Here is a 72,089-nt window from a genome sequence, read left to right on the forward strand (position 1 = left end):
CCACTTTTGGAGTATATGGTTTGTGTTGCCCCTATACCTATGTGCTCCTATTGCAATCTACTGTAACTTTACATTGCTTGCATTACTTCCTTTTGCTATTTCCTGCAGAATTTTGGTATGTGTACATATATCTTGTGTACATAACTTATCCTCATACTGAGGGTACTCACTGAGATACTTTTGGCATATTGTCATAAAAATAAAGTACCTTTATTTTTAGTATATCTGTGTATTGTGTTTTCTTATGATATTGTGCATATGACACCAGTGGTATAGTAGGAGCTTTACATGTCTCCTAGTTCAACCTAAGCTGCTTTGCCATAGCCTTAGCTGCTAGAAACAGCTCTTCTACACTAATAAGGGATAACTGGACCTGGCACAAGGTGTAAGTACCTTTGGTACCCACTACAAGCCAGGCCAGCCTCCTACACACTGTCAATACCCTGACAGTACCGCCAGTGCGGTCCGACTGCTAAGGACGGGGTTGCCATCTCCAGCGCGGCAGCAACCATTGAACCGCCCACTCTATTACGAGTCAGCAGACAGCCACGATTTCCGGGGTGATCCGACCGCCACAAAAAGCTGGCGGAAACGATCAGTATAAAAGGAGACACTCACCTCCAGGGATACAGACAAGTCAGCGGACGCCATGAAATGTGTACTGGAAGTCCTCGTAGCGATCTTCATTGCCTTCCTCCTGCAGGACCAGCAACACCGACGAAGACGCCATCGTTAAGTACACAATGAAGGGAAGGGGAGAGTCACACATGTAAACGCAACACACACACCCGGCATGGACTGCAACGCTCACACACGCAATACCTGTACCTGTACCGATAAACACACACACAATAACAGACACACACACAGATCACACTCACACACAATCAAAACACACACACCACGCCAAACACACATGTCACACACACACACACCCAGGCGAAAACCCATCACAACGGAACCACACATACACCCACCCACAGCAATCCACACTCAATAGCCCACAAAGGTTTTGCTGGCGCCCTAATGCAGTATCAGACAGGGTCCGCAAGCATAACAAAATGTCAACACAACCTGTATGGAATAGGAAACATACTACACAACCAAATTGGAATAGTCAGACATCCATGCAAAGGGAACATACACACATCATGGACACACAACGCACTCACACCTCCACCCACACATCAAGATACACAACCACACAAATACCACAACCAAGCATACACAAACGTAGCAATCCATAATCATTACAATACTTACACTGCCCAAGTTATGGGTCCAGCCAATGCAGCCATACAGATGCAATGCATAGATATATAAAATAAACAGCATCCATAAAAATGTGTATATAAACCATGAACTGAGAAAGGCTCGACAAATGTTTGAAAGTGTCACCAAAGTGGCCTGTTGGGCAGTTGTATTTTATTTACGACACAAAAAACAGTTATATACAAAAATGAGCCATAGGCCAGTTCAAATGCAAATCACTGCTAAAGTACATAGGCCCAGGCAATTGGCCCAACTTGACTCCTGACAGCCTCTTGGCCTCCAAAGTCCAGGGACCTCAAGGAATTTGAATCCATCCAATGAGGTGTTGTGTATTACTGTGGTTACCGCTGCAGGTTGTGCCACCATTGGTAGACAACCATGGATGTAGCGCCATTGCGATTAGTGAGTCCTAATACTGTAGGTGGTTCATTGACGGGCTGTCAGAGCTGGTGGTTGGACCGCCTATTACCACCCTCCAGAGTTCTGGCAGTGTCGGTTTTGGCCTGTTTTTTGGTGGTCCTAGCTGTTCAACTTGTGATGAGGCCCTTAGTCACTGACTTGTACAGCCTCCTGCACCCGTCCCCACCACAGGATAAGTCGGTGGGTCGGAGGCATTGGGAGAAATAGCTTGGCCACCAGCTGACCCAGCAGGAGTGGAAGGATGTATACTACCACGCATGATATTCAACTCACAATACCGCTAGCATAGAAATGGGTACTAAAATCAAAACCTATTGGTACCTCACCCGGTGTGTTTACACAGAGAGAATCCTGCATGCAGCACTGATGGTGGCGTGGTTTTGGATCTCTCAGGACTCTACTGAACCTGTTATGGGATTGCGCGGAACTTACTTCTTATTGGGCAAGGATCCTGGATGACATTGATAACCACCTTCACACATAGCTTCCCCGCTTTCCTGCATTCATCATTCTGGGGCTACCAATGTGCTTACCTTCCCCCTCAACTCTCATTGGGGGCATCAGATTGGGTTGGCCTTGGGGGCAGCATTGCAGAATATTCTGTTGCATTGGGGCAAAGACACGGCTCCTACCTAGTTGGGATAGTTTCATTGACTGTAATATTCTGTGTATGGAGAAGCTGACTTTCTCCCTAACTCCACACATTGACTCATATGGGGAACTTTGGCACCCTTTTATTTCTCTCCTTTACACCACATTTCAGGAAGTTACATGCCCTAAGTACCTCCTCTTCTTCATCTAACTGACGTAGCCACTGATTCTCATCTGACAGACCCCAGTCAGGGTGGCAATGCTACCTAAAGGTCCATCACACTACATTTTCACTACTGTCTTGCGAATGTTGGGGGTGGGGGAGGGAGGTGGAAGTTCAGGAGTTATTCTGCGTTGTTATGCTTATTTATGCATGTCACACTGCTAATGAGCACTGGCTGCTTGTCACTCCTTTTTCATTTGAAATGCCAATAAAGGGAGTTGAAACATAAAGTTAATATGCTTCAGCACCATAGTCCTGTAGTCAGAGCAAGTTTTTCCAATGGCTTTGCAGCCCCAGGATCAGTCTTGCCCTTGTCACTGGTGTTGCAATATGGAATACCTGAAACATGTCAGCAGCGGCCTGGAGGCATCCGGCGATTCAGCTTTGTGGTCGACATGACCAGATGCCAGTCAATGAGTGGTAGTCTGGACACTCCAGCCAAGGCAGCTGGACATCCACGGCAATCCTCCGGTTGTATGGTAAGTCCTCCTGATCCTGGCTGCAATAGTCAGGCAGCTTCTTGTATCCAATAGCAAAGTAGATACTCTAGTTACAGTGGTCACAACACTTTTGCATGCTACACAACAGTGACTGCCTTCTTCTGTTATAGCAGTGCACTAGGGTGACACCAATTAATCTTCCCACAGCTCCACCTCGAATATGGGGTTGCCCATTTGAGCACCACACAGGAAAGAGGCCCGATTGGTTTGGTGGTCCAATCTGGACCTCGATTTTCACAGTTTGCCAAAGGAGTCCTTTCAACAGGATCCCTACTGGACCTCACTCCGTCCATGCACTCTCTTCCTCCTCCTCCTCCTCAAAGGGTTCTCTGGGAAGATAGGCAGACGCTGGTGCTTCTTGTCCAGGGCAAGTGACCTTGATTCTCCTGGCTGATGTCTCCTCACCCAGCAGGAAGACTAGCAGACCTTGGTCTCTAGTCCTGGTCACAACATGCAAATGCTGTGCTTAGCTTCTCCATGCTGACAATTTGAGAGTCTCAAGCTCCCATTTTTATAATCTGTTTCCATACACAGATGTGATTAAGTATCTCAGTCATTGAAATTTGTGATATGGGTGTTGTCTCCTTTGAAGTGCCCACTGCTCCTTCCTGCCCTTTGTCCTGGGAGCATTCTGTCTCAGCAGGAGTAACTCCAACCTTGATAGCCCCACAATATAAGTTGGAAGTTACTAGAAGATTACTTTAATGTCCGCCTCTTTGATAAGTGCATAAGAAAATGTTACAAATGACCCAGTCTGCTCTTTATGATTCCTTTCATCTGTAGTGTTTGCCTTACCAACACCATCATCTCTTTGACAATGTCCCCAAGCCCACTGGCCAATGATTTTTCCAGAGTTAAGGGGCCCTGTTGAATTGCACAGGAAAGCCTGGCTCCCTCTTTCTCTAATGTGTGCAGATCTCATCCAGCTCTTAGAAATGAGGACAATTCACAAACAACCCTCGCATGACTCCTCCTCCACACCCAAATGCCTTATTGAGGTTTTGGTTTCCAACACTGAACACACAGACCTCCATGCACTGTACCACATATAGCGACACAAATATTAGTGCAAGCACATGTAAACACATGTGCTACATACTAACAAGATGTATACTATGGGTGAGTTAAAACCACAGGAATTAAACTTTACATGAGCGGACCAGTAGGCTCCACTCCAGTGACACAGCTAAAAAGGCCTGTTCACTCTACTGATCATTGTTAGAAAAACTGTATGCTGCACCCACTGTGCCCATGCCACTTTACTCTTGGAGAGGGCAGTAACACTTTAACAGTATGAGGGCAGCGCTTTGTACACACCTCAGAGTCTAACAAGAACGCAATCCATGAGGCAAGCCTAGGTCATGCCTCACACACGAGGCATGTGTTTGCCCATCAGCACAAATCAGTACCAAGGATGCAGATATTACTGCATTTGGGGCTCTCAGGGCAGGGGTGCAGGTCTGTCACCATGCAGGTAACTTTTCCTTCCCAATAATAGACAGCTTCGGGTGTTTGAAAGTCCTCAGGTCACTACTACACACCCCACACAACATGCAACATACAGCATGCAGCACGCAAGATAGAACTAGGGGGTCTAGGTCATACCTCCTCAGCCATTGGCTTATTTCCCTCAGCTTCCTTCAGATAAGATTTGCAGTGATTCTGGTAAGGTGGGGCAAGATTCCACTACATTTCACAAACGTATACATGTTTTGCATTCCTTTTTTTCGTATTGATTTGTGTAGCTTGTTGTTAAATGTTATGTTAGTTCTCCAGCAATGGCTGCTCTACCAGGTGGAAGAGGTTGGTCCTATGGAAGTACGACATAAAGCCACATTTACTTCAGGTCCGTCTCCCGAACAGTGGGCGGTAGAAGAATTGGCCCCACAGAGGAAATGTGCAGAGCATGCAGCACAGACACTAATTTTATTCATTGAGCCACGGACGATGGAGCTGGTAGCTAGGAGCAGCAGCAAGGAGCCATTAATAAACCAACTGTGCTTGAAGCTAGTCACGAATTTGTAGCTAGCAAGTGATGTATCATAACAATATGAAGCCTGTTATCTGTCGCAGAAGATACTGCCTCCTGCACAGAAAGTCACAATCATGCAGCCGTCAGCATCGCCATGCTCTGGTATTGACAAGTGCCACCACAGAGTCCTTCCCCCAATAATCCCCTCTGCAGTACTTTGGTGCAGTATTACTATCCCAGTCCGCTTAACTGCCGCAGTGGGAACAGCACTTCTCAGCACTATCCTTATCTTCCCCGCTACCTCACAGCGCAACTTCTCTGATGCAGGAACATTTTCTGCCCCTCGTCTTCCTATGACTGGGCTCTTATTGCTGTGGCGATATCTACACTCTCTCTCTTTGCCTGATCTCCTTAATGGGATTTGGATTTTCTTCTTCAGGAAAGGACATCCGGATTTCATTCGGAAATGTACAGTGCCTAACTTCTTTTCAGCAGTGTCGTTCTGGAAGTCTATTTTTAGTTCCCACCTACAGGCAGCTTTTGCTGTCTTATGTTGAAAGACCTATGGCGCACAATGACAATATTTAGAATGGGCTTTAGAATGCGCTTTGGACCAGCCCTTTGATTATCAGTGGTTGGCTTTTGTCAAACACCTTTTCTTGTTCTTATCCATTGATTTTGCGTCTCTTTTTCTTCTTTGTTTCTCCCCCGGAGCATAGTTTCTTTGCCATCCTTTTGATAAATGACTTGTAACCTTTCAAACCTGACTTCAGGGAACCACTGGGAGCACATGTGGTTTCTGGCCCTCTCCCACCTGTGCTCCGTCCTCCTTCACATCCCTGCGCCCCCACTCACATGCTAGCTTGTCTGTGCCTTTCCCGCACATCCTCTTCCTGCTTGTCTTGTTTTTTTCTAACACCTCTGCCCCCCATTGCTCCCCAGCTCACCCTGCTCACCGCTCTTCGTCGTAGCTTCACAGTGTTAAGTTGCTTCTGTTATGGAGGGCCATGCTGCTGCAGTTTGATACCAATTCACTCTTCTGTCCACAATGTGCTTATGCACACTTGTTCTATTTTCTTAAAATTTACTGTTCTAAGATGGGTGTCCCCTATCATGGAATTGTAAATTGAAAGTGAATACAAAGATGCAGCTTCAGGATCATGAGGCACATGTGCGCAAGTGTATATGTATTGATATATGTGACACATAAACCAAGTTAAAAGCCTGTGGAGCACTGTGCAGGGTCAATGGCAAGCATATGGACAACAAGTGATACTAGAGGTAGCTGGCTTGTGGGCTGTTACTGCATTATGATGTAGTCTCCTTCAAAGACGTGGGTCGCCAACCCTTTTCTGAATTGGAGCAGCATTGAGGCTTTCCTGATGGACACAAGAATGTTATTCCAGATCCTGGGTGTATAGTAATTCATTGTTCTTTTCTGTTTTCTACACTTCTTAAGCACCTGTCTGCTTGCACCATGGCAGCAGGTGGGAAGGGAACCACCAGCAATGTTGATTTTGTCTGCAAGATAAACATGGGTGCTGGTCATAATGGCTTTGTAAAGAATGCAGCTGGTTATGAAAATGCTGTGAGCCAACAATTGGAGCCAATGGAGTTCGATCAGGGTAGAGGTGATGTAAACCTGTTTCTTTAGTCCCTGGAGGAGACCTGCTGAGGCATGTTTGGTCGTGGTGCATATGCTCCTATATGTTATCATGCTGGAACCAGTCATTTGGGTGTTTTATGCTGATTGTGTTCAGCAATGTTAACCTTTCACCTTTTTTCAGATGCCTTTCAGCATTGGCAACAAGCATTAGCAAAGGCCTCGCTAACGTATTTCACATCTTTTCGCTTTGCCAGCACTTGTTTCTGTAGGCAGAGACCTGTGTCCTGCCTTTAGCAGTTTTACTTTCCTTCATATGGCATGTTCATGTGGAGCAAGGATAGTGACTTGAGTGCTCTCTTTTGCAGTCTTGCTGTCCCTTTATATGGCACATCCATATGCAGTTGGGCTTTAGCTATCTTTAGTAGCCAAGCACATCTGAGTACTGTTATGCAACAAATATAGATTATGGTTGAAATTGCTGGGTACTGTAGTTGTGCGGTATATAAGGAAAAGGGAGCCAAGGGTACCTGAAAGAACAGAACACCAGAGGGGGTCAGTGTCTTGTGATAAAACTTTCTTGACACCTCACAAATGTCCTGGTTACTCATCACATTAGTTGCAGTGATGTAGTAAGCTAAAAAAACATTACAAATCTGTCACCCTGGAACTCATCAATATTAGGCTCTGTTCATTGGAATGTTCAATGGGATGTTTCATTGTTTGTAGCGATGCATTATCTTTGGTCAGGGAAGAAACAAGAATCTTTGAGGGGTAGATAAGAGACATCAGTAATCTCTATGGGGCAAACGAGATCATTCTGGGAGGTATTTAATTTAAGAAGAGAATTGGACTTCGACTTGGAAAATAAGTGATGCTGGCAGAAATATATTATACCCTTTACAATGCATTGATTCCCATGGCGTTTTTTGTGTTTAAGGCACAGGTATTCAGAAGTGTTTTCCACTAAAACATATTTTCCATTGCTGTACTCAACCTATGGCCTAAGCAAGAAGGTGGTGATCAGCCTAGAGAAGTATTATGGCTATATGTAAAATCGAATGTCACTATATAAATTTCATACCTGGAGCACATAGGTTGTGAGGACATCATGCTCTGGCACATTGGATGGAGGAGACCGGTCTCTGTATTAATGGCACTATTCATTGCACTGGGATGTTAATATTGATAGATTTTAATGAGATGGTGAGAGTAGGTGAATTTAATTAATTTGGAATCTGGTGGATGCAGTGCATGTTTTTGTAGCATCATATGTAAGGTGTCAGAATAAGTTTATAATTTGGAGTAACCTGGAATTGGTGTGCACTGAACCTTGTGTAAATAACTGTTATATTGTATTTAGAACAAACCCCACATCTTTGGTGTAACAAATATATGCTGGTTTAGGGCCTGAAGAAGTTGGTCAGAAACAAATGTCTCCATCGTAACACACTCGGGTTTCTCTTCAAAACGAAACATGGGTTGATCATCTACAAAGAGACGGAGCTCTGACACAATAATTGTGAAAGCAAAATAGTGATCTTCATGTTGGGTTTCTAAAGAACCTTTGGGTATGTACTGATTCCTGACACTTCCATCCTGGGATATCGCCTGTTATAACTCCTCAGTAGTGTCACTGATGCTCAGCAGGGACCCACCTCCAGGCAACACCATTTTTCCGATTTCGTACAAGAAGGACCATGGTGTTGGTGGGAACAGAGGAGGGTGGGGATTTTGGGATAGGGGTCAGCCGAGAGGGAGATCTGTGATGAGAAAATATAAGCTCCAATTGCTTGCATGGTCTATCTGATGAATGTGGGGGCATATTTTAGAAAAGTGGCGCTGCACTGTGATTTCCTTTATTTCTTATAACATTTGAGGACGACCTTTTACAGCAATATTGTTTCCATAAAATTAAAGATTTCCTTTTCCTTGCAGATTATTCCCTACACAAGTCGTAACAATTTAATATTGATAAAACTGTTATGTTGTCTTAAAGTAGGAAATAAGAGACGCTACTGCGCCTTTACCTGTTCTTTGATTTTGTCATTTAGTGTTTCTTTGGATCTTGCACCGCATTTTAGATTGAGAACCAAGAATAGAATCCAGAAGATTGTGCTTGTGCAGGATATCCCTCTCTATTCTAAGAACACATAATTCTAACAATTTGTTTCGCCCAGAACTCCTTTCCATCAAATCCTCATCATCGGTCGAAAGGCCTGGTATAGGAGGATCTTTCTCATCACCTTGCACAGTGTAAAATCACAACCGGCTCCTCTTTACAATCATCTATTCTTATACTTTAACACTTCTCCACTTCTACAATGAACAATGAACCACTCTTCTAACTAGCACATGCAGATGAAACGGGAAGGAAATCATGAAAACATTCTGCAAAAGATATTTTATTTAATAGTAAAAGACATTTGAGGTCAAGATAAGTTTAGGAAAATACATTTTATTAGATAAGAATACACTATAAAACTAATGTTTATGCTTTGGTTATTTGAAGTGCAGCTTCAGTATGCTATTTATAGGCACACGTTAACAAACAAATTAACATACAGCTGTCTAAATAAAAAATAATTAAAATTATCGCCTCATCACAGAGCTGTTTCCTGTGCCAACACTTTATTTTATTACTGTTTCCATACAAAGGAAATGCATCATCGTCTAATTTTTGAGCACCCAGCAAACACAGGGGATCAAACAAAAGAGAGTCTGTGCACTCCACCACCTCCAGGCATAAAAAACCTTTCTGGGCATATTTGAAATGTATAGACACTTCTCCCAGGGTGGACGCAGGGAGTCTTTGTCGCCCACAGCTTTTCCTTTGTTGCACCGGTGGGAGTTATCTTCTTTTTTTCTGTTTTTCTTTTTCACATAAATACTTAAACTGCCCCCACCCTGTGAGGGGCGCACCAGTGCACTGACAGCACCCGGCTATGCTGAACCGCAAAAGCGTGAGCATCAGGACAGCTCCCTTCTCACCTGACACAGTCTTCTCCAGGCCCAAGGGGAATCCAGCTTGCGGTGGGAACATTTAGCTCATGGTTATTCGGCTCCCACGCTCTCTTCACTTGGAGAGAGCTGGTGGAGCTTCACAGGCTTTGCAGATGTTTGTTCCACGATTCAGGGGCGAGAAGTTGGGGTCTGCATGAATAACACAATGACAAAGGCTCACCTGATTCGTGAATTCAGGGCATGTACCTTGAAACAGCTCGTTCACTAGATCCTATTATGAGCAGAGACTGTGGCCTTTTCCTTTACTGGGAAAAGCTCAAAAAGTATTGAGAGATCAGCTATTTTGTAGACATTTAAAGAATAATAATTCTGATCTGCCCTTCAAATCAATACATTGGTAATATATTGAAGAATTAATTATGAAGTGCAAAGCTATTCCACTTACACCGTTATTTTGTACTTGCGCTTTTTCAAGACAAAAAAATGCAGAGAACAAACAATGTCGTTTCATGGTTTAATAGTAATGGGAAATATTATACACTCTAAGCGTGTTGGTTTCTTGAAGATTTATAAGGTAATGTGACATATTCTATAAATATATATGTACAGTATATAGATGGTTATATGGTGCCTGAGTCCTACTCCAAAATAATATTTCAAAGAGTTAAAATAACACTTCATTCCCTATGTGGAAATTCAGAAGTGGCTGAATAGAGTCATAGAAGCTTTATATATCAAAATCAGTGGGGTTATGGGCACAACCCAACCTGACCTAAGATTTGAATATATATACATGGTGTAGAGTAATGAGATAATTGTTAATAAAGTGGAAGGTAACGATTATATTATGATACCTATCTCAGTGACAACTTGTGATTTACATAGAATATAGAAATTACCAAGGTGCAAAAAGAACTCTTCATGAAAATCTTTCAGATTTGCTCCCTATTCTATGAAAATGGGAAAATGAATGTTCTGTTTTTATTGGACAAACAGATGTCTTAATAAATCCATGGTGTGCTTGCTTTCCAAATCATGAGGCTCTTAAACATTTAAGCTGAAAACGGTTTGAACATTACCTTTGAAGACACTCTAAACTCAGATAGGATAAGTGCTTCACTGTGTACTGGGCAAGGAAACAAAGATCCTCGAGTTTTGACCGGTTGCCAAGCTCCTGTTATTGCCAGCAACATGACATGCCCCAAACTAAAACCCCAACAATTAGTTTGTACTCATACACAATTGAATTTCCTGATGTACTATTAAATTACACCATTCGTTTTAAAATATATATAGCTATTACATTTACACTGCTAAAGGCCAACATTTAGATATTATCCCAATGTTAGATCTATACATTTGTAATTTATATAGAACAGAAGACATCCCACGGTTCCATGCGGAATGTTAATTTGAGCTAAGTGAGGAGAAGATGATGGCTTTTGCAGTGGCGGCTTGTGGAATTTGAAAGTGGTGGGGCAAGAACAATTAATGAACTGTGGCACACCTGCAAGCGAGCTAGACATTTTCTAATTTGCGCCCTGTTAACATTTTTAAAAATTGGTGTAAAACAGTACTTTTCCACCACAGTTTCTAGAGTAAATTGACTAAAAAACACATTTTTAAAGGCATTTTTAACTGAAAACTTGAAAAACATTGCACGGAATTTCTGTTTTTTCAATCTCCAAATCTGAGTGGTAGAAGTTGGAGAGCCATTAGAAGCTCGAACCAGCTGCCTTGCTATGGTTAAGTTTGTCTTCTTCGACTCTCAACGCCAAAACGAGCCAAGCCTTCATATAGCATCTGCCTGCTGCCCATTCTCTAACCTCACGTGCCAAGAATGAAAGACAAAACATTAACTTTCAGTGTAAAAAAGAACAGAGATAGAGATATCCATCTAGTGACTTCAGTGCACAATGTGAAAACAGAAAATCAGGGATCAATCCTGGCTTCCCCACTTAACCAAATTGTGTGATCTTAGGCATCAGAATTTGGCTGCTGCATTCAGCTGGATCAGGAGGTCACTGACACCTCCCATACCTGCACACAGACCCGGGCACACCCACCCATGTTCTACTTCACTCCCAGTGATCAGCAAGCCACATAGGCCCTCATTACGACTTTGGCGGTCACAGTACCGCCACGCTGGCAGTGGGGGTTGGACTGCCGCCAGGCTGGCAGTGCAGACTGCTAAATTACGACACTGGCAGCGATCCCACTGTAACACAGCCAGTACCCTGCCAGTACTGCCAGTGCGGTCCGACTGCCGACGATGGGGGTTGCCATCTGCAGGCCAGCAGCAACCAGTGAACCGCCCACTCTATTACGAGTCAGCAGACAGCCACGATTTCCGGGGTGACCCCACCGCCACAAAAAGCTGGAGGAAACGATCGGTATAAAAGGAGACATTCACCTCCAGGGATACAGACGTGTCCGCGGACGCCATGAAACGTGCACTTGAATTCTTCCCAGCGCTCTTCTTTGCCTTCCTCCTGCAGGACCAGCAACCCCGACGAAGACGCCATCGGTAAGTACATCCGCCTAGCACGTAATGGAGGGAAGGGGAGAGTCACACATACAAATGCAACACACACACACCTGGCATGGACTGCAAAGCTCACACACGCAATACTCGTACCGATAAACACACACACATTAACAGACACACACACACAGACCACACACTCGCACAACCAAAACACACACACCAATCCCAACACACATGTCACACACACACACCCAGGTGAAAATCATCACAACGGAACCTCACATGCGCACACCCACAGCAATCCACACTCAATAGCCCACAAAGGTATCGCTGGTTCCCTAATGCAGTATGAGACAGGGCCCGCAAGCATAACAAAATGTCAACACAACCTGTATGGAATAGGAAACAAACTACACAACCAAATCGGAACACTCAGACATCCATGCAAAGGGAACATACGCACATCATGGACACACAATTCACTCACACCTCCACCCATACATCAAGATACACAGCCACACAAATACCACAACCAAACATACACAAACGTAGCAATAATTGTTGGACTTTTTCCTTACACAGGGTCATCCCCACTCTTTTTGCCTCCTTCCTCTTGGTTTTTCTGACCTCTCCCTGTTGGCTCTCCGACTCTGAGCACTTTATCACTGCTGACCAGTGCTAAAGTGCAGGTGCTCTCCCATCTAAAGTTGGTATGATTGGCTTATACCTCATTGGCATATTTAGTTTACTTGTAAGTCACTTGTACAGTGGTATCTCTATACCCAGGGCCAGTAAATTAAATACTACTAGTGGACCTGCAGCGCTGCTTGCACCGCCCACTGAAGTAGACTTTCAAACCTGTCTCAGGCCTGCTAGCGCAGGGCCTGTGTGCGCATTTTCCTTCCACAGGGACCTGGCATCTAAATGTACTTGCCAGGCCCAGAACTCCCCTTTTACTACATGTAACTCACCCCTAAGGTACGCCGTAGCTAGCCCTCTGGGCAGGATGCCATGTCTGTAGAAGGCAGGACATGTGCCAGGATGCGTGGCATGTCCTGGTAGTTACAAACAGCCTAACATGGTGTCTCACTGCTGTGAGTGCTGCCTTCTCATAGGTTTGCATTAGAAATGCCCTGCCTTATGTTTAAGGGGTATTGTGTGATTTATGAGGGGTAGCGTAGGCATGTTTGGTATGATTGTGATGGTGATAATAAACGCTGCTTACTGGTGTAGGTGTATTTTGTTTTATTACTATTACAGAAATGCAACTTCTAGAAAGTGTGCATTTATCTGTGCTTATGACTCTGGTGTTCTGTAGTTTTACCCCAGTCCACATCTGGGCAGAGTGACAGTTGGGGCTTTGTGCATACTTTTCAGACAACCTGTACACAGGGGGGGGTGGAGTTGTCACAGAGGTGCATCTGCATACTGAATAGTTTTCCTGGGCTGAGAGAAGGGAGTGGTGGGGCACGCCTACATTTGTAAAGGCTGCGCCCTGGCCTCACACAATAGGGTTGTTTACCCCCCACTGATGTTTGGAGCCTGTGCTGAAGGAGAGAGGGGGCACTCCCAGAACCAATTGTAACTGGTTGAAACCTCCTCTCCCCACCCTTGTAAAACACATCATAGACTGAATATAAGTACAGGGGAATTTTCCCCACAATTTGGAGACACTTTGAATCACCTTAGAACTGGACACAGAAATGCTGGAAGGACTCACCAGGAACCGCCCTGGACTGCTGCTGCTGTGCTGACGTGTGATCTGCTTGGTCACTTGAAAGGACTTGCCACTTGCTGCATCCTCTTTGTGCTGGCCTGTTGCTGGGCCCCTCCACCTGTGAGCCCTTTTCTTGGACTGTTGTCCCCCAGGGGCAGGGTGCTCTGGCCCCTGACCCCTGCATCCACTTTGAAGCACGAGGGGTGCTTCACCTTTTTGGCTGAAATTAAGTGTTTGGGAAAGCGCTCCTTTGGGGATTTCCTTAGCACTTGAAAGCGCTTCCCTTGCTGGTGCTGAGCGCCTTAAAAAGCGCGTATTCATTGCTGCCTAGGGAAATCACCGCCGTGACCTGGGCTGCGTGATCTTCAGCACAGGAGTCGTGCTTTCTGTCGTGCCACCAGGGCACCACAAGATTCAACTCAGGGCGAACTTGGAACAAGAACACTCCTGTCGTGCCCCTGTGGTGAAGCGCGATGCGTGGAATGCACCCGGGGCACTGGCAGGCACCTACATTGGTGCCTGCCCTTTCTGACGGCCGGACGAGCCACCTAGTGCTGCAGGAGCCAGTGGGCAGGGAAGGAAGCCTCATCGGATGCTCCCTCACCCCACCAGGCCCTTATTGAAAACTTCTGCCAGGCAGGGGGAAGGGGAGCCTCACCGGAGGCTCCCCCTGCTCCCTCGCCACGCCAGACTTTTTATTGTGGAGGCCGCGGCCAGGCGGGGCGCCCCCCCCTCCTCTTACATTATCCCAAGGACATTGCCCCCCCCCCCCCTTGAGGGCCGGTTGAGGCCCGGGGTGCCAATAGTGATCACGGGTCCCCAGAGGGACCCGTCCACAGTAGAGAGGAGGTGCGTGCCGCCTTCCTCTGGCCAAAGGATAAGAGAGGCCCCCGTTTTGCACAGAGGAGCACCGAGGGCCCCATTTTTAATCTTCTAGGCACTATAGGTGCCTCATCATACAAGCAGGTATTTCCAAAAGGAACAATACAGGGAGTGCAGAATTATTAGGCAAATGAGTATTTTGACCACATCATCCTCTTTATGCATGTTGTCTTACTCCAAGCTGTATAGGCTCGAAAGCCTACTACCAATTAAGCATATTAGGTGATGTGCATCTCTGTAATGAGAAGGGGTGTGGTCTAATGACATCAACACCCTATATCAGGTGTGCATAATTATTAGGCAACTTCCTTTCCTTTGGCAAAATGGGTCAAAAGAAGGACTTGACAGGCTCAGAAAAGTCAAAAATAGTGAGATATCTTGCAGAGGGATGCAGCACTCTTAAAATTGCAAAGCTTCTGAAGCGTGATCATCGAACAATCAAGCGTTTCATTCAAAATAGTCAACAGGGTCGCAAGAAGCGTGTGGAAAAACCAAGGCGCAAAATAACTGCCCATGAACTGAGAAAAGTCAAGCGTGCAGCTGCCACGATGCCACTTGCCACCAGTTTGGCCATATTTCAGAGCTGCAACATCACTGGAGTGCCCAAAAGCACAAGGTGTGCAATACTCAGAGACATGGCCAAGGTAAGAAAGGCTGAAAGACGACCACCACTGAACAAGACACACAAGCTGAAACGTCAAGACTGGGTCAAGAAATATCTCAAGACTGATTTTTCTAAGGTTTTATGGACTGATGAAATGAGAGTGAGTCTTGATGGGCCAGATGGATGGGCCCGTGGCTGGATTGGTAAAGGGCAGAGAGCTCCAGTCCGACTCAGACGCCAGCAAGGTGGAGGTGGAGTACTGGTTTGGGCTGGTATCATCAAAGATGAGCTTGTGGGGCCTTTTCGGGTTGAGGATGGAGTCAAGCTCAACTCCCAGTCCTACTGCCAGTTCGTGGAAGACACCTTCTTCAAGCAGTGGTACAGGAAGAAGTCTGCATCCTTCAAGAAAAACATGATTTTCATGCAGGACAATGCTCCATCACACGCGTCCAAGTACTCCACAGCGTGGCTGGCAAGAAAGGGTATAAAAGAAGGAAATCTAATGACATGGCCTCCTTGTTCACCTGATCTGAACCCCATTGAGAACCTGTGGTCCATCATCAAATGTGAGATTTACAAGGAGGGAAAACAGTACACCTCTCTGAACAGTGTCTGGGAGGCTGTGGTTGCTGCTGCACGCAATGTTGATGGTGAACAGATCAAAACACTGACAGAATCCATGGATGGCAGGCTTTTGAGTGTCCTTGCAAAGAAAGGTGGCTATATTGGTCACTGATTTGTTTTTGTTTTGTTTTTGAATGTCAGAAATGTATATTTGTGAATGTTGAGATGTTATATTGGTTTCACTGGTAATAATAAATAATTGAAATGGGTATATATTTCTTTTTGTTAAGTTGCCTAATAATTATGCACAGTAATAGTCACCTGCACACACAGATATCCCCCTAACATAGCTAAAACTAAAAACAAACTAAAAACTACTTCCAAAAATATTCAGCTTTGATATTAATGAGTTTTTTGGGTTCATTGAGAACATGGTTGTTGTTCAATAATAAAATTAATCCTCAAAAATATAACTTGCCTAATAATTCTGCACTCCCTGTATAGCTAATCTAAGTTCTACAGACTTGAATATATATTGCCTACATGTGTTTGATGTATTGATATATGTATGAACATGTTCCTGTTTTGGGCATAGCATACTAATATGTTTTGATGACTTGCCATATGTTTTCTAATGTTCCTACTATGGGCATTTATGATATTCTTATGACAAGTGTTTTGGTGTAGTAACGTGTTTCCTGACTACTGCTCATGTTGCAGAATATTGAGTAACCTGTGTGTTATATGTGACTACTGCTAGTTTGCAGAGTAACTAATTTGTAACGTTCTGACAACTGCTAAGGTAGCAGGATAGTACTGATATGTGATGTTTTGTCTAATAATTGTGTTGTGTACAATACAGTACTGTATATTTTCACATAGCTTGGTGTTGTGCTTCCTTTGTGGTGGGGATAGTGCGTCACATGTGTTGTGTGTGTTGTGCAAACGCTTTACACATTGCCTCTGGGATAGGTCTGACTGCTCGTGCCAAGCTACCAAGGGGGTGAGCAGGGGTTATCTTGGACGTGTAACTCCCTTGCTCTAACTAGAGTGGGTGGGTTCTGCCTGGCTGAGGTGCATACCCTAGCCAACCAGAAACCGCAATTCTAACAATAATCATTACAATACTTACACTGCCCAAGTTATGGGTCCAGCCAAAGCAGCTGTACAGATACCATGCATAGATATACAAAATAAAAAGCATCCATATACATTTGTATATAAACCATGAACTGAGAAAGGCTCGACAAATTTTTGAAAGTGTCACCAACGTGGCCTGTTGGGCAGTAGTATTTTGTTTACGGCACAAACAACTTGACTCCTGACAGCCTCATGGCCTCCACAGTCCAGGGACATCAATGGGGCAGGCAGCCACTCAGGGGTCAGTGGGTGGGGGGTGGCGGGGTCAAGGTTTGGGAGGGGGGTCCTTGGGCTTTGGCTTGGGAGGGAGGGTCCTTGGGCATTGGTTTGGGAGGGGATGAGGGGTTCAACTTTAGATTTGGTCGGAGGGGGAGAGGGTTTCGATTTGGCTTTAGGCACAGCAGTTTTTTTTGGTATAGGGGGAGGCTTTGTGGTGGTTGGAGGGGCATGGGAAACAGGAGGGGGGTCTTGGAAGGACTTGGAGATGGAAGGACTGGGTGTGGGAGGGAACCATGATGAAGGGGGCTACACAGGGTGGGACAGGATCAGAGAACAGATCAAGGCGGGCAAGGGAAAGCTTCTTAGGAACAGGGGTGATGGGCATGTATACAGGCCTAGGAGCGGAGGTAGAGGGAGTGCTTGTAAGACGTGTGGGTGTGCTGGACATGTATGCAGGTGTATACATAGTGTGCATGTGTGAGATGGAGGAATGTTGAGTGTCTGAGTGGGAGCGTTTATGTGACTTGGGGGGAGGATGAGAAGAGAGGCTGGGAGATGACAAATAGGTTGTGTGAATGTATGTTGGGTTGGTGTCTGCAAGTAAGGTGGGTGTGCTGCATGTGGTCGTGATGGTGGCTGTTGTGAGTGTGGATGTGGTGTATGGGGTGCATGTCTGAGTGTCTGCTGTTGTGGTGACTGTGGACAAAACAGAAGTGGTGGCAGGATCTGGGAATGTGGATACAGTGCTGTCAGGTGTGAGTGGTGATGTGACTGTAAGGCAGGAGCTGGTGGGGGAGACAGGGGAGGCAGTGGCTATTTTTGTGTCTGCTTGTGAGTGTTGAGTGTGTGAATGCTTGTGGTGTGACTTGTGGTGCCTGTGTTTGTCTTTGTGTGCCATGTCTGTTGCTTTTGGGTGAATGCTTGTCTGAATGTGTGGGTTGGATAGGTGAGAGGAGAGGGCTCTGGGATTGGGCACAGGTAGCTGGAGGGAGGACCGAAGAAGTAGGGACACAAGTTGCCATCAATGAAGAGTTCAGAGCCTGAAACGATCTCTGTAGGCCTAGCCAAGCCACTATAAATGCCTTCCAGGTAGGCATTGGTCTGCTGCAACTGGGATGCCAGGCCCTGGATGGCATTCACGATGGTTGACTGCCCCACAGAGATGGATCTCAGGAGGTCAATAGCCTCCGCATTGAGGGCAGCAGGGCTGACTGGGGCAGGGGCAGAGGTGCATGCGGCAAAGGAGACGCCCACCCTCCTGGGTGGGCGGGCACAGGTAACTGGGTGTGGAGCTACTGGGAGGGCAGTGCTGGTAAGGGGGGGTGGACACAGATGTTGCTGGGTTGATCCCAGAAGGGTCTGCCACCGCCAGGGAGCCACCACCAGGAGGAATCAGAGTTAGATGTTGCAGTTCCTACCTCCCCGTGGTGCTCCCCTCACCCTCCATCCCACTGATCCCCTCGGCGTCGGTGGACACTGCCTCCTGGGTCCCGTGGCTGCAGCCTCACCACTCGTTGGTACCCCTAATCTTTTGCCTGCTGATGCTAATGCACACAAGGAAAGAAGAGGACCAGGAGCGAGGGTGGGAAAGAAAGAAAGGGAGCATACAGTAATTATCTACACATCTAGCACATATTTGCGCAGCTTCAGCCACTAGCATAGCAATCACTGGTATGCAACGTCTACTACAAAACCACATTCTTCAACACTCTCAAATTGCTACCCATAAGTATGTAAGCACAACCATCATCCTGCAACAGCACAAATCTGGGTCTGCTGGACACTGGCATGCCTCTATAAATCCTGATTACAACTATTATAAGGGAATCCCTAAGTAACAACAGTGCATGCTAACCTGGGTATGCCCTTACAGAGCCATAAATGTCTGAATAAAACTGTACATGAGTCACTTACGTCCAGTCTAATCCTAGATTGTACAACTTAACACATGCATGGCATCCTTAGGTAGAGACACTCACCTCTCTTACATACATACACACCTTGTACACTAAATCCTAGCTACATACCCTATCATGTATACACTAGGCTTCTACCATTTTACATCTCATTCATCCTGTCCATTCAGAGTGAAATAAAACAAGAACTACACTCTGTGACTCACTACTTGTGGCTGCTGTGTTTACCACAAGCGCCCATCCAACTCCGGGTAGGCCACTGCCAGTATGCTGGCCATTAGGGGAGTCAGGGTCCAACGGGCACCCCTTCCTCGTTGGGAGGCGGTTCCCAAATGGGCCTCCGTGATTTTCCGGGACCAGTGTCTCAGTTCCTTTTCACATCTTCCTGCAGCGGGTGTTCCATCGGCTATGGACCCCCAGGGTCTGCATTTCCTTGGCGATGGCTTTCCACAACGCTTTGTTCTCATGGGCGCTGACCTGCAGGGGAAACACAGAAAAACAGGCATAGTCATGTTGTAGGAGGCTGGCCTGGCTTCTAGTGGGTACCTTGTGGTACTTACACCTTGTGCCAGGTCCAGTTATCCCTTATTAGTAGATTAGAGGTAGTCTAGCAGCTTAGGCTGATAGAGGTCGCTATAGCAGAGCAGCTTAGGCTGAACTAGGAGACATGCAAAGCTACTACTATACCACTTATATCATATAGCACTATATCATAAGAAAACACAATACTCAGAGTTACTAAAAATAAAGGTACTTTTTTCAACCACTGGGGGGCGTTGCTGTGAGAGACAGACGTCCAGTGCATGTTCCAAATCGCACCAACGGCACCGAAACACGGGCTGCACACAATCCAAAACTGGTCTGAATGACAGAGGCCAGTCACACCACAAATGTTCCAGGAGTGTTGCTCCAAAGTGCTGCATCATGCCTTCACTACACAGCTGCGCTGATGGGTGCGCCCACATTCGTCCTTGTTGCGGCGGGACAGCCGTTGCGGAAAAACAACAGCAACAGCAAAATGCCGGCTAATAAAGCCAAAGTTATCGGAAATCCCCCAAAAATGCTTCCAAAAATGTAATGATTAGCCTGAAGGTATTAAACCGAATATGGAAGAGAAGTTGTGAACGAAACCAACACCAACAGCTTTGAAAAAATGTGCTAATCCAGCCGTGCTGGACGCATTAAATATACGTCCAACGCGTTCACCAAAGTGGCTCAGAAAGTTGGTATTTAACAGGGACTGTATTTCCGCTGATGACCTTGCCACCTGAAGTGCGTAGGTCTCGCGTGCAGATGTAAGGGCCACATGCTTCTGAAACAATAAAGCCTTTAGTCTACTTAACTTGTCGAAATTCACCTTGGAAGTAGCAATGTGAGGCCAGATATCTGCTACCTCCCTTAATTTAGTGGGGGGAAACAACACACTCCCGCAGCAAGTAACGACCTTAGTGACCGAAACAACGTAAACTATTCCGGCCCGCATGCCACAACAGTCTTCACGGTTGAGGAGGACATAGCTGCCGTTTGAAAGCACCTGGAATGTGCGTTTAATTAAGGGGACTGGTACTCCCTTCAGATAGCAAGCCAAGTTCGCAACCAAGGCATTACATGCCCCATGCAAGGACAGCTGCTTACAAATTATCGAATGGCTGACTGAAGTCTTGCATTCACTACCGCTATGAAAGACCTCTTTCATGCCATTGAGACATTTGTATAAGAAGGGAAGCTCCCACACCTCGTGGATATACCTATCCCCCAACTTCTCATATCTGCCTACTGGAACATGTTTCAAACAAGAAGTGAATTGTAACATAGAAATAGGCAGATTAATAATCCCATGTATCAACCACTCTGCAGACGGGATTTCGGCCACGGTAAAAGGCAATCTTTCTAATTTTTCAATGTTGAGCATGACATAAGTCGCCTCCTTCTTAGCCATTAGTTGTTGTTGTCGTGTTAAATTAAAGGAAAAAAATAACTTCCTGGAACTGATGTGCTGCCACGGAACGCGATCCGCCTTCAATGTCTGAAGTGTCCAACCTAACTGCATAATGGACCGGGTCTGACTTAGTCCATGATATAAAGAAGACATATCAGATCGTATAATGTCTATAGCAGTAAAAACAATGTTGTTAATCGTATATATTTGGTCGGACAAGGTGTGAATTCCATTATCCACAACAGCTAATGCCTTTTTCAAATTTTCCTGATCTATCTGCCTTAACCGGGCTGCAGCCTCCTGCTGGGAAAGTTTCCATATTTCATTGTATACTTCATACAAGAAACGCTTCCTACGTGGTGTCTTCGGGGCTGACAAAAAATCTTGTAAGTCAGTGTTATTAGACAGGAGTGTGAGATGTCTCTTGACTGCATCTAGCGAGGATGATTTTAACCATTGGTGGCACAATTTACCCACACTATATGTAGTAATTATTTCAGCATGTTCTGGTGATACATAGCGAGGGTCTGCCTGACTCGTCCGGAAACCCCCGAGGAGGTGACAAAACGTTGATGACACCCGTTGGTGTCTATAGGCCACAATTACCACCCGCCCGGACGTGTCAATGAAGTGTTAAATGTACCATTCTGGACCCAGTCTGTAAGCTCACTAAAAGTGGCATTTATGTATTTCTGCTAGTTATTCATTTTTGCAGGGACAGGTATACTAGGCATGTTCAATTCTCTAATCGTTGCTAAGCCCAAACAGCTAGTCTGTTGTACTGTTTCATTTAAAAAAATTATTTGGACGGGAATGAGACATGCTCTAAACAATGTTTCTTTACCCTTTGTCTGCCAATGTTTTGTTCCCCAAACACTTTATTTGACCAATATTCATAACCTTCAATCGACAGTCTGGAAACAAAAGAATCTGAGTATATGAATTTCATTTATTTATTAGTCAACAACATTTGCTTATCTTTAGACGGAGTTAACTTAAAATAATACGACTTAGCATTCATTTGACGATGCCCAGAAAAATACATAAATTTGTCAGATTAAGTTTTGGAACTCCCCTGCGGGGGAGTCGGGCAATGTTCCCATTGCTTATAGTCAAATATCGGTTTTGGACTACTTGCTTTGTGTATAAAATGGTGCCCATAATAATTATAGCAAAACATGTCACCTTAATTGTCTTTAAACTGGTAAACATCTTCATTTTCATAGACTGTATAATATTGTAATTCAGTCATTATAGAATAAACTGTCATCACATCTCAATCATCAGATACAATGCCTGGCATTACTATATCATTCATATATAACTTTAGGACATACGGTATTTTAATTATCTCAATCGGACCGTATATACAGTACTTTATCCAACACAATCCCATCTGGAATTGGCACTGCAGAAATGTTCACAAAGGACAAGTCTCTTCGAACCCTATGTGATGAAAAAATGTGGCTTCAAAACCTCCTCCACCTGTTCAACCGCTGATCTCTCAGGAAGAAAATGACCATGTATCAACAGAAAAAAGGTAATGAAAAACCCTATCCAGAGAAAAAATGCTGACATAGTCAATAAGAGCCACAGATAGTTCCAAGGAAAAACAAAATACGTATCTTTAAGCCACCACATCAGCTTACGTGGACTTGACAGGTCAGTAGTCGAAGAGGCAAACGAGTCCGATAGACCATTGTTGTTGTTGGCAAAGTACAACAGAGGCAGTTCATGCAAAAGGTGTTGCCGTATTCAATGGAGAAGTTGGTGTTTCTCGCAGTGGTACACTGTAGATAGCACCATCCGTCACGTCAGTAGTCATAGTGACTCGATCAAATGTTTCTAAGTTATTTGTTGTCAGTGTAACTAATGCAAGATCATCATCCACCCTCCCCAAGCTCGGAGAGGCAACAGTGTTGGTATAGACATCTTCCCCAGTAGTGAGAGGGATTCGGGAACTACTGGACATTCCTCTTGGTCTGCTGTGCAGAACCAGCCACATGTTGTAACTTGACATTGTCAATAGAAACAAAGTGATTTTCTTTGGCACCTGGCAACAGTGGTAAAATAACACTTCTCGTTCCGTGTATCCCCAACACAGGGACTGGTGCTCGATAAGAAGGGCCAAATTATTTCTTCACTGTGACCTTTTCACGCACAAGATCCCCAACTCTGGGAATCCAACCAGTAGGTGTTACCGGCACATCCTTAATTCCTGTGGAGGCAGCACTTTTAGAAGAGTTATCTTCACGGAACTGTTGTAATTCCTGCAAAACAGGATCATTTATGTCAAAAGGCGTTTCCGCCGCCTCCACACCAGGACCATCAAGATCCGGAACAAACATTCGTATTCCGAACAGGCACCCATATGAATTACGACCCCCCAGGGACCTTCTAGGGAGGTTATTTAGTGCTCTCTGAACTCCATACAGGTGGGTTAGCCAACTACGACCCGTACCTAAGACTCTGGCTGTCATGGATTGCTTTAAATCACGGTTTAATCGCTCCACAACAGAATTTCCCTCGGGATGAAATGGAGACGAGTACTGGAGCTGGACCCCCAACAAAGCCATGGTGTCCCTGAATGCCCTTGAGGCAAAAGCAGGGCCCTGGTCCGAATGGAATGCCGCAACTACATATCTACCGACAAAGACACGCAAATCTTTAATAACAGTTCGAGTGTCAGCCGAGCGCTTTGGCCACACCCACAGAAATCTGGAGCAAGAATCAACAGCGACTAGTATATATTTGTATGCACTATCCGGTGTTAGTGGTCCGCAATGATCCATTGTGATGGTCTGTTTGATATTAAGAGGGGTGTCTGCGGCCGCCGCTTAGCTGTTGAAGCTTTAATTTGTTGACGGACGTCACACAAAGAACATACTGCTTAGTCTCTTTATAGAGACCAGGCCACCAGTAATGGGCCTGCAATAGCGGAATTGTGGCGGCCACACCAGCATGTGCAAATGCCACTCCCTCATGCGCTGCCTTGATCAATTGTGGTCTTACAACTTTATTGAGGATGTCGCGTACTCCTACGCCAGGAATTTTAACCTCAGCGTTCAGCATACTTCCCATGAAGTATTGGTATTTATTAGGAAATCCTTTAGGATATGGCGTGCCATCAACCGTAGCTTTTATGGCAGCCAAAATCTCTGTGTCTGGTTTGGAACTCGAACGAGTCACTGCAGCCACAGTGGCAACTGCCACTGCCGACTTTGCGGCTTCATCAGCCAAAGTGTTCCCAGCAACGTGTATTTCAACGCGCTGGTGTCCAAGAGTATGTACAACATGGACTTTGGGTAGCGTCTCCTTAAGGTCTGCTACCTTCCCCCATAGTAGTCTGTGTTTTATGGTGTTGCCTTTAGAATCTCTGAACCCATTCAAGCACCAGTAATGTAGGTATTCATTAAAAGACTGGACACAATAATACGAATCACAAACAATCAGTGTGTATGTTCTAATGCCATCAATAGAGCGTTCAGCTCAGCCAATTGTGCAGTACAATCCCCTAAGGTCTGTGTATAAGTATGTTGGGGGTAGAATTTCTCCCCCTCCATATGGCCGCTCACTACCACACATGCAGCAGAATATTGGTGTTTTGTTTCTACCGACGGTTGCGCAGAGCCATCGGTGTACATGACTACTTGATATTGATCAATAGGCAACGTGTCAGCGGGAACAGGATATTCAACTTCATATTGCAGAAATTCTTGAGTTTGTAATTTTGGGTTAAAAATGTAATCTACATCAGTGGCTGTTAAAGACGTAGCCCATTGTATCCATCGCGGGTGCAGTGCTTTTGCGTTGGGAACGCTAGCTTTTGTAACAGCCTCAGGGCCAGAATAGGGGAAACAACAATAATGGGCCAACAGGCTGGCGGTGTCCCGCAGGGCATTCTGACCGCAGCGGTTTTGCCGCGGTCAGAAGTGGAAAACCGGCGGTCTCCCGCCGTTTTTCCGCTGCCCTGGGAATCCCCCATGGCGGCGCAGCTTGCTGCGCCGCCATGGGGGATTCTGACAGCCCATACCGCCATCCTGTTCCTGGCGGTTCTCCCGCCAGGAACAGGATGGCGGTATGGGTTGTCGTGGGGCCCCTGGGGGCCCCTGCAGTGCCCATGCCAATGGCATGGGCACTGCAGGGGCCCCCATAAGAGGGCCCCACATTGTATTTCAGTGTCTGCATTGCAGACACTGAAATACGCGACGGGTGCCACTGCACCCGTCGCACCTTCCCACTCCTCCGGCTCAATTCTGAGCCGGCGTCCTCGTGGGAAGGGTCTTTTGCACTGGGCTGGCGGGCGGCCTTTGGGCGGTCGCCCGCCAGCCCAGTGCAAAAGCCAAAATACCCTCAGCGGTCTTTCGACCGCAGAGCGGTATTTTGGAGGGGGGAAGTCTGGCGGGCGGCCTCCGCCGCCCGCCAGACTCAGAATGACCCCCAATGTGTTTACCCTGGGCAAGAGGCCGTTCTTTAATAACAGCCATCTGTACAGCAGTGATAATTTTCTCTGTGGGTGCAAATCGTTGTTCAGAAGCCGAATACAAGTGGGACTTGTATCCAATCGGAACTGTCTCACCTTCATTAAATGTGACATACGTAAACCCAGTGGCCCCAGCTATCACCATGATGACCAAATGCGTCTTACTGTCCCGTGTATGTAAATGTTTTTGCCTCCAGTAGATCTGCTTGTAACTCCCGTATGTGTATGTTCAATTGTCCAGAATTTGCTTGAGAAATCAGGACGGATAAATTCATATAAAGGTTCAATGCGTGTAGCATACTCAGGAATGTTCGTTATGCCAAAATTTAGAAAGCCCAATAATGACTGGAGTTTCTTAATCGTATTAGGTGGTTACAATTGTGCACACTTTTCTAAGAAATGGGGCGCTAGGCTCTTACCTTCATTCGACAGCTCGTATCCCAGGAATATGACGCTGAGGAAGGCAATTTTAGATTTTTTGTGGTTAAATTTGCAGCCAATGTCGGCAAACCCAACAACGATGCGGGCTACTCATCTTAAATGTTGTAGCAACTCGTCATCCGTGAGATATATATCATCTACATATGACAATGCTTCAGGGTCTAACTAGTGTAAAATTGCAGTCACACGAGCCGCAAACAGTCCCGGGCTGTTCTTATACCCCTGAGGCAAACAACAGAATTTTTTCTGGGAGCCTAACGCGCTAAAGCTAGTCAAATCTCTGCTTTCGGGTGCTATATTCTGGCAGAAGAATCCATTCGAGATGTCTAACGTCGTTTTATATTTTTTCCGCACAATGTTGTTCATCAGTGAGGCGCTATGTGAATTTTGTATGCGTATGTACGTGTATGTCCGTTCAAATGTCTGTAGTCTAAGACTATTCTATATGAATGGTCCGGTTTAGCTACAGGGAATAAGGGATTATTCATCGGTGAGACACAGTGTTCAATCACCCCCTGGTATTCCAGTTATGTAAGTATTTCCCTCACCTGTGCCCTTGCTTCATGTTTTATGGGATACTGCGGTTGTGGCTGAGGTTCACCTTTAATCGGAATTACATGATATGGAGAATCCCTATCCCACCCTACGTGATTTCTATATAAGGCAGGTGCTTGTGCTGGAGCCCATTTGATGCAATAGGACATTACGAGTTCCCCTGGAACAAGGGGCGAGAACGAAGGTTTAATAACCTCCTCCCCAACTGGGCAGGTGCGGACAAAATCAGGCAGCCAATCCTGTTCAGCCAGCAAAATGTCATATATCTTGACTACACGATCCCAAAAGATTGCGTGTATAGTGCGTTCAATGTCTCCTTCCAATTGTAAAGTCGCTGTATACACCCTATTGGGTTCAGAGACACGCATATCTGCTGTTTCAACTTGTATGAAGTCATCAGTTGCTTTCACCTCCAGATGCTCTAGAAGATTCCGGCGAACTATTGTGACCACTGCAGCGCTGTCTAGCAGTGCTAGTGCCCATGTCTTGTTCTTCAAGAGAACTCTCTTCCTGAGTGGCATGTCTAACTGAGACTGCCGCCACCTTTTTCTTTTTAAACTGTTGTTTTTGTTGTATCGGTTTCTCTTCCTTCTTGACAGAAACCTCCGAAGAGCGTTGTGATTCCTGTCTTGGTTTCACGTATGCTGTTCTCCTCTCTGACCGCCCACCTCTCTCATTTCTCTTTTCCGATGAGTCCTGAAAGGAACGAGATTGGCGTGTATCAGGGAATTGATATCTATCAGGCGTTTTTAGATTATCCCTATTTCTGAGACTATACCTATTCTGCGGGGTCTCCGTACATGGACATTCTCCCCTTTCTTTTTTAGGTGTCTGTTGTTTTTTCTCCCAGAGCTTCTTATTACCCTCAGGTTGCTGTTTAGCATTTTCTTTACTTATTTTTCCCTGAAATTTAGGTTTTTGTGGTCTAGCCCCTAGGCTATCTCAACCGATACTGGAATATGTTTCCGCTATTATTTTTGGCAGTTCCCGCTCCTGATCTTGTTGTGGGATGTCACGAAGACGCATACGCACCGCAAGTGCAACTGCCTCCCCTTTAAGATTACTTAGGATTGTTGAAGAAACCGTGGCAAAGTTGCCCATCAGTTGCATTCCTAAATCTAAGGCCGGGGCAGCCCCATATTCATCCTGAATTTGTTTAAGCACTTCCGGTAAGTTGGCCAATGTCAGTGTACCGTGTGCCGTTGTATAGAGCACGGCAAACACCGTGCCCCATGTATTACAATGTTCCACTGTGGGAACCATGCCAAATGGTAAACACATAGTTAATATTCTATCTTTGTCCTGAGGTCCCATATGGGGAAATACAGCGTATTGATTTTCTGTGCCAGAAATGGAGTCTCCTCCCGTTTTGCTGGAACTTTACCCATAATAGAGTGTACAGTCACCGGCTTTATACCTGGTGTTACTGCATGTGGTTGTGCCGGAGCAGCATGCGCTGGGTTTGTATTTAGTGTCTGCATCACAAATTGTACTAAGCGTCTATATGTAGCCGTTAAGTCTGTATATAAACGACGAACTTCAGCCACCAGCATATTTGCAACCGCAGGATGTGGTGTATATGTGGCCAATAAAGGCCAGGTCAGACCATCATTACTCAGTGGACCTAACCTTACCGGTAATATTGTATGGGGTAGGGTGCCATCAAGCCAATTATTATGCTCTTGATAAGATAGAGGTATCTCTATGTATGCGTACGCCCTGTACTGGCCAGGCGCGTTTGCAACAGTATATGTGTGAAATGTATTTGTATTCCTATCAACTGCTGGAAATGTGACCCAGGAGTAAAAAAGTTCTGTTCTATAGGCTGTGTGGGCACCCACCACAAACGTGACTGGACCACCCTGTATCGTAAGACCATGTGCAAGCAAATGTGCTGTGAGCGGTTGTCTCATATTAAAAGCTATTTGTATTACCTGGGGATTCGCCATTAGAAAAACAGCGAGAGTTCAGAGAAGGCACACCAAGACGGGGTCTTTCCTTTTAAGGTTCAAGCTTGAACAACCATCCACTATAATTAGGGTTACCTATACCGCGGTGGTGGAAGTGCCACGGACGTCTCCATTAAAGGAACTGAGGGATCATTATAGTATATGAGACCGAGAGAAACTGGTGGACCCGAAAATTAGAGCCAGACCAAACGTTGGCGGCGCCATGTCACGTAGGCTCTCATTATCCTAATGAGACTACTGGATTTTTGGGCGGCACGATCGTTCACAGTGTGGGGGACTAAGTCTGACCCACGGCGAAGGACACTTGTTACCCCAAATCCGGGTTGAGCCCCGGCTAACTAGCAGTGACTTATCTCTCCCAAAAGGAAGAGACAATTGGGCAGCCGAGCGCATGACATCTTATTGCTTCCCAGGGAAGTCGTGGTCACTCAGGTAACAACCAGTTCTCTCATACACAATGTGGTCTCATATATAAAGGACAAAGGCAGGTTGAGTTTTAAAGATTGGTTTAGTAAAACAACTGCATTTTAGATAACAAGGCGTGAGCCGCAATAACCAGAACCATACAACACAGTAGGATTGAAATAGTAACGAGGAGAGTTAAACATAAGAATAATGCTATCATAGTGCAACTAGATTACGTTCTTTCTCTAAGTTATATTTTGAGCACAGCATGTGAAGCTCTAAGGCTGCTTTTCAGGTTCCCCCGGGAGGACATCGACCCTCATACCTGAGCAAAGGCCTGTGATCGGGATCAGCATCTGCAACAGAGCAGTCAGCATCTAGTTGTGGGTTCCTGGTTGGAATTTCCCTCTTACGTGTACCAGGACTGGGAAGTGTTTTTATAACTAACACGCCGGTGTTCTAAGAAACATCCCTACGTAAGAATGTGTACTTTCTACAAACCCTAAAGACTAAACTTCTAACACGTCTATCGGCAATGTACCAGACTGCATCCTTGACTGAAGCACAGAGCGAGCAAGAATGTATTGTTTGAGAACTTCAGTGCTGAAGTAAGCTAAACAGTGTGATAGAAGAAAATAAAACAAGACCGTGAAACTGGTTATTGTAAAATAACAGTACAAGGCTAAATAAAATGCATCTAGGCCAAAGTGCACAGAGGCCTAATACTTTAAGCAAACACGCAGAAAGCTACATTAAAAATGGCTACACTACAAGGAGACATGCAAAGCTCCTACTATACCACTTATATCATATAGCACTATATCATAAGAAAACACAATACTCAGAGTTACTAAAAATAAAGGTACTTTATTTTAGTGACAATATGCCAAAAGTATCTCAGAGGATATACTCCCTTTGGAGGTAAGTAATATACACAACATATATAGACACAAACCAAAATCAGGTAAGTAACAGTTAGAAAAGTAGTTGAAACAATGTAGAACACAATAGAATGCAATATGGAGAAATAGGCCTAGGGGCAACACAAACCATATACTCCAAAAGTGGAATGCGAACCACGAATAGACCCCAGGCCTAGTGTAGTGTGTAGAGGGTCGCAAAGAGTGTAAGAAACCACTAAGGGTGTCCAAGATACCCCACCCCAAGACCCTGAAAAGTAAGAGTAAAGTTACCCTACTACCCCAGAAAGACAGTAAAGTCGAGATAGGGGATTCTGCAAGGACAACAACTGACTGCAAAACACTGAAGATGGATTCCTGGACCTGAGGACCTGTAAAGGAAGGGGACCAAGTCCAAGAGTCATGCAAGTGTCCAGGGGGGCAGGAGCCTACTAAACCCCGGATGAAGGTGAAAAAGGGCTGCATCTGGGTGTAAGAAGCTGAAGATTTTGCAACTACAGAAGGTGCCAGGAACTTCTACTTTGGTCACAAGTTGTCCCACGGCATGCTGGAGGATGCAGAGTTGTTTCCACGCAGAAAGACTGCAAACAAGCCTTGCTAGCTGCAAGAGTTGCAGTTGAGGATTTTGGGTGCTGCCAGGGCCCAAGAAGGACCATGAGGTCACTCCTTGGAGGAGGAGACAGTGGGGGTACTCAGCAATACAGAGAGCCCATGCAGAAGCAGGCAACACCCGCAGAAGCACCTGAACAGATCTGAGGACAACGGTCGACTCAAAGCCACAAAAGAGGGTCCCACAACGTCGGACTCTAACTCAGTGAGTTGGGCAATGCAGGACGGAGTGCTGGGGACTTGGGCTAGGCTGTGCACAAAGGAAGTCTTGCAAAAGTGCACAGAAGCCCGAGCAGCTGCATTTCATGCAGTACACAGGATTGCTGTCTGGCGTGGGGAGGCAAGGACTTACCTCCACCAAATTTGGACAGAAGGGCCACTGGACTGTCGGAGACACTTGGACCCAGCTCCTGTTTTCCAGAGACCACGCTCGTCAGGATGATAGGGGACCCAGAGGACCAGTGATGCAGAAGTTGGTGCCTGCGTTAGCAGGGGGAAGATTCTGTGGACCCACGGGAGATTTCTTCTTGGCTTCCAGTGCAGGGTGAGGCAGACAGCCCTCAGAGCATGCACCACCAGGAAACAGTAGAGAAAGCCGGCAGGATGAGGTGCTACAATGTTGCTGGTAGTCTTCTTGCTACTTTGTTGCGGTTATGCAGGCGTCCTGGAGCAGTCGGCGGTCGATCCTTGGCAGAAGTCAAAGAAGGAAGTGCAGAGGAACTCTGGTGAGCTCTTGCATTCGTTATCTGGTGAGATTCCCACAGGAGAGACCCTGAATAGCTCACAGAGGAGGATTGCCTACAGAGAAAGGTAAGCGCCTATCAGGAGGGGTCTCTGACATCACCTGCTGGTACTGGTCACTCAGAGCTGTCCATTGTGCCCTCACACCTCTGCATCCAAGATGGCAGAAGTCTGGGACACACTGGAGGAGCTCTGGGCACCTCCCCTGGGAGGTGCTGGTCAGGGGAGTGGTCACTCCCCTTTCCTTTGTCCAGTTTCGCGCCAGAGCAGGGCTGAGGGGATCCCCGAACCGGTGTAGACTGGCTTATGCAAGGAGGGCACCATCTTTGCCCTTCAAAGCATTTCCAGAGGCCAGAGGCCAGGAGAGGCTACTCCTCCCAGGCCCTTCACACCTATTTCCAAAGGGAGAGGGTGAACACCCTCTCTCAGAGGAAATCCTTTGTTCTGCCTTCCTGGGACCAGGCTGCCCAGGCCCCAGGGGGGCCGAAATCTGTCTGAGGGGTTGGCAGCAGTGTTACCTGCAGTGGAGACCCCGGAACGTTAGTTTGGCAGTACCCTGGCTCTATACTGGAGACCCGTGGATGGATGGAATTGTCCCCCCAATACAAGAATGGTATTGGGGTGACAATTTCATGATCCTATACATGTTACATGGCCATGTTCGAAGTTACCATTGTGACGCTACATATAGCTAGTGACCTATATGAAGTGCAAGCATGTAATGGTGTCCCCGCACTCACAAAGTCTGGGGACTTTGTCCTGAACAATGTGGGGGCACCTTGGCAAGTGCCAGGGTGGCCACACACTAAGTAACTTTGCACCTAACCTTCACCAAGTGAGGGTTAGACATGTAGGTGACTTATAAGTTACCTAAGTGCAGTGTAAAATGGCTGTGAAATAACGTGGACGTTATTTCACTCAGGCTGCAGTGGCAGTCCTGTGTAAGATTTGTCTGAGCTCCCTATGGGTGGCAAAAGAAATGCTGCAGCCCATAGGGATCTCCTGGAACCCCTAAGTACCATATACTAGGTAATTATAAGGGTGTTCCAGTGTGCCAATCAGAATTAGTAAAATTAGTCACTAGTCTGCAGTGCCAATTTTAATAGCAGAGAGAGCATAAACACTGAGGTTCTGGTTAGCAGAGCCTCAGTGATACAGATAGGCACCTCACAGGGAACACATATAGGCCACAAACCTATGAGCACTGGGGTCCTGGCTAGCATGATCCCAGTGACACATATCAAACACACTGACAACATAGGGTTTCCACTATGAGCACTGGGCTCTGGCTAACAGGATCCCAGTGAGACTGTAAAAACACACTGACATATACTCACAAACAGGCCAAAAGTGGGGATAACAAGGCTAGAAAGAGGTTACCTTCCTACACATGTAGACTCATCAAGCATAAATATGATAGGAATACAATCAGTATACATCACACATCCATCCACGAATTTACACACATTTTTTTTTCAGCATGCGTGTCTGATGCATGCAGGGTATGCAGCATACACATACTATCATCCACAAACAACCATGCTTCTAGTAATACACCAATATGCAACCTACCTGCTCTTCTGGAGCCTCATACAGCTTTGTACACAGGGCTAGGACCCCATCAACAAGTTTCTGTAGTTCTTCTGTAGTGAAGGCGGGGGCCCTATCCCCTGTGACATGTGCCATTGTGGCTTCTAGGAACAGGACACAGCAGCACACGTAGTGGAGGTCGTGTTGGCTGAAGAATCAAGTGAGATAAGTTGTAGAAAATGGCAGTCACGGTCCGCAGCAGTCTGCACCGTCACCTCCGGCGGTCATCATCATTGGCCCCCATTTCCCATAGACATCCATCTTAACTAATGAGTAGTTGCATGGCGGTTGCGACCACCTACTACCATGACGACATACTCCAGCAGAATGAGCCCGCTGTAATCATTCCTCTGCATGCAGGACAGGCAGCAGCCATTCTACACATCTAATGTACATTGTACAGTATTTCATGTGTGTCACAGCTCATACACGTGATGTACATGCGAAGCAGAAACAGTTGTGAACAATATAAATCATGCCTTGTCAGTTGTACCATCTGAGTTATGTGGAACATTGTGCAGACACATAAACAGCCTATGATTTTGTAGTAGGTAAAAGGGTGACTGTACATTAATTATGCCTGACACCGGATGCCAAAAATATATAGTGTATTCGTTCCAGGTCATTTCGGTGAGTTGTTATATTGTACAAACTGTCTCTCAATAAAATTCAGGTCTGAGTATAGAACTTGGTTGCAGGTGTGATGTATATTGCAGAAATATTGTCACAATAGGGAATAAATGAAGTGTAATCGGAGTCACACTTGTGTTGTTTGCTGTATCTAGATACCGACCACTGTGGAGGCTGAGAAATGCATCTGTGTACTGGCCCCTGGTTGACTTTGCTCCATAGAAGAAAGACACATCACAGTCACCCATCGTCTCAACCATGCAACAATCGTTGAAATGTGTACCCAGTTGAAGTCAGATCTGCTGCCAGCCATACGCCAACCTACAGCCATTCCTCAAACTCTGCAGATGCTTTCAGTCCTCCATTTTTTGGCCACTGGCTCATTCCAGGGGACAGTGGGATTGGCAGCAGGTATGTCTCAAACTATGTTCAGTATTGTGTTGTGGAATGTCTTGTCTGCCTTGTTGAAACATGTTGAAAGCTACATCAAATTTCCCCATACTGTAGATTTTGCCAATGTGAAGGCTGAATTCTATGCAATGGTACATATCCCTCATGTGATAGGGGCAATAGATGGTATCCATATTGCATTGGTACTACCCAGGGACAACACGCTAGTGTATAAAAATAGAAAGAGCTTTCATTCAATTAATGTGCAGATGGTCTGTTTAACAGACCAATACATCTCCCAGGTGACTGCAAAGTTTCCTGGGTCTACACATGATTCCCACATCCTCAGGAAAGCAGTGTCCCACATATGATGGCGCGTCTACAGATGGGGAGGGGCTACCTCATTGGTGAGTATGATGAGTGTGTGTATTATCACTGTGACCTCAGGAATCCTACTCTTTCGACACTGACCATAGCAGGACTGTAATGGTTGTTTCCACTATGCACAGGTGATACAGGGTATCTAAATCTGTACTGGCTACTGACACCAGTGGGGAATCCATGGACTGGGGCAGAGATTTGGTACAATGAGGCTCATGGGAGGACGAGAAGGGTCATGTCATTGAGAGGACATTCAGTCTTCTGAAGGTGAGGTTCCAGTGTCTGGAGGTTCCCTGCTGTACTCACCTCAGAAGGTGTGCCAGATTGTTGTGGCTGGCTGCATGCTGCACAATTTGGTACTAAGGAGGCATGTGCCGTTGCTGGAAGAGGAGGGAGTAGGGGACGTACCGGTAGCAGAAGAGGGAGCAGTGCACAGTGACGAAGATGGGGACAAGAATGATGTTGTCACAAGGACTCAGCTCATCCAGCAATGCTTCCAGTGACATTCTGGTAGGTTAGCCTCTCAGTATGCCAGTCCCCATTCAAAACTACTGTATGGGTGTTGTTTTTTATCTATTTGTGATGTTAGCAGTGTTAGGTCTCAGTTAGGTACATCAGTAGAGTGTATCTGATAGGTAGGTATGATTTGGCTGAAGTACTACTGCCATTGATATTGTCATTCTGTATGACTTGATTTCAATTGTTATCCAAAACTCTTATATACTCAATTATATATGATTTTTTGGGAAGTGACAATGTGATGTACCTTTTTTACAGCTGTCCTTATACATCACCTCAGGGTACAGTTTCCCCAAAAGTGTTTTCTCTGTTTTGTAGATCTGCCAGTTGCGGGTAGCATACTATTAATTGAACTAGACAGCATTTCTGTTATGTATCATGAGTCCAAGTCAGAAATCGTGTGATATGTTAAGTTTTGTCCAAAATATTCTCTGTGTAGTTACATTTAGATATGTTTGTAGACACTTTCTATCACAGGTGCATGAAGTATTGCATTGCTATGATGAGCTATCATTACGGAGTTTTTGTTTACACTTTTCACAGAAGACCAGTCGCTGCATGCTGAGTTCCCTTCCCTCTCTGCTACCTGTGGACTAAGAAATGTGTGAACATTGACAGTGAGCATGACGCCAACCTGTATGGACAAAGGTTCCCATTTTTTACTTTTCTCACAACACTTTGATTACTACACCACATTATTGTTTGTTCATTGTCACTTATTAAACACACAAAACCAATTGTTGTGTTCAAATCTGTTTATTGTGATTACAAAAGGATCGGTTGGTGCAAAAGAGTGGGGTCATAATGTTCGGAATCACCAGTTTGTTAGGCCAAGCAGTAGGTACCACAGGTCCAGTATCCAGGAGTGATAGTAACATGGAGCTGTGGCAGTAGTAAGTCTGCAAGATGTCTCAGTGGACACGAGGGAGAGAGGTCAGGGTAGGCTCATTTCCTGGCAGTGGGGTTGATCTTGGCTTTAGTCCCCGCAGGATGTCTGGGTCTGCGGCCACCTTTGCATGGGGGTTCCTCCGCTACAGTGGGAGGGTCACTGGTGGCTTGTGAGTCCTCAGGCAGGGCCACCACCCCACTAGCTGCAGCAGATGTAGAGGGCTGGTCAGGACTGTGGCTAGTGGAAGGGGCATGGTAGTGGGTTGAGGACTCATGCAGGACGGATATAAACTCCTGCCTTGTGTTCCTGCCACTGCTGCATCGCCTCCTAGTGGTACTCCCTCTACAGCCTTTGGTGTTCCCCTAGCATGGTGATTATCTGGCCAATCTTGTCCTGGGATTGGTGGTATGCTCCCAGGACTTGTGCTATGGACTCCTGGGCAAGTGGCTCTCTGGGTTGCCCCACCCTTTGGCCCAAAGATTCCCTCCCACTGGCCAGAGCCCCCTGTGCCTGTGTCCCCAACACAGTGTGCCCACTTACACCAGGACCTTCTTCGTCTTGAGTGGTGGGTGCTGACTCAGGCCCCTGTACAGGTGGGCACCCTATAGCTTGTTGTGGCTTGGAATCACTGGTTTGGGGGTGTTGGGCGACTGGCGTTGTCCCTGCTATAGTTGTGGGGGGCTCTTTTGTGGCCTGAGTGAGGCTAGTGGAGGTGGACTGGTCAGAAGTGCCGGATGGGCCAGGGAGCTCATCCAGTTCCAGACATCCAGTGTCAGGTGACATTATCAGTGGTACCTCTGGATAACAGTGATTGTTATTCAAATCTACCTAATCTGTTTGACATAGGCTCCTTAGTGAGTGCTATTTGGCATGCTTCAATATGCAGGGCTACCTATGTGAGGGTGGGTGTTCATTGTTAGATTGATAAAGAGTGATGCATTTTGGGATTCATAGTACTTCATGCTGAACATGTATTAGGTGCATTTGTGAGTGCAGACGTTTGGATTGGTGTTAGTGGGGATGGATGAGCATGTAGGGGATGGGAATGAATTCAATACAGGTATACTTAATAAAAGAGATTATAGATGACTTACCAGTCTCCTGTCTTCCAGGAATTTCCCTGAGACTCTCAGGATGCAGGATTGCCAAGACCTTCTCCTTCCATGATGTCAGCTCCAGGGGAGGAGATGGGGGTCCACCCCTAGTATTCATCAGAGCAGTGTGGTGCCTGGATGCCATGGAGTGGACCTTCCCTTTCAGGTCATTCCACCTCTTCTGTATGTCGTCCCTTGTGTGTGGATGGCTTCCCACTGACTTCACCTTGTCGATGATCCTCCGCCACAACTCCATCTTCTTTGCAACCCCTGTCTGCTGGATCTGTGCACCGAATAGCTGTGGCTCTACCCTTATGATTTCATCCACCAATGTCCGCAACTCATCATCTGTGAAACGGGGGTGCTTTTGTGGTGACATGATGATGGTGATGTGAGTGTTTGTGTCCAAAAAGTTTATGTGAAGTGTAATGCGTGAGGGGTGTACAGGTGGCTGTGTTGTATGTGTGCAGTGCGTTCTCTTGAGTGGCTGCTGTGAAATGGATTGTAATAGTTTCTCATAGTAAAGGGTTGTGGGTTGTGTGGGAGTGCGTTTTATGGTGGTGTCTGGGTGGGGTTTGGGTATGTGTATCAGGTGTGGGGTATTCGAATTGGTCAATGTGGTGTGGTGTTGTTGTGGAGGTTCCTTTTCGACTGCGGCGGTCCACACCGCCATTGAATTATAGCTGCGCTAATGCCGCTGGGCTGATTTGAAGGTCCTTAGATAGTGAGCGATCTGTTTTTGGCATGGCGGCTTGGGTGGTGGGACCGCCTCTCTCCCGCCGTCCTTCAGCCTGGAGGTGTCGGATTTGAGGCTGTATTCTGGCGATTTGTTTTTTGTTTTAAATGGGGTGGGCAGATTACCACCACCACTGCAGTCTTTTGGCCACTGCCGGCACGGTGGTCTTTGGAAAAGACTGCCAATGTCATAATGAGGGCCTTAGACTCTCCTGTGAGACCTCACATTGTTGGATTAATGTAAATAAACTTACTGTGCACATCGCAGCAAAGCCTCCATTGCAACTTGCCAGCTCCACGGTCCCAGCTTCTGTGTTGGGGTTTACAACCCTCATCTTTCTTGCCAATAGAAATGTCTGCATCTCTAAAATGACGCTGTATGTTGTAATTTATTAATGTGAACTGCTTTCAAAGTGAAGACCGGTTACCCTTCTGTAAAACTGCACAACCAGTGCACCATGGACAAATCTCACACATGCACACCTTGTGCCCAGTAGTAAAACAACTGTCTGTGCCATGCTGTGCACACACTGTGCACTGCTTCTAAACTTCAGGATGAACCCAGATGTGATGCTGAACAACCTGAGCTGCTGCCACCGGCTATGCAGTGAACAAAAAATTGAGTGCCCTTCCAATGGTCCAGCATCAAAAATGCCCAGGTGCCATGCGGAACATCACAATTTCTGAACATCCTCCAGACCGAACTCACAAAAAAAGCAAAAGAAAAGATTAACGCAGGGAGGATATAGAAAGCAAGACAGAAATGAAAGTCTGACAAAATAAAGAGAGAAAAAATCAAAGGCGGGCGCTCTCTATGCGCCTAAACCGACCTCTTCTCAGGACCGCTTCATTCAAGTCTGACTATAATGGGACGCTCCCTCTCCTGGACACCAGAGGCCAGTATCCTCTTGTGATAGGTTCCTCCCCAGGTATTTCCTTGGCAAGGTAGGCCCCCCAACCCCCACCCCGGTTTTATCCACTTATTTTTCTTACACAATTGTTATTAATTATTCAGCGCTCACTGAGCATGAGTAGCAGGGATCCTTCGCCCTGATGAATGCCCCGAGACTTTCCAGAGCTAATTTTTGAGGGCAGAAACATGTCGGCTTCTTCCTTTCAGATAGGCGACCCGGTGAGTCATTGCTCTCACATTGGTGTCCCAGTCTTCTTTTTAATCACATCAAACAGAACCTTCTATTAAAAAACTCACATGGGTATCTGTTTAGGTGTTTTTATTTCTTAGTCTAGCTGGATCCCTTTTCCAGAACCAGAATTAATTTACGCACTCCCTCCTGTTCCTTTAACAGTGAGGTTGAGTCCGGCGAGGTGGCATTGTCCTACTTGGGGTGGGGCTAGGTGGTCATATGATGAAGCATGACACTATATAGTGTGTGAGACCACCTAGTCCGTAAAGGAAATTCCCCTCCCAGACCCACACAACACCACAGTCCACCCACATCCCGCCTCTAGCTGAGGATCACGAGGGGTTCAGTGTTACAATTGATACACCATTGACCCACCTACGTTACAAGAACCCCGTACTCCCAGTTGTGATTTTGTATTGATTTTGGGAGCAGAGTACGGTTGTGTTCTTCGTTTGCCCCCTCTCTCCCATATATTCTCTCTCAGTGTGATTTGTCATTATACTTCTGGACCTGTGGACATTACAGAAGAATGATTGCATTGTTCCTCGGAAGACAGCTCTATTGCTTGTGGACTGTTTTGTTCCCCAAAGGTCTGCCCTGCTACTTGAGGCCTGCCATGCCCTCGGAGAAAGGAGAATGTGCTCCCTTCATCGCAGGCTAATCTGAGTGACTCCAAGGGTCAGTTGCCTGACCTTTTATTCTGAGCTACAAAGGAACAACAAGTACCACAGGCCTCCCTGCAACTGCCCAGCTGATCTACTGCAACTGGCCCTCCCTAGATCTACATTTGGAGCCGTCTGAACCCTGCTGGCTTTTTCTGGAGTGAGTTCCTGATCTCCCAAGAGATGCCTCCCCAGGTCCTGCACCATTGGCTGGCATCAGTAGAGCTTCTCCTGTGACTGCCTGAATTTTTCCACTCTGGGCACAGCATTTTGAGAAGGTAACTTTTTTGGCAGGACTATCCCGTCCCTGTATACGGTCCTCACTCCATTGCAGTCGGCCAGAACTTGTGACTTTGCCCAGGTCTAGCATGACCAGATAACCACAGTTAGAGCTTTCAGTTTCTTTTTCTTTATCTCCTGATTGGATATGGTTCATTATGATGTCATTTTATTATTACATTTTACTAAATTTTTCAAAATTGGGGCGCTATATCTCTTGTGTGTGCTGCATAAATACCTAACACAGTGCCTCTGCCTGACTGCTTTTGTGCCAATTTACTATAGGGCAAAGCACACTAATTTAGTCACTCTTTTGTTTCACCCTTACAATGATTGTGGTTATTGCTTGAGGAGGGTTTTCTCTATCCCAATCAAAAACCACATTTCTTTGGTTTCCAATAAAAAAAGAAAAACATTCATTGTCTCTGGGTTCACCATGGTCTGTTTTCTGCAGATAATTGTTCTGCTTTGCTTCAAAGGAAGAGGAAAACAATGCCAAGGAATGCAGCACTCCTAGTTTGAGTAATGAATTTACTAAGGCCCTTACCAGATTTCAAATTAAAGCACACAAAAATATAAACATGAGCATTTAACTTGAAGTAGTTAACCCCTTCGCTGCCGGGCCTTTTCCCCCTCCTGTGCCGAGCCTTTTTTTGGCTATTTGGGGCAGTTCGTGCTTAGGCCCTCATAACTTTTTGTTCACATAAGCTACCCAAGCCAAATTTGCGTCCTTTTTTTCCAACATCCGAGGGATTCTAGAGGTACCCAGACTTTGTGGGTTCCACTGAAGGAGACCAAGAAATGAACCAAAATACAGTAAAAAAAATTGTTTTCAACAAAATGGGGAAAAAGGTCTCTAGAAGGCAGCTCGTGGTCTTTTCCCTGAAAATGGCACCAACAAAGGGTTTGCAGTGGCATGATCACCATCTTCCCAGCTTTTAGGAACAGGCAGACTTGAATTGGAAAACCCAATTTTTCAATACAATTTTGGCATTTTCCTGGGACATACCCCATTTTTACTATTTTTTGTGCTTTCAGCCTCCTTCCAGTTAGTGACCAAAATGGGTGAGAAACCAATGCTGGATCCTGGAAAGCTAAACATTTCTGAAAAGTAGACAAAAGTCTGAATTCAGCAAGGGGTCATTTGTGTAGATCCTACAAGTGTTTCCTACAGAAAATAACAGCTGAAATAAAAAAATATTGAAATGAGGTAAATAAATTGCCATTTTTCTCCACGTTTTACTCTGTAACTTTTTCCTGCAATTCAGATTTTTTAAAGCAATATACCGTTACGTCAGCTGGACCCTTCTGCTTGCGGGGATATATAGGGCTTGTAGGTTCATCAAGAACTCTAGGTACCCAGAGCCTATAAATGAGCTGCACCTTGCAATGGGTTTTTATTCTATACCGGGCATACAGCAATTCATTTGCTGAAATATAAAAAGTGAAAAATAGGTATCAAGAAAACCTTAGTATTTCCAAAATGGCCACAAGATAAGGTGTTGAGAAGCAGTGGTTATTTGCACATCTCTGAATTCCGGGGTGCCCCTACTAGCATGTGAATTACAGGGCATTTCTCAAATAGACGTCTTTTTTACACACTGCCTTACATTTGGAAGGAAAAAATGTAGAGAAAGACAAGGGGCAATAACACTTGTTTTGGTATTCTGTGTTCCCCCAAGTCTCCCGATAAAAATGGTACCTCACTTGTGTGGGTAGGCCTAGCGCCCACTAAAGGAAATGGCTCAAAACACAACGTGGACACATCACATTTTTTCACAGAAAACAGAGGTGTTTTTTGCAAAGTGCCTACCTGTGGATTTTGGCCTCTAGCTCAGCCGGCACCTAGGGAAACCTAGCAAACCAGTGCATTCTTGAAAACTACACACCTAGGGGAATCCAAGATGGGGTGACTTGTGGGGCTCTGACCAGGTTATGTTACCCAGAATCCATTGCAAACCTCAAAATTTGACCAAAAAAACACTTTTTCCTCTCATTTCGGTGACAGAAAGTTCTAGAATCTGAGAGGAGCCACACATTTCCTTCCACCCACCGTTCCCCCAAGTCTCCCGATAAAAATGGTACCTCACTTGTGTGGGTAGGCCTAGCGCCCACAAAAGGAAATGGCTCAAAACACAACGTGGACACATCACATTTGTTCACAGAAAACAGAGGTGTTTTTTACAAAGTGCCTACATGTGGATTTTGGCCTCTAGGTCAGCCAGCACCTGGGGAAACCTAGCAAACCAGTGCATTTTTTAAAACTAGACACCTAGGGGAATCCAAGATGGGGTGACTTGTAGGGCTCTGACCAGGTTCTGTTACACAGAATCCTTTGCAAAACTCGAAATTTGACCAAAAAAAACAATTATTCCTCTCATTTCGGTGACAGAGAGTTCTGGAATCTGAGAGGAGCCACAAATTTCCTTACACCCAGCACTCTCACAAGTCTCCCGATAAAAATGGTACCTCACTTGTGTGGGTAGGCCTAGCGCCCACGAAAGGAAATGGCCCAAAACACAACGTGGACACATCACATTTTTTCACAGAAAACAGAGGTGTTTTTTGCAAAGTGCCTACCTGTGGATTTTGGCCTCTAGATCAGCCGGCCCCAGGGGGGGCAGAAATGGCCTAAAATAAATTTGCCCCCCCAACTCCCCTGGGGAGCGACCCTTGCCTACGGGGTCACTCCCCCTGCATGACATTGGCGCAAAAAAAAAGATCCCCGGTGCCTAGTTGTTTCTGCCCCCCTTGGGGGCAGATTGACCTAAAATTGGCTGATTTGCCCTCAAGGGGGGCAGAAATGGTCTAAATACAATTTGCCCCCCAGGGGAGCGACCCTTGCCTAATGGGTCCGCTCCCCAACTCTAAAAAAACAAACAAAAAAAAAACACAAAAAATAATTTGCCCTGGCGCCTAGAGGTTGCTGCCCCCCCTGGGGGCAGATCGGCCTAATAACAATAGGCCAATCTGCCCCCAGGGGGGCAGAAATGGGCTAAAATAAATTTGCCCCCCCAACCTCCCTGGGGAGCAACCCTTGCCTACGGGGTCGCTCCCCTTGCGTGACATTGGGGCAAAAAAAAAATCCCCGGTGCCTAGTTGTTTCTGCCCCCCTTGGGGGCAGATTGACCTAAAATCAGCCGATGGTCTAAATACAATTTGCCTCCCAGGGGAGCGACCCTTGCCTAATGGGTCGCTCCCCATCTCTAAAAAAACAAACAAAAAAAACACAAAAAATAATTTGCCCTGGCGCCTAGAGGTTGCTGCCCCCCAGATCGGCCTAATAACAATAGGCCAATCTGCCCCCAGGGGGGCAGAAATGGCCTAAAATAAATTTGCCCCCCCAAACTCCCGGGGAGCAACCCTTGCCTACGGGGTGGCTCCCCTTGCGTGACATTGGCGCAACAAAAAAAATCCCCGGTGCCTAGTTGTTTTTGCCCCCCTTGGGGGCAGATTGACCTAAAATCCGCCGATGGTCTAAATACAATTTGCCCCCCAGGGGAGCGACCCTTGCCTAATGGGTCGCTCCCCATCTCTAAAAAAAAAAAAATAATAATTAGCCTTGGCGCCTAGAGGTTTCTACCCCCCCGGGGGCAGATCGGCCTAATAACAATAGGTTGATCTGCCCCCGGGGGGGCAGAAATGGCCTAAAATACATCTGCCCCCCAACCCTCCCCCGGGGAGCGACCCTTGCCTACGGGGTCGCTCCCCTTGCGTGACATTGGCGCAAAAAAAAAAATCCCCGTGCCTAGTTGTTTCTGCCCCCCTTGGGGGCAGATTGACCTAAAATCAGCCGATCTGCCCCCAAAGGGGGCAGAAATGGCCTAAATACAATTTGCCCCTCCAGGGGAGCAACCCTTGCCTAAGGGGTCGCTCCCCATCTGTAAAACAACAACAACAACAAAATCCCTGGTGCCTAGAGGTTTCTGCCCACCCTGGGGGCAGATCGGCCTAATTAAAATAGGCTGATCAATGGCCTGAATATAATTTGCCCCCTATGGGAGCGACCCTTGCCTACCTTGCTCCCCACCTCAAAAATATGAAGAAAAAAAATGAAAAAAAAAAATTACTCCCTGGTGTCTAGTGGTTTCTGTCCCCCTTGGGGGCAGATTGGCCTCATAAAAATAGGCCAATCAATGGCCTAAATATAATTTGCCCCCTATGTGAGCGACCCTTGCCTAAGGGGTCGCTCCGCACCTCAAAAATATGAAATAAAACAAAAAGAAAAAAAAAGAAAAATACTCCCTCGTGCCTAGAGGTTTCGGCCTTGAAAGTGTCATGAGGGAGCGACCCCTTGGGCAAGGGTCGCTCCCAGGGGGGGCAGAAAAGGCCTTTAAAAAAAATGCCCCCCCTGGGAGCGACCCTTGCCCAAGGGGTCGCTCCCTCATGCCACTTTCATAAAAAAAAAAACATCCCTGGTGTTTAGTGGACGTTTTGACCGGCTGCCAAAACCCTGAGAGAGACTTCAAAGGGAAGGAAATAACTTTCCTTCCCTTTGAAGTCTCTCCACCTCCTCCACGTGATCAGAAGAGAAATGCTTTTGCATTTCTCTTCCGATCGCGCTGGATGGGAGGAGGCCTGGTGACAATCAGCGCGCGTTCGCGTGCTGATGTTCCGGGGTGGGGGGGTCGGGGGTGGAAGGGGAGGGTCTTCCCCTTCCATTCCTGCCTTAGGGGGGTGGGGTGGAACCCCAAAGAGGGAGCGCTAGCGCTCCCTCTGGGCTCTGTGCCCAGGACGTAATGGTTACGTCCTGGGTACACGAGCACTGTGCCTCAGGACGTAACCATTACGTCCTGGACACAGAAGGGGTTAAACAATGACAGGCATAAAAAAGTACAATGCATCAACAATGAATATATATATATATATATATATATATTTATATATATATATATATATATATATATATATATATATTATGCACATCCAAGCTAGATAATTAGGAATAAAAATGCATCACCATGGGGATCGAAACCAACAATATCATCCTGGTGCCAAAGTCAAGCTGTGGAAGCCTGGACAGCCGAGACAGGAGAAGCTTCCCCAATGGGACTTTGTTCTGAGCAGTGCGTCCACCCCTAAAATGAGTTCCTTCTGCCTCAGCATCAAGCTTCCCCACCTTATATGTCTTAAACAAATCAAAGAGGAAGGTTCTGGCAACCTCCCCCTCCCTTCGCGTAAGTTATGAAATTAAACTGCTGGCTGTACCCGGTCTGCGTCAAAAACAAGTAAAGGAACGGGCCCTGTCCCAATGCATATTCCAGAGGCAGAGGAGCAGTACTTTTCCGTAATGAAAACATTGAAAGCATTCCCAAGCTGAGACTGTCTTATCACGTCTACTGTCCACATCCCCCATGTTATGTTCCTGCGCAGTGCAACCCGGTGCTGTTGAGAAGAAGTAAAAACATGTTCAGTGTAGAAAATAAGCTTTGTGGAAAAATACCTGCACCACCGATGTGATGACATCTCAAGTTAAGCTAAGCACAAAATGGAGTCAGTGGTAAAGATAGTGTCCGTGGTTAAATACAGATAGCATTACAATGGTTAATCTAAGGACGATTCATGAATCCAATTATAAAATAAAGGTGCACAAATGCACTACAGGTCTTTATTCTCCTGTCGTCCATTGCAGATTTACAAATCTGGCTAATTATTAGACAGTCTGTAGTGATCTGATTAACTGTCTCTCACTGAAACATTTCTGTTGCAGGCTCCATTACCCATCAAGTAGGCTTAGCACCATATTGGGAGGGGAAAAGAAAAAGAAAAGGGGCATAGGCGACAAGGTAAGTCTACCATGAACTCCAAACCCATGTGGGCAGAGGGAGTCCACCAGGACCTTCCTGGTTTTAAGATTCATATAATGAATCAACTGGACACTGCAGGGACTACGAGTCCCAGGAGGCCTTTCTGCAACAGTGTGGGACAAAGGATTGCCCTTCAATACCAGATGCCCATTTTCTAGTGCTATAAAGTGCGAACCTCAACACTCTCTGCGCTGGGCGCTCAATTAGACACTGGAGGGATTATAAATCCAAAAAGGCCTTGCTAAAACAGGAGGGGGTAGAGGAGGAGGGCCCTAACACACCTGGGGCCCATGTTCCAGCACCACAAAGTGGGACCGCAAAACCCACTTTGCGGGACTCTGGCAGGCAAAGCCCGGTCAGGGACAGGCTAGTAGCACCTATAAGCAATGGAAAGAGTCGGGGCTAGCCCCTTTGCCCTGAGAATTGAGGATTTCTCATTGTTTGCATTTTCTAAAGTGTGACTGGTAAAGACTTAAGATACTTTCTGTCTAATTTCCATCTTGTGTGTGAGGGACCCCACAGGTCCAGCCAATCCTGAAAAGCTGTTTGACACTGTTGAGATTCCTGAGTCCAGTCTAAACCTCTATCACAATTTCAGCTATATCTGCTCTGTTTGAGTGAGCTGTGCTTAACCATCAAGGGGGAAGAGCTGGATCTGTCAGATTAAGAGCGCCACTGTTAATTTGGTTGTGTCAGATTGTTTTATTCTTCTATCCTGTGTTGTACATTTTATTCTTGACCTTTTTTTAATGTGGGACATCACTTAATGTGGATCTTACCTGTGAGTTGTAACATGCAGCCATTTAACCAATAAGGAAATATATTTCCTTACACATATTTATGTGCTCTACAATGGAATAGCCATTCTTGTGAAATTATTTGAAAAAAGGGTTTCAAATAAAGAGAATATTAGTCATCTTACTGTTTCCAAACTTATCCATTGTTCTATTATAGCGTCTAGTCAGACTGTGAATGTTAACAATCTACCAAATCCAACTCCGCCATGCATCCCTATTGAGCATAATGTGAACAGCAGTAATAATTTTACCCCTTTAATTAATGCACCACTCCCACTGGATTCATAATTTAGTAGTATTGAGTGTAAAGCAAGAAGAGTGAATGAGTCAACCAAATTTAGCTACTAATGAATTACTTGCTATTAAATAAATCTAAAGCTGAAATTTCACAGCTAAAGACAGGGTTAAGACACTAGCACAAATAATGCTTAGGGCCCTCATAATGAACACGTCAGTCGAAACCGTCGTGTTCATGCTGGCGGTCTTACAAGTGACCGCCAGCTCCCCCGGAACCCCGCCGTTCGTATTAAGAACATTCCTCTGGGCCGGCAGGCGGAAACATTGTTTCCGCCCGCCGGCCTAGAGGAATGCCTGGCCGGGACATTTATGGCGGCTCCACGTCGAGCCGCCGCCAATGCCTCTGTGCGGCGGTTGCAGCTGCACCCATCACGTAGATCACTGCCCATAAATCGGGCAGTGGCCTGCGCGATGGGGCACTGCACAGGGCCCCCTGCAGTGCCCATGCAAACTGCATGGGCAGTGCAGGGGCCGCAAGGGGTGCCCCGGTGCACCCGAAGGCTGGGGTCTGCAGGATCATTATCCGAGGGGCAGCACCGCTGCCCTGTCGGATGATGATGCCGACCGTGGCCAGGCTGCCTGGCGGTGTGGGCCGCCATGCCGGCTGGCGGGTTTTCCCGCCACCGCCGGCATGGCGGGCCACACCGCCAAGATCATAATGACCACCTAAGTCACTTACAAACAATTCTGGTAGGATTTTCTGTAGGAGACAGGGAACTGTTCCTAGCGAGCATGAGAACATGGCTTGCTGGAAAATATTTTTACTTCTAGGAGAACTGAGTCAGGTGACCCAGTAACCACAGATCGTTTACCTACTTTTAATATCCTGGAACCTAACCAAATTCAACCTTGTAGGGGAATCAATGGCAGCCATAGATTCGCTCCCCACCCCAAATGAGGCGACTGTTCTATTCACAAAACTTTCCCCTGGCTTATAATAAAAGGAACTTTTACTGTTCAGCCCCAGTCACAAGCAAAGGGGCCGTAGACGACATTCACAATAACATAGGATGTAAAGTTCCCCTATTGGGGATTGTATATGTCCCTCATGTTCCTAAACCTGACCCTCATGTCAGAGAGAATGAAGATTCATTAGTCTACAAGAGAATTCACTGGATAAGAGAGGTTCGCCATTTTTACGTTGTGAAATGATCAGACATCTTGAAGGCCACCCGATACTCTACCACACGAGAGGGCCATGATTGCATCAAATTGATATTAAAAACAGATATACTAACCAATGGATTAGTGGTCCTAGATGCACACACTGTGCCTCCACCAAATTCCCAATTTCAGTTTAAACTCAATGCACCTTGTAGAGGATTTGAATGCTGTGAGAAAGGGCCACTTTTGACATGGTTAGTCCCCCATTTTGTGCCTGAAAAATGATGTGGTTTTGAACTGCAAGTGCCCTGGCCCCCTGCTAAACAGATTCCCAGGGCCAGATCTCTTTCCCCAAAACGGTACTATGTATTGGCACTCCAGCCACCCTTGTAAATCCCTAGTAAATGGTACCCCTGGTACCTAGGGCGTGGGTAGTGAAGAGGGACCCCAGAGCTGCAGCACCAATTGTGCAACTCTGAAAGGCCCCACACCAGCCTATTGCAGCCTTCCATTGCAAGTGCATGACAAGGTGTACCCAAAGTTACTAACTCGATGTGGCACTCATGTCAGTGTGCCATGCCCAATAGTACTGCATGCAATATAGGTAAGTTACCCCTCTGGCAGGCTTTGCAGCCCTAAAGCAGGGTGCATTATAATGCATGTGAGGACATATGTGTGCATTAGCAAATATGCCCCTACTGTGTCTTTGGCAATTCTAGGACATGGTAAGTGTACAGGGAAGCAATAAAACATGCATGTGCTGGACAGTGGTCATTACGAGTTCCCCAACTATATGATGGACTCTCTGACCCTGGGTTTTTTGGTATCAAACAACTCAGAAAAATATACCCGCACTGATGCCAGTGCAGAATTTATTATATAATGTACAAAGAGGGCACCTTAGAGTTGTCCCCTGAAAAACCGAACAGCCCTGGCATGGTTGCTGACTGGACTTAACCAGCCTGCTACCACCAGACATGATTCGGGACTCCTGGGGTGAGAGCCTGTGCTCTCAGGAACAGAACGCAAAGGTTTTCCTGGGCGAAGATGTCACATCTCCTCCCCCAGGCAGGCACCCTTTGCCACCTTTGAAATCTGACCCCGCTTCTGCTGCTAGCAGCAGATGGCAGCCCAGTGGTTTTACCCCCACTTTAGGCAGGAAAACTGGCAGGAAACCTACCAAAAATATAAGCGGCCATCCTCAGCCTGCACCACCCCCCAGGTGTGGCAGGCAAGGTGAATGCTCCATTTCATTTTCCTCTATCTTGAATGTTAGGAAAAATAGCCAATCAGGATCAAGGATGTGTCCCCTTCCCACAGGAAGTGGTCACTTAGTGGGTGTAGCCACCCTAAGATAGGTGGCCCATTGGCCACTACAAGGTAGTCTCCCTAACTACAGTATTTAGAGGGCATCCTTAGACCAAGCACTTTAGATTTGACAGACACAAGAAGACCAGCAAAAGGAAGACCCAAAGCATGAGAACTGAAGTCCTGCAGCACAAAGAAAAAGGTGTCAAACCCCACCTGCTGCTCCAAGGACTCGACAATCGCCAATGAGCAAGACCTACAACTGTGCCAAGTTTGGTGGCACTAGGACTTTCTAAAGCTGTGGGGTACCACTACCCGGGGTATCGGACCCCCAAGATCAGACATCCAGAAGCAAAGACCACTCTGGACTCCCAAAAACCTAGAAGCAAGCACCAGTTGAGGGACTTCAGGACACCCAGGACACCCCTCCCCCCAGAGTGGCCCTGCTGATATGCAATCTACCCTCCAAGTTGCCTGCTCCTGACTGCAAGGACTCCAAAATGCACGACAACTGACTGACCTATTTGCACTGCCTGGCCCCTGATTCGACCAACCAGCTGTGCTCTAGGGGTCCCCAATCACTTGCAACCTCCAACCTCCTGGGAATTCAGCGTTCTCATCTTTAAGTCCCATTGTGCAGTGAGTTTCCAAGTGGTCTTCTCTTTTGTGTGTCAGCTCCAAGACCTTCAGCCGCTGTTTCTTCTTGAACTGGGAACTGCCCAAACTTCTCCAGCTGGCCAATAGGACCTCTTGACGACCTTGACCTAAAAATAGAAGGTGACACTTGTGAGAGCATTGCCTGATGCATTTTAAAGATGTTCTCATTGATGGTGTGTAATTACGCACAAAAACAGAACATTTTCTTAACTTTGAAAAATCATAAGAAAATAATTATATACCGTATATTGATGATCTTGGTCCTAAAAGTGTTATAAAAATTATAAGTATTTTTGTAAATTGGTCTCAAGTTATTCTTCCGAGTGTGTGTCAACATTTATTGATACTGTGAGTACAACAAAATGCTTAGCACATCTCCTGGATTATTTTAGCTACTCATCCAGACTACCACAAAAACAAAGCATTAGGTGGTCTGCATTTTACCCCTGGATACCAAAGAGAGATTGCTTGGACTCTCTGCACAGCGCATGTCACTTTTATACGTTATATAGCAGGCCAGTCTCCTACAAATACTCCAACGGCGACATTCATGTTGAAAAGGTGAAATTGAGGGGCCCAATTGGAATCTAATTTGGCTAGTGTGGACTCACTGGAGATTGAAGGTGTTGATATGCCACGGAGTACAGATAGAACTGTAAATTTGGACATCCCCCTAGACCAGAGGTCTCCAAACTCTTTAATGCCGCAACCCCCCAGCTGAAAAATAAAAATCTTTGGGTCCCATCCTCGGAATTTTGCACAATTATTGTATAAAGATGGCAACGTTTAAATATGTCTAGACCTATTTAAACATTGCAGTTAAGTACTGTTACCTTCCAAAAGATGCAAAAACATGCTTCTGCTTAAAACAAAGGCATGTTATGTGTTTAATGCTTCTTTTGGCAAGAGTCTGGCGCCCCCCTGTGATCACTTGAGGCTCCCCTAGGGGATCCACCCCCCAGTTTGAAGACCTCTGCCCTAGACAAAATTGAGCACATTTTACAGAATACAACAACACAATGCATATACTTTTGAGGAATTTCCGTTTCAATTCACCAGCACATGCAGATTCTAGACTACCCATAAATGCAACTTTATTCAAATGGAATATTTCTGGAAAAAAACGAAAAGATGGACAGTACTGATTGCGTACAGTTTATCAATAGTTTAGATATTTGCTTAAAACAAAAAACCTGGTCTTTAGATATTTCCTGTAGAGCAGGTTATAAATCTTACCATGTGCCAGCTCTAAGGTCATGCATTAGTCAGGCTTCTGGTGGCCTTTGCACTTAGGTCATCATTAACCTTAGCTGTTCAATTATACGGATCTGTACCAACTTGCCTGAAGATCTCATTCAGAAAAAATCAGAAACTCTTTTTTTTTTACTGAAAGCAGTCTGATATCTTAGTTTGTCTTAGCAGGGACTCATATATCATTATTAGGAAAAAGTGTAATATGGACTTTAAACAATCACTGCTATCTAGGGACTTGGCCAGTGATGAGGATGCATATTGGGGGGTTCCTGACCTAATAGGCGTGCCCACAGAACAACTCACTAAATATGCTCTAGAACTAGGAGACATCACACTCTCCCATGAAATACATGGCTGGAACAATTGTTCTCTCTTAAATATGAATAGAATCCCAACATTCAAAAGAGGGAGTCATAGAAGTAATACTGATTATATACTACTAGACTTACCGCTGTGTGGTGAATTGATTGATACAGCTGTGAGTGCAAGGCATAAGAAAGATCATGATCCTTTGTCCCTCCATTTGTATGATAGTACGATCAGTGACTTATCTGATCCAACAAAAGAAAGAGAGTATGTTCTGTCCATCACTAACAATAGAAGTAATTTACAGTGGGCAAATGTTATACAGTGTCCATCTACTATAGCATCAATCTACAACAGTCTAATTCCAGTACTCCTTATTTAACTAGAATTTGGGCAATAAACATCTTTTACTCAAGGCCCATTCCAATGTCTGTCCTTGGTTTAAGAATTCTTTATAAGATCTAAAAAAGTGCACTAACAGGCCACAAGGAACTCATACATGATTTAATAATGATTGCCAAGTAGTTAAGCATCTATTAATTAATACTGTCCAATAAAGAGATACAATTGGTATACATTATGCTACTACTGCCTATAAAAATAAGCTCAATGAGGCTAAAATGGCCTGAGAAACATGATTGTGGAAGGAGTTATTGGAAGCCCTTAGATCTAAGAGCTCTAAACTATTTTGGCACATAGTAGCTGGGCACAATAAGAGTATGAAGGCAGAATCCAACATTCTATCACATGAGTGGGTTACATACTATTCAGAATTTTATAAACTCCCCCACCTCATGGAAGGAAACAATATTGAGGCTTCCATAAACAGCTTGAATAACACCTCTCTGCCACTCAGGACACAACTCACTCTGGGTGTAATGAGACCCACATATTGTAATATCCATTCTCCTTTATTTTCATTGGCTGACACTTATTCTACTATAAATACCCAGAGAAAAGGGAAGGTTTCTGGGTTACATAAAATCCCTGTTGAATTGTATTGCTCAGAGCCTATTATATGGGCTCCATATGTTAATGCATTTTCTAACATCATAGTTGCTGGAGCACAAGTCCCCACATCATGGTAAGGTACAGTAATAATTCCTATCTGCAAGACGGGCTCTCACAATATCCCTGGTAACTACTGCTCAATTAACCTAATTGTTAATATCCAAAAGATTTTTTACCATCAAACCCTTGGTAAATTAACAGTCTCGATCCTAGATAACAAGATTCTTTGTCATTTCCAGGTGGAGTTTAGACCAAGGACCAGTACAGTGGACCAGGCTTCTGCTTCCTTATGATCAGATGAAAAGAAGGGGATATCAATCGAGGCAGCCTTTATGTAGCCTTTGTGGATCTTAAGGCCAACTTTGATATAATATAAAGGGGGATGCTCTGGGAAAATCCCTAAGGAGCAAGGCATCCTACCTGTTCTGTTGGATATAAAAATATTTCTATCAAAAACAATGTAGGAGGCTGGCCTGGCTTCTAGTGGGTACCTTGTGGTACTTACACCCTGTGCCAGGTCCAGTTATCCCTTATTAGTAGAATAGAGGTGTTTCTAGCAGCTTAGGCTAATAGAAGGTAGCTATGGCAAAGCAGCTTAGGCTGAACTAGGAGACATGCAAAGCTCCTACTATACCACTTATATCATATAGCACAATATCATCAGAAAACACAATACTCAGAGTTACTAAAAATAAAGGTACTTTATTTTTATGACAATATGCCAAAAGGATCTCAGTGAGTACCCTCAGTTAGAAGGTAAGTAAATATACACAAGTTATATGTACACAAACCCAAAACAGGTAAGTAATAGTAAGAAAAGTAATGCAAACAGTGTAGAATTGCAATAGGATGCAATAGGTGAACATAGGTCTAGGGGCAACACAAACCATATAACCCAAAAGTGGAATGCGAATCCTGAATGGACCCCAGGGCTATGGGAGCTTGTAGAGGGTTGCTGGGACTGTAGAAAAACAGTCAGGGTGTCCAAGATGCCCCACCCCAAGACCCTGAAAAGTAGGAGTAAAGTACCCCTACTACCCCAATAGAACACAATAGTCATGATAGGGGGATTCTGCAAGAACCACAAACACCAGCAAAGCACTGAAGACGGATTCCTGGACCCGAGGACCTGCAAGGCAAGTGGACCAAGTCCAAGAGTCGCGATAGTGTCCTGGAGGGGCAGGAGCCCAGAAAACCCCAGATGAAGGTAAAAGGAGGCTGCCTCTGGGTGGAAGAAGCCAAGGAATCTGCAACAACGAAAAGGGCTAGGAACTTCTCCTTTGGATGGAAGATGTCCACAGCGTGCTGGAGGTCGCAAAAGTGTTTCCACGCAGGAATACAGCAAACAAGCCTGCTAGCGGCAAGGGTTGCGGTAGAGCTTTTTGGGTGCTGCTAGGGACCAGGAAGGACCAGGATGTCGCCCTTTGGAGGAGGAGACAGAGGGGGCGCTCAGCAACTCAGAGAGCCCCCACAGAAGCAGGCAGCACCTGCAGAAGTACCAGAGCAGGCACTTAGAAGATTTGTGAACCGGAGTCCACACAGAGTCACAAAGGAGGGTCCCACGATGTCAGAGTCCAACTCAGAGGGTTGATTACTGCAGGACGGAGTGCTAGGGAACCAGGCTAGGCTGTGCACAAGGGAATCCTTCGAGAAGTGCACATAAGCCGGAGCAGCTGCAAATCACGCAGTACGCAGGTTTGCAGTCTAGCGTGGAGAGGCAAGGACTTACCTCCCCCAAACTTGGACTGAAGGATCACTGGACTGCGGGAGTCACTTGGATATAGCTCCTGTGTTCCAGGGACCACACTCGTCGAGATGAGAGGGGACCCAGAGGACTGGTGATGCAGACGTTAGGTGCCTGCGTTAGCAGGGGGAAGACTCCGTCAACCCACGGGAGATTTCTTCGGGATTTCCAGTGCAGGGTGAAGGCAGACAGCCCTCAGAGCATGCACCACCAGGAAGCAGTCGAGAAAGCCGTCAGGATTAGGCGCTACAATGTTGCTGGTAGTCATCTTGCTACTTTGTTGTGGTTTTGCAGGCGTCCTGGAGCAGTCAGCGGTCGATCCTTGGCAGAAGTCGAAGAGGAAAGTGCAGAGGAACTCTGGGGAGCTCTTGCATTCGTTATCTGAAGAATTCCCCAGAGGAGAGACCCTAAATAGCCAGAAAAGGAGGTTTGGCTACCAAGAAAGGAGAATTGGCTACCAAGAAAGGTAAGAGCCTATCAGAGGGGGTCTCTGACGTCACCTGCTGGCACTGCCCACTCAGAGCAGTCTAGTGTGCCCCCAACACCTCTATTTCCAAGATGGTAGAGGTCTGGGACACACTGGAGGAGCTCTGGGCACCTCCCCTGGGAGGTACTGGTCAGGGAAGTAGTCACTCCCCTTTCCTTTGTCCAGTTTCGCGCCAGAGCAGGGCTGGGGGATCCCTGAACCGGTGTAGACTGGCTTATGCAGAGATGGGCACCATTTGTGCCCATCCAAGCATTTCCAGAGGCTGGGGGAGGCTACTCCTCCCCAGCCCTTCACATCTATTTCCAAAGGGAGCGGGTGTAACACCCTCTCTCAGAGGAAATCCTTTGTTCTGCCTTCCTGGGCCGGGGCTGCCCAGACCCCAGGAGGGCAGAATCCTGTCTGAGGGGTTGGTAGCAGCTGCAGTGGAAACCCTGGAAAGGTAGTTTGGCAGTACCCGGGTTCTGTGCTAGAGACCCGGGGGATCATGGAATTGTCCCCCCAATACCAGGATGGTATTGGGGGGACAATTCCATGATCTTAGACATGTTACATGGCCATGTTCAAAGTTACCATTGTGACACTATACATAGGTAGTGAACTATGTATAGTGCACACATGTAATGGTGTCCCCGCACTCACAAGGTCCGGGGAAATTTCCCTGAACGATGTGGGGGCACCTTGGCTAGTGCCAGGGTGCCCACACACTAAGTAACTTAACACCCAACCTTCACCAAGTGAGGGTTAGACATATAGGTGACTTAAAAGTTACTTTTGTGCAGTGAAAAATGGCTGTGAAATAAAGTGGACATTATTTCACTCAGGCTGCAGTGGCAGGCCTGTGTAAGAATTCTCTGAGCTCCCTATGGGTGGCAAAAGAAATGCTGCAGCCCATAGGGATCCCCTGGAAACCCAATACCCTGGGTACCTGGGTACCATATACAAGGGAATTATATGGATGTACCAGTGTGCCAATGAGAATTGCTAAATTGGGTCATTAGCCTGCAGTGACAAATTTAGAAAGCAGAGAGTGCATAAACACTGAGGTTCTGGTTAGCAGAGCCTCAGTGATACAGTTGGGCACCACACAGGGAACACATACAGGGCATATACTATGAGCACTGGGGTCCTGCATAGCAGGATCCCGGTGACACAAGGGCTAAAACAAACATACGTACAGTGAAATTGGGGGTAACATGCCAGGCAAGATGGTACTTTCCTACAAACAAACATTGTCCAGGTAAGCCAGGGTTTAAGTGGCAATCTGACTGAACCCATAGCTATTCATATAGGGGTACATAAAGGGACTCGTAAAGAGGTAGGTTGAGTTTTAGCCCTCACTCTTTTTCCTTTGTTGGTTCTTTAGGGGTGGACACACTCTTGGTTTTATAAATGCCAAGAGGGATATAGATCATATTAGAGTGGTTTGCTTCTTTCTGCCCCATACATAGGCTACAAGTCAACACCTCAAAAACAAAATGTATGGCAATCAATCCCCATAAGAACTTCAGATGTAAATTATCATTGAATCGGACAAGCCTCAAGAGAGTGTTGGAATTTGATTCCCTTGGTGTTAGGTTATCAGATTCTCAGTCATGGCAATTACAAACATATAACAGTGTGGTTTTGCTAAAGCACAAGGCTGCAACTGTAATAAGATTTACCGTGAGAACCACCTTACAACCAGTGTCGTCTGCGAGTGAAAGTTATAGGATGCAAGCAGTCGCTGCAGCAAAGCATGGCTCAGAACATTGAGGGTATTGCAATGTGGATCTTCTTGGGGTTACTGGAAATAGATTTATTAGATCCTTATTGAGATTATCAAAAATACTCCAGTATCTCATCAGAGACTAGAGAGAGCATTCTCTATACACTCCACATTTAGTCCACTGAAGAGCTAGAACCTTATAGGACATGCCTAATAGGTACTTGTGCAGCCAGTATCCCTTGGTTGGTATAAATCAAGTCCTTTTTGAGTGCTCTTTGTCTGAGAGACTATTGGCACAACATCCCTTCTGTTACACCAACTTTGCAAATTACAGTGAGAGATATATTTTGGTATTGGGAGTGGGAAAAATTGCCACATTGACGAGCAGATTGATAAATTCCTTCTTAATTACGAAATGCTAACCCAGATTAGAACAATTTTCGGATTATATTAAAGCAGTTTCAACGCTATCTTTGAGGCTGGGAACTTTATTACTAGCCCACTTCACTAATAGATGGTGGTTGCAATCTACTGAGTCTAACCAATGCCTTGTTGCTGTCACACTGAGAAAAATGAGGCGCATTTATAGTTCTTTTGTCTCTCTTATCGAAGGACAAGATCAGGATGGACTGCTTCACTTTGTCATTTGCTGGGAACAAGATCCTATAAAGAAACATAGAGGATTTATAAATTTGATACTACATATCTGCCCCAACATATCTAGAATTAGTTTGGCATGTGAGAGAACAGGAAAATAATTGTAAACTCTGATTCCATGTGTTAACAATTGAATAGTGTGCTTAATATATTTGAATTCAAAAATTCATATTTTTAAGTACTTGAAAATCCTATATCCTGTGGACCTTCCTGGAGCCTGAAGATTTACCAGTCGAGCATAGGATTTATAAACCCTGAAACAAATTTGTTTTAAAACAAGTTAGTCCACTACAACAGTACTTAGTGAATTCCTGCTGTGCACGCCCTTCAGTCATGTGCTGCAGACCTTGGTAGACTATGGTGGGCTGGGAGAGGGATTTAGCCAAAGGCCATGACCTGCAGTCATTCCTAACTGCACATAGGCAAAGTCGAAGGATGTGCACAGTAGAGCTTAGCTGTCCTGGATGGTTTGGCACATGGCCTAACTAAAGGTTCAACCTTGGGGCCATCTACTGCTTACTGTGTGAAAACACAATGTAATGAACAAGGGTGAGGGAGTGTAAGCAGTGATAGGAAGGAAATTATTATGGGTGTCCATTTGAGGAAAAACTGTGTTTTTGAAAGTATACAACAATCTTGAAGTCCTTCATTTCTGTTTAGGCATTGTGATATATGTGAGTTTTTCAAAAAAAGAGAAAATAAATCTGCCATTTAAATTCCAGATTTCAACGCTGCTGGTGGGAAGCGATCCACAGCCTCCCCCAGCAAAAGTATAGCTACCATTTACATAGTGGTGGTGGGGAGAAGGATAGTCCCAATTAAATGGCAGTCTCTTTGCCTCTGCCAGCTAAACCCCCACCATGTAAACATCAGTCGTAATGTGCTCTAGTGGTCATAGATGATAGAGTTGGCTAAGCTGAACGTAGCTTTCTTATATACCTCCTCAAATCTCAAGTCTCAAGGAGATGCTCACCCATCCTGCCACGCATGAGTAAAAGTCAGGAAAGAAAGTGTTTCCTTGTCACCAGGGAGGTGGATATAGTTCCTTTACTCAAGTACACATGCATCCCCTACAAAAAAAAGAATCCTAAAGATTTATGTTTCTTTCTGGTAAAGGAATCCTTAGGATTCACCTTTTGTTTGTGCATATGTCTGTGCACCCCAGGGGGCTTTGGAACCCCCTAGGACTCTGCTTAACATCTGTTGTAGATGCATACCCATGTGTGTGGTGTAATGGCAGCAATTTCCAAGGATCCAGAATTCATCACCAGGTTCTGTTTTTGCTGTGCAACTTATGGCCTCCCCTCTAGCTGCACCTTGGCATACTCTAAGTTTAAGATCAAGAATTGAGTCTTCAGGTGGTCAAAACACAGGGACTAAAAGGGTTTGGACCATTGTGTGGATTGGTGAAAAATATCCATACACATAAAATGTGTTATTTTCAGGAACAACTTTCATTCAGCTTTTGCATGATCTCTGAGTTATATGGAGCTTGCTGAGCATTTTGAGCATGGTTAGACTACTTAAAGCTATCTAAGGGAGGAACCTTGCTTCCTATCAATGCTTCTGAAGAAGCAGCAGCACATTCAGGGCATCTCCAAGACATGTATCCAGAATCCAGAAATCAGACATGAAAGACTTACTTGCTCTCCACAGTAACCAAAGCCTTCCACCCAAAATAAGACAAAGGCAGCCAGAAAACTTGAAGGAAAAGCAAAAGACAGTTCAGTAAGAAAAAGCTAGTGACTTGGATGGCAAAACTAATGTTTAACTGCCCAATAAAGAGCTAAGTGCTTTCTGGTGTCGCCAAGGGACTGAATTGCAAAATCGTGCCGATTGTGATCGCAAAATGGCCTTTTGGTATGTAACAAACAAACTGAGATTCAGTAACACATACAGAATTTCAGTTTGGGTTTGCGACTACATACTAGATAGATATTTGGATACGGCTTGATTAGGATGTCCCTTCCAATTATCTGTTCAAAATAGTATATATTAATGTTTTGCAATTGAAATCTATTCACAAAACATTGATATATTACATACTACACAGATGTGATGGTAACCCATTCACAGAAGGGAAGGGGTCCAAAGTGGACCCCTTTGCCTTTGTGTATGTTGACAAAAACATTTTTCAAGAGAAACAGTGTTATCATGGACAATAAAAAAAAGATTGCTACATTTAAAAACATTCACAGACATGGTGTGTGTTGACACCAACAGGCCAACATCCTGCTGATGGCTATGCATTGTAGTGGGTCATATTTTGCGACCTACCTCATTAATATCCAAATTGCCACCCACTACGATTTGGCATTTTGAGAACTGACCTATCAATATATTGATCAGTTAAAAAAATACCTCACGGTCACAAAAATATTGGTCACATATTGCAACAAGTATTTAATGACCAGTTGTTAGTACATCTAGCCCTATGTGTTTTCCTGTTAAGAGTCGTGGAGTTTAAGACCCAAGGCAGCTCTTTCTTCCACAACAGTAACCCTAAAGGGAAAAACCATGATTAGTTTGATGTTTGTGTTAAGCAACATTTCAGTTTATTAAAGATATTGTTGAGAGAAGTTTGTGTGAAAGAACATTGGGCCTCTCGTATAAAGGTTTTGCTAGTCAGTAACCAGTTTGCAACTGGTTCCTGAACATGAAATAGGGTGTTTGTGATGTATGGCGACTCTCTAAATTAGTGTTTCTTAAAGTTGCACACCACAACAAATACATTGTGAATTCTTATTTTTGCAATTCAAAATACTGAATCGCTAAATATGATTTCTAAATTGTAAGTCGCTGCTTTGATGTACAAAGCATTTGCAATTGGAAAATTTGGTAAAACAGTAAAACAATGCATTTTGCACGAGCAAAATTCCATGGATTTTAAATAGGCAGTAACAAGGTGCAAAGCATAAAAGGGGTCTGTAGAAAAGTACCATCTTTCTTGGCATGTTACCCCCATTTATACCTGTATGCCAGTATGTTTTTGCCTGTCTCACTTGGATCCTTTATTTTTGGTAACACTGAGTATTGTCTTTACTTGTGTATAAGTACTGTGTAACTATAAGTGGCATTGCAGGAGCTTTGCGTGTCTCCTAGTTCAGCCTAAGCTGCTCTGCTACAGCTACCTCTATCAGCCTCAGCTGCTAGAACACTACTACATTTCACTAATCAAGGAAAACTATACCTGGTAGAAGGTGTAAGTACCCAAGGTACCCACTACAAACCAGGCCTGCCTCCTACATTGGTGGTGCAGCGGTGGGACAAGTACTTGCAATTGCTTTACCACTTTGTTACTAGTGCTTTTAACAAGAAAAGCTTGTTCCAATGCTTAGAGCTATACATAATTATACCTAGAAGTAATTTCTAACTTTCTAAAAAGTTCTTTAAACTTTGCAAAAGTTTTACATAGTTTCTGAAAAGTCTTCTCCTTTTCTCTAAAAGATTAGATCTGTTAGTCTACTAACTTTTTACTCACTTCCCTAAACTCTTTTCCTTTCTATATGTCTTCTGTAGAAGCTACCCCTAGAGTTGTGAAAACAACATATGAGAAAATTAACTTTAAAAGTTTGAGGGGTCCCTGTATTGAGAGGAGTTTAGGGATTGGGAAGAATCCCAACAGGGAATTCCTTTTAAATTCTCTCCTGAAGGATGACCAGGGACTTAGCACTGCTCAGGATCAGCCAGATGGGGAAGTTGAGGACGATTCCAACCAGATTCCAACCAGGCAGGCTCAGAGGAGCACACTGATAGTCTTGGGGAGGGTCCTTCCACTGATCTTTCTGTCAACAAACCCCATAGTGGGAAGAGTTCACACACTAGTAGGGCTCCTTTCACACCTAGAGGCCAGGTCACTAGGGTGGCTCAAGTTAGGGAAAGATCAGCCTCTGACAATTCCACTGTTACTTCTGTTTCAGAAGCATCCCACACTTCTAACCCTGAGGACCAGTCCTTAGATAGGGAACTCAGAAAGCTGAGGTTAGAAGAGGCGTGACTGAGGCTACAGCAGCACAGTTGGCCTTAGACAGGGAATCCCTGGCTGTGGAAAGGGAAAGGCAGGCACTGGGGTTAGTTCCCCATGGTGGCAGCAGCAGTTTCAGGAATTCTAATGTCAGGGAACATACATTTGATTCAAGAAACCTGCATAAAGTTGTCCCTCCTTACAAGGATGGAGATGACATATACAAGTGATTTGCAGCAGTTGAGAAGCCTGTAAAGTTCAGAGGGTCCCTCAAGTTCAGTGGGCTGCTATCATGTGGCTATCTTTCAATGGCAAGGGGAGAGACAGACTCCTTATTGTCAGGGAGGATGATGCAGATAACTTCCATATACTCAAAAGTGCACTCTTAGAAGGTCGGGGCTCAACCATAGAACAATACAGAATAAAGTTCAGAGAGACCAGAAAGCACATCACAGGATGTAACAGATTTTGTATACTGTTCAGTGAAGGCCCTAGAAGGCTGGTTAAATGGCAGTAAGGTGACTGACTATGAAAGCCTATATAACGATTCTGAGAGAGCATATCTTGAATAATTGTGTGTCTGATTTGTTGTGGACTCAGATCTGACCTTTTCCCAATAATTGGGAAAGAAGGCAGACAAATAGGTCAGAACAAGGATGAGCAGGAAAGCTCATACAGGGGGTGACAAAGACAGCAAGAAGAAGGATGGTAAGTCTCATGACAAGGGTGGGGACAAAGATAAAAAATCTTCTGAGTCTTCATCAGGCCCACAAAAATCCTCTGAGGGTGGTGGGCACAAATCCTCTTCACACAATCAGAAAAAGCCATGGTGCTATCTCTGTAAAGTCAAAGATAATTGGGCAAGTGACTCTACTCGTCCAAAAAGAAACACCAGACCTCCCACCATCACGACTACCACTGCTTCCACTAGTGCCCCTAATAATAGCAGTGGTGGTGGGAAGAACTCTACTAATAGCCAGTCAAAGGGTGTAGCTGGGCTCACCATTGGTAGTGTAGTGGGGGTTGGTCTAGTTAGGGAGACCACTGAGGCTGTTTTAGTCTCTGATGGTGGCACTGACCTTGCCACCTTAGTTGCTGTTCCCATTAATATGGGTAAGTACAAGCAACTATCCATAATAAATGATGTTCAGGTTAACGCCTACAGGGACACAGGTGCCAGTGTCACTATGGTGATGGATAAACTGGTTGCCCCTGAGCAACACCTAATTGGTCATCAGTACCAAGTGACAGATGCCCATAAAACACTGTTAGCCACCCCATGGCTGTTGTGAATCTCAACTGGGGGGGTTACTGGTCCAAGGAATGTTGTGGTATCCACTGACTTACCTGTAGAGTGTCTATTAGGAAATGATTTGGAGACTTCAGCTTGGGCTGAGGTGGAGTTGGAGGCCCATGCAGCAATGCTGGAAATTCCTGGGCATATCTTTGCTCTTACTAGGGCTCAGGCCAAGAAGCAAAGAGGACAAGGAAACTTGGATCCTGGAACAATGGACCAAGTGCTCCAAAAAACTAGGGTAGAAAGGGCAAACCCTTTTTCACTATCCCTCCCTCTCCAGATGATTCCCCTTTTGATGAGGAGGATTCTTCTCCTTGTGCTGAACCTACACCAGAGGAGCTTGAAGCTGACACAGCTGAGCTTCTGGGTGCAGGGGGGGCTTGCCAGGGAGGAACTGAGCGTGGCACAGCAGACCTGTCCCACAATAAAGGGTCTCAGACAGCAAGCTGTCAAACAGCAGAATGGGGATGTCAATGACAGCCACAGAGATTACTGGGAGAATAATCTCCTCTATACTGAAGCAAGGGACCCTAGACCTGGTGCCACCTGGAGACTGGTCATGCCCGCCAATATAGAGAATTCCTCCTAACTCTAGCTCATGATATTCCCTTGGCTGGGCATTTAGGCCAGAGTAAAACATGGGACAGACTTGTTTCACATTTTCACTGGCCCCATATGTAAGAAGACACAAAGGAGTTGTGTTGCTCCTGCGTCACCTGCCAAGCCAGTGCAGTGGCAAGACTGGTGGTACCCCAAAGGCCCCCTTAATCCCACTGCCAGTGGTTGGGGTGCCCTTTGACAGGGTAGGGGTTGACATTCATGGCCCCCTTGACCCTCCAACAGCTTCTGGCAAAGATTCATCCTTGTGGCAGTGGACCATGCCACAGGGCATCCAGAATCTATCCCCTTAAGGACCACTACAGCACCTGTAGTGGCAAAAGCCCTCCTGGGAATCTTTTCCAGGGTGGGTTTCCCTAAGGAAGTTGTATCAGACAGAGGTAGTAACTTTATGTCTGCATACCTCACGGCAATGTAGAAGGAGTGTGGTGTTGCCTACAAGTTCACCACCCCTTATCATCCACAAACAAATGGATTGATTGAGAGGTTTAATAAAACTGTCAAAGGCATGATCTGAGAAACTAAGAAGGAGATGGGATGTCCTTTTGCCATTCCTCCTTTTCGCCTACAGGGAGGTACCCCAAAAAGGATTGGGCTACAGCCCCTTTGAGCTCCTCTTTGGTCACCCTGGTAGGGGTCCCCTGGCTCTTGTTAAGGAGGGTTGGAAACCACCTTTAAAACCTCCATAGCACGACATTGTGGACTATGTACTTGGCCTAAGATCTTGAATGGCTGAGTACATGAAAACGGCCACTAAAAACCTTCAGGCCAACCAAGAGCACCAAAACCTTTGGCATGACCAGAAGGCTGTCCTGACAGAGTACCAACCATGACAAAAAGTGTGGGTATTGGAGCCTGTGGCCCCAAGAGCATTCCAGGACAAATGGAGTGGACCCCATCTCATTGTGGAAAAGAAAGGTGAGATCCCTATCTAGTGGACCTCATGTCAATCGCCTTAAGCCTTATTATGACAGGGCTGACTTAACCCTGCTCATGGCCACAGATGAGGGGCAGGAAGAAGAAAGTTACCCTCTCCCTGACCTCTTCTCCAACACTGAAGCTGATGGCTTAGTGGAAGGAGTGGTGCTTGCAGACTGCCTCACTGCTGAGCAGAGGGATGACTGCAAAAATCTCCTAGAACAGTTTTCTGACCTCTTTTCTCTCATAGTTTTTCAGAAATCTTTTTATTGGTATTTCAGATGTTGTAACAATTATCTCATATCATTTAGACATTGTGATTGTAGCTACACAGCAAATATTTGCAACAACAAAGCATTACATAGGTACGCAAACAGAGTTTACAACCACCTGCGCATTTACCGTGCCTTTAGTTCGTCAATTTCACGGGCTATCTAAGCTGGTGTTCGTCATTATACAGGTATCCAGCTTTGCCCGGATTCTAGTAGAGGTGTTCTGCGCAGTGCAGAAATCAAGTCTCTGGGTTTAGGCACAGTATATTGGCTAGACAACCTGACTGCCATTTACTCCCTCTTGTCTTGCATTCGGGAGAACAGTTATTTACTATAGAAGATTCCAGAGTAACAACAAGTATAAACAATAACTTTCATAAACAGTGAAGTGCATTATTTACTGATTTGTGATGGTGGTAGTGCGGTATCTCCTTATGCGTGGAAATGTTCTCAATGTTGTTTGCATGCCTTGTTGTGCAACGAGTGCCATGCCTCATATTAAGCTGATTGGAATCGGAATGGAATGCACGGTAGGCATATCAGTGAGCTTCACCTACTGCTCCCTGTGTCTGATGTACTCTGGCTGTCCTGCGACTCAAATCTGTCCCCACCGCTGCAAGATCCCCATCTGGAGATTGTAAGTGTGCCATCATGGCGTCCCAGCTGTCTGACAGTGGGTATTTACGCAGGCCAAGCATATCCTCTCTCCTCAGTGCCAACCCCTCAGCGCCCGCCCATGTCACAAATGATCACTTCCAGGCCAGCACATTTGGAGCCTCTGCCGACCTCCAGCTACGAGTTATAAGTCTTTTTGCTGCTATAAATCCCAAATCTAGGAATCTTGTTGTAGCTCTATGATGAGGGCCCCTAGGGTATAGACCAAGCACACAACTCTCCCATGTAAGCTGTATGACTCGGTCTGTGCATACTGTCAAACTGTTGACCACCGCTACCCAGTAACTATGTAGGGAGTGGTAGCACCACAGCATATGCAAGAGATCTTCATTCGCACATTTACACCGAGGACAGGCTGCGTCAGAGCGACTGAAGTATTTATTTATACGAGCTGGCGTGAGATATGCCCTTTGTATTAGGTAAAATTGTATCATTCTAAATCTGGAATTGCAGGATATGTTAGTGTGCCCAGCAATAACAGATGCCCATTGCTTGTCCGTGAAGGATGTGGCTGAGTTGCATTCCCAAGCTGTGCGCAGTGCATCGTTCTCTCGTGCCGAGTGAGTTCTTAGAGTTTCGGTGAACCATCTGATCAGATGTCTGCCCTGTCCCATTAACTGTATATATTGTATGAGCAAATAGGTCAGGGGAGCTGTTGTTAAGTATCCCCACTCCTCATTTTCAAACGGGCAATTCTGCCTGCTACTGATAGTGGCAGTGTTTGCCAGAAGACCATCTGGGATCTGATGGATGACACCGCCCTTTTAAGGTTTCCATCAAACAGGTCCTCTCTTCGATGATAAATTTGGATGCCTAGATATCTAAACGTGTGTGGTTGCCAGGGAACTACCACTCCAGAAAGGTGCAGCCATGGGTCTGAGAGTGTAGGGTCAAAGGGAAAAAGGCAGGATTTTTCCCAGTTGACCCGCAGCCCGGAAAGGGAGGCAAACTGCTGCAAAGTTATCCCAACTTCCGGAGGGATCCGGGTGACATCTCTAAAGTACAATAATAGGTCGTCAGCATACAGTGACACTGTATGAATACCGTCTCCCATTGGAATGCCCCAATGAGGGCCACAGCTGCAGAGCATTTCAGCTAGAGGCTCCATGGCAAGAGAAAACAGCAGCCGCGAGAGAGGGCAGCCCTGTCTGGTGCCCCTGCGCACCTCCACCGGCTCCGAGATACCTCTGCTCGTCTTCACCCGGACTCAGGGACTCGTATATAACAATTTGATCATACGGAGGAAAAGAGGGCCAAAGTGCTGTAGAACTTCAAAGAGATAAGGCCATTCCAACTAATCAAAGGCCTTCTCCAGGTCCAGAACTAAACAGCCCGCCATTGGCCATTCCTGTGTCGAGTAATGCATAACACGAAACAGCAGCCTGATATTGTGCGATGTGTCCCGTGCAGGCACAAAGCCGTTCTGGTCCGCGTGTATGAGGTCCGGCACCATCGGCGCCAATTGCACCGCCAGTGTCTTGGCTGGTATTTTATAGTCTGCATTAAGCATTGCTAATGGACGATAAGAGCCAAGCTCCAGAGGATCCTTCCCTGGCTTAGGGAGCAACACCAACAGCGCCTCATTCTGCGAGACCGACAACGAGCCCTTCCGCACCGACTCTTCATATACTCGGAGAAGGTGGGGCGCAAGGACAGCGGCAAAGGTCTTATAGAAGTCAGCAGGGAGACCATCCAGGCCAGGAGTTCTGCCCGCTGAGAGGTCATGAATGCTAGCCTGTATTTCAGAGAGCTCAATGGACTCCTCTAGTGTGGCGCATTTCTCCGCTGTCAGTCGGGGTAGTTGATAGCTGAGAGGTATTCCGCACAGGCCTGTCTGCCTGGCTGTGCGACCGAGCGATAAAGGGTTCTATAGTGGTGCGTGAACTCTGCGTGTATCTCCGAGGGAGTGTAAAGTACTGTGCCCGACACTGAGCATATTTCTACAATTGGGCCACTCTCCGCTCGCCCCTGGTCAGCCACACCAGGAGTCTGCCCGACTTATCCACAGATGCATGGGTTCAAGCTGAGTGGGCAGCATAGTTTAGGCAGGGCAGTCTTTCCAATAGAGCCAGGTGTTCCTTCCTCGCCGCCGATAGGAGCGCAACCTCCCTGGGTCCCCGTGTAGCCTCTCGCTCAGGGCGCAGCATGGTTCGCTACACCCGAGCAAGTTCATTTTCGACAGAGTGGCGCTGATTCTACTGCGTTCCCATACAGTGGCCTCTAATGAAAACCTTGAAGGCATCCCATTCCACCAAGCCGGAGGATGCCGTGCCACTGTTGTGCTCAAAGTATTTGGGGATTGCCTCCTCTAATGAGGCTCTGAACATTGCATCTTTCAAAAGCTCGGGTCTGAGCTTCCAGGTGGGGATCGCTGGGAGAGAGGCATCCCATCCTAGTCGTACTGTTTGTGGGTTGTGATCTGAGTGTGTGCGGCCTAAGTAGTCAGTGCCTTGGATTGCAGGGTATAAATTGTGAGTGCGCATTATTCTGTCTAGGCACACATGCAGCGAATGTAGGGCAGAATAATAAGAATAGATTCTGTCGGTGGGATTACGGTGACGCCATATGTCAGGCAGGTGTCAATTTGTGGCCCAGGTGCTTAACGCTCGCGCCGCCCGCCAGAGTAAGAGCAGTGGGTAGGGGTGGAAACGAGCGGTTTAGATTCGGATCCAGCACGCTTTTAAAGTCGCTCCACCCAGACAACTGGTGAGACAAAGTGTGGAGAAAGGGGGCCTGTTCCAAATTCGGCGCATAAATGGAGCCCAGCACCAGTGCCGGCCCGCTAGTCATTCCCGCACCAGCACATACCACCCCTGTTTGTCAATTATCTGGCCCTCTTCCACAAAAGGTATACCCGGCCAGATCCAAATCAGAGCGCCCCTTGCGAAGGAGGAATATCCTTTCGCATATAACTGACCTCTCCATCTACGCCGCAGATGGGGCACCTCGGGAAGTGCCAAGTGGGTCTCCTGCAGGAAAGCTGTGTGCGCAGAGTGTCTTTTAAGGTAGGAGTGTATTGAGTACCTTCTCTTTGGTGTGTGTACGCCGCACACATTCCATGTAAGAATGGTGTAGGTGCTCATGGTGGGTTTAGGCAATGAGTGCAGCTAACTAACAACGCGGGACACGCATGCGCGGTGTTGTATGAAGCAACAAGGTTCCAACACTCCATCAGGCTGCTAGTATATGATCTCCAAAAGAACAAGAACAAATACAATACCATCAGAGCAGAGGAGCAACAGGCACCCGCCCAAACCATATAACCAACTGGGTCAACCAAGCAACTGTATATAATGAAACTCCGCGGGCAGGAGAGTGGGGTGGGCTGTATGCCTAAAAGACAGGTGTGCGATGAAGCGCATTCCCGGTATGCACGAATGTCCGTGCGCGGGGCCAGCGTTTATTGTTGACCCTAAAGATGGGAAAGGAGCAGGGGCGCAGGAGGAGAGGGGTGGCAGAGGACCGAGACGCCCCACCCAGTAGCCCTCCGCTCACTGCACCGCGTGACCCCAACACACCAGACCAGCAACATAATACAGTTTAGTTCTCAAGGCATGGGTTGGTCATTAAGCAGACTGGGGAGTGATAGACGCGCAGCCGCAGGAGCGCCAAGGGGTGATGATAAGTGCAGAGATAGACTAGAACAACTCATCCGCTGTATGCGGGGTCACCCCCAGGCGCGCCGGAGAGCCCGCCTCAGAGAGCTGGTCCGGCGTGACAAGTTCCTCGCTATTGGGTTGTGAGGCCTCTGTTCTCATCTCCGAAGCCGTCGAAGGAGAGTTCACGGCTGCTGCGGACTGTAGTGCCTCTCGCCGCTCCTGAATGATCTGCTCCAGGTCAGGAACATGTTTCGACCTCTCCGGGGTGACATCACGTATCCTGCGGGCGCGCTTTGCACAAATGCGCCTGCTCCTTGGCGCTGTTGGAGTCTTTTCTGGTTCTCTACCACTGATTCTGCCTGTGGACACCAGCCATTCCCATGCCGCTTCTGGAGTGGCAAAGAAATGTGATTTGCTGTCCGCTATTATACGAAGTTTGGCCGGGAATAGGAGAGAATATTCAAGATTGAGATTCCGGAGCTTGTGTTTTAATGGCAGATAAGAGGCACCATTTTTTTGCACCGCCAGTGTGTAATCAGGAAACAACATGACCTGGGCGTTCTCCACTCGAGGAGGCAGGGACGATCTGACCGACCTCAGGATGTTGTCTCTGTCCGCATAATGGAGCAGGCGAAGTACGAAGGGATGAGGGACGTTTCCCGGTGGACGCGCTCTGGTGGGGATCCTATGTGCACGTTCCACTGAGAAGAAGGGAGACAGTGTTCCCTCCGGTACCAACCCCCGGAGCCAGGTCTCAGAGTATGCAACACCATCATGGCCCTCCGCACCCTCCGGTAGCCCAACAACACATATGTTGTTCCTTCGGGTGCAGCCCTCAGCATCCTCAACACGTCGTTCAAGCTTGTTTATGCGGGCCAGTACATCTCTCATTGTATTCTCCAACCGAGCTGTTGTGAGCATCAGCTCATCCAGCCGTGTCTCAAGAGTTCCTGTCCTGTCCGCCAATTTGCGGTGATCGGCATGTAGCAGGGCAAGGTCACTGGCCACCTTGTCGATCTTGCCATCTAGGGACGTTCTGGCCCACGCCAAAGAGGCACCTGTTCGCTCCACCGCCGCCAATACAGAGTCCAGCTTTTGCCTGTGTTGGGGCGCAGGCTCCTGCGTGGTCCTTGCACCAGCTCCGGCACTGGAGCAGAGGCGACCAACCCCCGCCATAGCCACTGCCCTTGTGAATTCCCTCAAGGTGGCAGATCTCCACGCCTTTCACAGGACGGTTCCAAGGGGTCCCCGCCACTCTCAGCTCGCCAATCCGTCTTTTAGGGCAAATAGGATGGGGCGCGCAGAGAATATTATTCGGCCAACTCCCACACAGGTGACCATACACAGGCCAGACAGCAGAGTCTGCCCCCGTACCTCACAGTACAGCAGGAGCCCTCCACTGGCTCTACAGGCAACAGAGCTTCATCAAGTGATGAGGCATCCAAAAATGAGGTAGCACAGCTCACAGCCGCAGGGGCTGTCAACGCAGCTCCTCCTCCGCGATCTCCACTGCGCCCCCCGGCACCCCCCCTGGTCTCCTCAGCTTCACGGGCCGCGTGCTGTCTCCGTGCTCCAGGCCAGTGCCACTACGCCGCTCTGACACTTCCGCGCAGGCCTCCACGCCCAGCCGCGCGCTCCCGCTGCCACACAACACAGGTCCGCAGGGCCACGGACGGAGGCCCCGACGCACAGGGGGAACCCAGCGCAGCAGGACAGTCACTGTACCGCTGTCTCTGGCCCCGCGCGCTGAGCCCAATGTCGGATATGGCTGGCCATGCCCCTCCTGACCTCTTTTCTCTCATACCTGGTACAACTACCTGGTGTGAACATTCAATTGATACTGGAGACAGTTTACCTGTCAAGAGTAAAATGTACAGGCAACCTGACCGTGTCAGAGATTGCATTAAAACGGAAGTACAGAAAATGTTGGATCTGGGAGTTATTGAGCCCTCTGATAGCTTCTGGTCCAGCCCAGTGGTGCTTGTCCCCAAACCCCATAGTAAAGAAGATAAGAAAGAAATGCTTTTGTGTGTGGACTATAGGGGTCTTAATACTGTAACCAAAACTGATGCTCACCCTATACCCAGGGCAGATGAGATAATAGATACACTGGCTTGTGCCAAGTATCTAAGCACCTTTGATTTGACTTCAGGGTATTGGCAGATCAAGTTATCAGTGGATGCTAAAGCAAAAACTGCATTTTAAACATAGGAGGACATTATCAATTCACTGTTATGCCCTTCGGTTTGAAAAATGCACCTGCTACTTTCCAGAGGCTGGTGAATACAGTCCTCCAAGGTTTGGAAGCTTTTAGTGCAGCATGTATTTAGCTCCACCTGGGATGGCCACCTGGTCCACCTATGGAAGGTATTGGAGGCCCTGCAAAAGGCAGGCCTAACTATCAAGGCTTCAAAGTGCCAGGAAGGGCAGGGGAAAGTGATTTATCTGGGCCACCTGGTAGGTTGAGAACAGATTGAACCACTACAGATGAAGATCCATACCATTATGGACTGGGCTCTCCCTACTACACAGACCCAGGTAAGAGCATTACAGGAGGTTCATTAAGAACTATGGCCCCATTGCAGCCCCTCTTAATGACCTCACTTTAAAGAAAATGCCTAACAAAGTAGTGTAGACAGCTAGCTGTCTGAAAGCTTTTGAAGAGCTTAAGTAGGCCATGTGCTCTGCACCTGTCTTAAAAAGCCCAAAGTACTCCAAAAAATTAATTGTCCAAACAGATGCTTCTGATTTAGGAGTAGGGGCAGTACTATCACAGCTTAAAACAGAGGGCCAGGATCAACCTGTTGCTTTCATCAGCAGGAGTTTGACCCCTGGAGAAAAGCGTTGGTCTGCCATAGAGAGGGAGGCCTTTGCTGTGGTCTGGGCCTTGAAGAAGCAGAGACCCTACTTATTTGGGACTCACTTCATTGTTGAAACAAACCACAAACCTCTATTATGGCTTAAACAAATGAAAGGTAAAACCCAAAATTGTTGAGGTGGTCCATTTCTCTACAGGTTATGGACTTTCCAGTGGAATATAGACCTGGGAGTACCCATTCCAATGCGGATGGACTCTCCAGATATTTCCACTTAGACGATGAAGACTCATCTGGGCAAGGTTAGCCTTATTGTCCCTCGTGGGGAGTTGTGTAGGAAAGTACCATCTTTCTTGGCATGTTACCCCCATTTTTACCTGTATGTCAATATGTTTTTGCCTGTCTCACTGGGATCCTGCTGGTCAGGACCCCAGTGCTCCTAGTTTGTGGTCTAATGTGTGTGTTGTGAATGGTGCTTAACTGTGTCACTGAGGCTCTGCTAATTAGAACCTCAGTGCCTATGCTCTCTCTGCTTTTAAATTTGTCACTATACGTTAGTGACTTCATTTCACCAATTTCACTTGACACACTGGACCCCCCTTACAAGTCCCTAGTGTATGGTACCTAAGAACCCAGGGCATTGGGGTTCCAGGAGATCCTTATGGGTTGCAACATTTCTTTTGTCACCCATAAGGAGCTCAGACAAACCCATTCACAGGGCTAACACTGCAGCCTGTGTGAAATAGTGCACACATTACTTCACAGCCATTTTCACTGCACTTAAGTAACTTATAACTCACCTATACCTCTAACCTTCACTTACTGAAGGCTAGGTGCAAAGTTACTAAGTGTGAGGGCACCCTTGCACAAACAAAGGTGCCCCCACACAGTCCAGGGCCAATTCCCCGGACTTTGTGAGTGTGGGTCACCATTACAAGCATGCACTACATATAGGTCAATACCTATATGTAGCTTCACAATGGTAACTCCGAATATGGCCATGTAAGGTGTCTAAGATCATGGAATTATCCCCCATTCCAAATCTGGTATTGGGGAGCCAATTCCATGCATCCTGGGGGCTCCACCATGGATCCCCAGTACTGCCAAACCAGCTCTCTGAGGTTTCCACTGCAGCTACAGCTGCTGCCACCTCACAGACAGGTGTCTGCCCTCCTGGGGACTGAGCAGCTCAATCCCAGGAAGGCAAAGTAATACATTTCCTTTGGCAGGAGGGTGTTACACCCGCTCCCTTTGGAAATAGGTGTTACAGGCTTGTGATGGGTAGCCTCCCAGAGCCTCTGGAAATGCTTTGAAGGACACAAACTGTGCCCTCCTTGCATATTC

Source organism: Pleurodeles waltl, chromosome 6 (genome assembly GCF_031143425.1).
Source record: "Pleurodeles waltl isolate 20211129_DDA chromosome 6, aPleWal1.hap1.20221129, whole genome shotgun sequence".
In the NCBI taxonomy this organism is placed as follows: Eukaryota; Metazoa; Chordata; class Amphibia; order Caudata; family Salamandridae; genus Pleurodeles; species Pleurodeles waltl.